The sequence below is a fragment of the Pleurodeles waltl genome, chromosome 2_2, assembly GCF_031143425.1.
Source record: "Pleurodeles waltl isolate 20211129_DDA chromosome 2_2, aPleWal1.hap1.20221129, whole genome shotgun sequence".
Taxonomy (NCBI): domain Eukaryota; kingdom Metazoa; phylum Chordata; class Amphibia; order Caudata; family Salamandridae; genus Pleurodeles; species Pleurodeles waltl.
In genome coordinates this window covers 838174404-838246492 of record NC_090439.1, presented here as the reverse complement: position 1 = coordinate 838246492, position 72089 = coordinate 838174404, and positions in this window count along the sequence as shown.

Genomic DNA, 72089 nt, shown 5'->3' with positions numbered 1-72089 from the left:
TGGCTTGCCGCTGCCAGTGGTTAGGGTGAATGTGTGGCTGTGAGCTGTAGACCGCCGCCACCGTACTGCGGACCACAGAGACCCGGAACCAGAAGAGTTGCTGCGTGTCAGAACCAGAAGCGGTAACAATTTGCATAGAGAGGGAAAACCGCAGGTCCCCAGAGCGGTCCAGAAAGTGGGCTAACTGAACTTATAAACAGAGAGATACCCGAAACCACAATAGTGTTTATCTTGTGTTGTTTTGTTTTTTAATTTTTCCTCTTCTTCTTTTCCTGTTTAGTTACTCAAATCTTTTTGTTACAAACCCTGGATTAGGGAAATACTGATGTAAATTTAGTGTGAAGATCGCAGGCAATAGCTTGTGGACATTTTTGCTAATAAGAGCAAAGCTAGGACCTTCTATCCTCATTAAGGTGAATTCCTGCAAGGATAGAAGAAGGGAGGAATTGAAAGGAGATTAGAGAGAGAGAAGAATTCAAAACACTTAACTTTTATTTCCAAGGGACTCCGAATGGGATTCTGCCAATCTAGAAGGAAGCAATATACATATATAGATACCAACCTATACGTGAGTTAAGAAAACATCTAATAAAGAAGAAGAACTGTATTATTTCCCAGATTTTATTATTTAATGCGATATCCAGCCTACACATGATGTCAGAAGAGGGATTCCCTGTTATCTGATACAAAATGGAGAATGTGATGCATACTTTAGCTGAAAGTCACAAGAAGCTAAAGTGGGTGTTGGAACGCTACATTTAAACCTAGGAGACTGAAAGAAACGGATTTCAAGCCAGCTTAAAAAATCAGGCAGAACAATTGCAAAAGGTGTTAGAGACGTAGTTGCATGTAAAAAATCAGAATAGCCCAAAGTAAGCGTCTGGTGCCTACAGGCCCCACCATTTCCTTTCAAAAGTTCATCCTGCCAGAGGATCCAGAAGCTTTCTAATTTATTTTTGAATGGGTTGCCTACAATACTGCCTGACCTTTAGATAGATGGTCACATTATTGGAACCCACTGCTCACTGGGGAAGCACAGGCAGCCTACCTGTCAGCTAGCCCCACAGGTTACAACTGCCAATAATGAAATCAAGACACTTGGGGGCATATTTACAAGAAAGTGGTGTATCGGTCTCGGTGCACCACTTTTCTTGCATCGCTCCTGCCCCACTTAACAACACCATGGTTGCGCCATATTTACAATACGGCGCACCTTGGCAATCATTAGGACAATATCGTCAACATTTTTTATGCTACTGTGGTGCTTTGCTGCACTAGCGTCAATAATTTTGATGCTAGTGCAGCAAAGCACAGGGAGGTCCATTGATTAAAAAGGGTGTGGCGTTTTAACGCCTGCTCTGAGCAGGCATGATAAATAACAGAAAAAATGGCGCAGTGAAATCGTGTAAATCTCTCTGTGCCATTTTTTCAAGCCTCCCTGCGTGGGAACTCCCTCCTTGCATACATTATGCCTGCTTCAGGTATAATGTGGCACACAGGTTTACAAAGTGGTGCAATTCAAGCATTGAGCCACTTTGTAAATATGGTGCAGGAGAAAGGCCTCCTTAATGCAGCTTTAGCATAAAACGAATTATGCTAGGTGGATAAAACCCCAGGGGGCCTCTAAAGAAGATATAGCAGAGAATATAATTTTAGAGCAATATTTAGAAGTCTTACCCACCCTCTACTTAAAGATGGCTGAGGCAACACCCAGGTTTAACCCTAGAACATGCTACCTGTATCTATTCTAGGGCGCAATATCTGTGAGCAAATCAAGACTATGGAAAGATACAAATACCTGTTGGTACCAGTGTCGAAACCCCCCCAAAGAAATCCAACCCCCCTCAACACAATGTTGTAGTTCCTCGCTCTGGAAAAGCTGAGGATCTCCACAGCAAAGGACCTCAATGTTCTGATAGCAGACAGTGGTACACATATTACCCATTTTTGCAAAACCTAGAAATCCAAATATGAAACCCATGGAAGAACCCCAAACCATTTACTATACCCAGGAAATAGATCCTACATATTATGTGAGTTAACAGCTATTCATAAATGGATTACTGCTTGCCTGGATTTGGGCTGTAAACAGTCGATAATCAAAGAAACACTGGTCCTTCCCCAACAGATCATCCCCCAAAAAGTATGTCTGCATTAAGTGTATTGTGGATATCAGAGAACGTACCACTTAGCTAAAGTCCACGTTCAATGTCTACGGGTTTCTGATGCATGGGTTGGAATCGGGGTACTGCACAGTGTTCCAGAAAATGCCATTCTGGTTGCTGATAACCCACTGTTTCTTACTCTCATTAAAGACACCATCAGTGATAACTGAGCATGCCTGGGAGAAACCCCTTTTTTCCCCCAAGAAGAATTTGAAACACCATCCTTTCTAAAACTTGTAAAGGCCAAAACAAGAACAAAGTTAGAAGGAGTTATCACAAAATGCTTTAGTGATACAAAAACCATGAGAAGTGGAAGAAAATTTCAGGGCTGCTCAAGCGAATGACTTCACTCTTCAATATGCATGGCAGAGAGACAAAAAAAGCGGGAGTCAAAATCTACAGGTATATTCATCCTTTCATATTAAAAAGGGGTTATATCAAGTAGGAAAAAAAAGATGACTTCCCGTACTTAATAGTCTCTAATAGTTTCCAGGAACAAATTATGTTTTTCTCCCATTCCATCTAATGGCAGGGCATTTCGGGGCATAGAAGACATCCCAAGCCATTTTTGGCCCAATTCTATTGGCCAGGAATCATAGCTCAAATAAAGAAATAATGTCAAGAGTGTGAGGTGTGTCAAACGAAATCCCTTAGCACCCCCCAGCTGTTCCTTTACAGAGAATGCTTATCATTGGAAACCTATTAAAGTTGTAGGACTTGATTTTATTAGCCCTTTCATTGCCTCGAGTAGAGGACATAATATGTCTTAGTCCTAGTTGACTATGCTACAAGATATCCTGAGGCTGTTCCACTTAGGGAAACTAATACCAAAACAATTACACAGGTATTGATGGAAATTTTCTCAAAAGAAATACTCAATGATCAAAAAACAAATTTTGTACCTGAGCTAAAAGAACAGGCCTTCAAACAATTAAAGATCGAACACCTCCACACCTCTGTCTACCATCCGCAAATTGATGGTAGAGCGTTATCATTGGACCTTGAAGATGAATTTGAAAAAAATGCTGACTGGGGAAGGCAAACACTGGGATCGACTAATGCCACTAGCCCTGTTAGTAATCAGAAACCAAGTACAAAGTAGTTGAGGGTATTCTTCATTTGAACTACTTTTTTGGGCGAAAACCTAGAACTTTGCTCAAAATATCTTGAGAAGCGTTGGGGAATAGCTCCCAAGAAGAGAGGAATTTATTAGACTATACAGTATAACTGAAAGGTAGGTTGTGTAAACTCCGAAACCTTCCCGTATTCGGCTTGATAAGGCTCAACAAAAACAAGCCTATTTCTATAGTAAAATAAAGAAATGGAGAGAGATGAGGGTGAGATTCTATTGTTATTACTCACAACAGAAAACAAACTGACAGCTGAATGACAAGGGTCCTATCAAATTGTGGAACAGATCGAAAAGGTCACATAAATTATAACTACCAGGAAATTGTACACGGCCCATCCCCTACTCAAATTCAATTGGCATGAAAACAGCATAATAAAAAGAATTACGTTAAATGAGCCCACCCTAGGGAACACCTGGTCAAAAGGAAGGGTTAGATCAATTTCGAATCCCCCAGGTAAAACTCATATGACTCACCATGCTATACAAATAGAGACAGGGAAGATAAAGCAAAGACCATATTCCATACCTGAGTGTATAAGAAAATCAATGGAGGCAGAGTTGGAACAAATGTTGAAACTGGGAGTAATTGAACCCTCCTCTAGCGAGTGGAATTCACGTATTGTCTTTGTCCCTGAACCAGAAGGTTCTACTCAATTATGTATAGATTACTGGGTCATCAATAAGGTATTTAAATTTGATACTTGTTCCTTATCTCATGTAAATGAACTCATTGCAGATCTGAGAGAAGATACATTCATATCTACAATGGATTTAACCAAGGGATATTGGCAAATCCCCTTGTGCCCTGAGGACAAAGAAAATATGTTTTTTCCTCTTCTTACCTGTGAAATCAATTCACTGTTCTTCCCTTTAGGTTACATGGGGCCCTTGCCACAATCAAAAGACTAATGAATCAATTGCTGGCTAACCAACAGGGTGTTTCCTCAGCCTATTTAGACAATTCTGTTATCTTTAGAAAAAGCTGGATAGAACATCTCAATCGTTGTGTGGCCATTTTAACTGACCCTAAAGCCGCAGGACTCCACATCAATGCAAAGACGTCAAACCTAGGACATAATAAAGTTAGATATCTGGGATAACTGCTTTGGAATGGCCTTATTGGGCCACAAGATTAAAAGGTTTGTGCCACCCTGGACATTCCCTTTCCCAAGACAAACAAATAAATTAAAGCCTTTCTTGGGTTACTAGGTTATTAAAGGAGATTTATTCCTCAGTACTCCAAGATATCAGCACCTTTAACAGTTCTTTTAAAGAAGACACCCTCAATTAATCTGTTTCAAGTTCCCTCCCGCACTTCAAAGCCCCTTCTTCAATCTCCTAATTTCAGCAACCCTTTTATTCTACAGACAGATGCATCCTGTTTACTGGGTGATTCCATAGCTGCCTACCCAGAAGGTCAGGGTTAAATCTGTTAGTGTTCAGTGCTCTGTAAAAATTGGATATGACATGCATGGTATAACCAGGCTCCATACATGACAGTTGTGACTGTTGACAATGTGGGGCTAGCCGCAAACTCAGGCCAAATATTACTTGCTGTCTAGACAGCTTAGAATATTGCATAAATTGCCCGGGCCCCACTCCAAACTGTGCAGTTTCAAAGATAAAAAACTGTCTGATGGGTATAAATCATATAGTGTCAGGCACCCCCTCCTCCCACTGGCCAATAGTCATATCATATTGCTGCTAATCTTATCTTTGGTTTGTAGCCACTGGGTCTCTAGAGATCTGGAAAAAGAGGAGTGCTTCAGACCCCTGCAAATCACAATCTCCTAGGTAGCTGTAGCTTATCTACCCCCCTCAACAATGTAACAGGATGGGGTTCCTCTTCCCAGTAACACCCCAATAACCGCTCCTTCCAATTATCCTTTGCTGAAAACCAGTGCTGCATGATGGAACTTGGACGCCATATAGGATAATATTAGATCCAGGAGGCCTAGCCCACCGTCCAGTCTATCCAATTTATGAACAAAGAATAAACATACCCTACTTTTTGTTACCTTCCCCCAAACCAAAGAAGCCATAAGCAAGTCTTGCACCCTGAACATGGATCGGGGTATTTTGCACAGTGCGTTCTGCAGATGATAAAGACAATCAGGAACACATCCAGAAGGCCATAGATGTCTGAGGCCCTCCAGGACCCTGCCAATAGTGTATGCATGCTGGTTCTCTGGAGCATGCATAATCTGTTCCCCTAGTTAGTAGAATCTGTCTACCCCCCAGTGCAGACTTACATCCAATAGATTGTCCAGTGCATCTCCTGCCAGCCTACCCAAAGGGAAGACCACTGACTTATTTTGGTTGATCCTAAGTCCAGATCTTGCCTCCAACCATTACAGTTCTGCAAACAGGATTGGCAATGAAATGTGTGGATCTTTAGGTAAACTAAAATGTCATCAGCATACATAGAAACTATAGGCGCAACTGTGCCAGCCGCATTTATTCAATTCCGTAATGTGTCCCAAAAGCTAATTAGCAGTGGCTCTAGTGCTAGGCTGACACAAGAGAGGGGACAAGGGGCATCCCTATCAAGTGTTGCTTCCTATCTTCAAGTGCTGCATTCAATCTTCTATCTGTTACACACCACATTACCCATGCACATCCTGGTCACTGATTCAGTATATAGTAAACCGGTCCAAATCCCATACCCCACATCACAACAAACTTATGTGACAAGCTAACTGTATCGAAGGCTTTTTCGATATCCAGTGCACCTTCCATTTTCAGTTCCCACACGGAGTGTTCGACCTGTGTGAGCCATCTAATGTTTATTGAAGGGCTTCATCCTGGGATAAAGTGGCACTGGTTGTATACTAAGTACCATTTGACTCGCTTAAGTCTATTTGCCAAAACGTTGGCTAGAACCTTGACATCAGTATTAATCACAGAGAGGAGTTGATAGGAGCTCAGTACGTCTGAGGGATTATCCGGCTTAGGTACCATCACAATACCCATCACAATAACTGCCTCACACATGAATTCTGTGAATTTTACCTGCTGCTTTCCTTCCATATGCACCTTCATATACATCACTTGCAGCTTCTCAGACAGGACATTGTTATATGTCTGGTAGAATTCTGGAGGGGACCCATCTAGGCCAGAGTTTTTTTATGTGGCATTTTAGTGTTTTGTTAAATACACTCCTAACATTTCCAGCTGCTCCTCCGTTAGACGTGACAAGTGAGCATCTACCAACACATCAGGAAGGGTAACAGCTACAGTTCTTATGTAAAGTCTCCATAAAGCACTGGAAGGTCTCCATGATGCTGGCCCGAGTAGAAATACTTGTACTATCCAGCCTCAGAAAGGGCATATTTACATGGCCCTAGTGCCACCAGAGCATCACTTTTTTGACGCTCCAGTGGTGCTGTGTACTGCGCCATATTTACAAGGTGACATTAAGCCACTTTTGTGGCTTGACGCCTCTTTGTAAATATGTGCCCCTTTGATGCAGTTTTCTGCGGCAAGGGGACGTGCTGTGGACGTTCCACTCCAAAACCCATTGCTTTTGACGATTCCCCAGATTTACAAGAATTAGTAAATCTGTGACAGCGCTAAAAACTAACGCCACCACAAGGGTGGCATTAGCATGTGCTTCATTGTGCAGCACACATAGAAGCAGCAAAACGCCATGAATGATTGTTTATGTGCAGGAAGATGTTCTTTCCTGCACATAATCAATCATTCAATAATGGCGGTTTGCTACTTCTATGTGTGCTGCATTCTGCAGCACACATAGAAGTAACAAATCACCATTGTAGATTGTTTATGTGCAGGAAGATGTTCCTTCTTGCATATATACAATAACTCCCTTCACCGCTGAACGCCCTGCACTACGGTGAAAGGATGCCTGCATTGGCAGCTAAATTTCACACTAGCGCTAGGGGAAACAAAGGGGCGTGCAGTATTTGTGTGAATACGGTGCATCCCTGTATTTCAGAAGTGACACAGCACTGCCAATTTTGGAGCAGGGCTGCGCTGCACAACTCTGTGTAAAAATGCCCCCAAAATTAGCAATATGACAAAGCAAACAGATAGAACTAGATGTTATACAAGTTCTAAAATGGGACGTTCCGACCTACACAGGGCGCCCATTCGGCATTACGCCCTGGAAAAGTTCTGATGCACGGTGCCTCATCCAAAGGTTCTAAATCAGCTAAATGGAAGGAGCATCTTCTCAGGAAAGGGAAACTCTTATTTCTGTGCATCCTCACATAAAGAAGTGCTATGTTATCACATTACATACAGCTATAAAAATCATGATAGCATCAGAGAAATATTGCATCATCTATAACATTAATAATAAAAACATAAGGAAATCATGATGGTAAAAAAAATGTAAATTAGCACTTGTATAGCGCACTACTCATCCGTTAGGGTCTCAAGGCACTGTACTCATGCCACTATGGAACCCATCCTGGCTTTTCCCTGTGAGGTGCGCACACCTGAGCACCCCCAGGGTGTAGCCAGGCATCCAAGCGCTGTTGGGGTCATTGTGGAGATTAAGCAAGCTATTGCCCAGAGTTGCAGAGTGGGACCCATGAATTAGATTAGGCACCGAGGCGAGAATTATCTGGTCAAGGGGAATTGAGCCCAAGACCTGCTGAAGCGGGACTTGAACCCTGGTCTTGAGCCAGATCTCTGCTTCAGGGTCTGCCGCTCTAACCATTGAGCCACACTTCTCCACTGAAAAATAAATGGTGAGTGGTAAATGTCACAGATAACTTTTACAATCAAATATAAAGCATTTCACATGTTAAACAAGTATATCTAGCCATCAACACATTCCCTGCATCCACTGAAATTGGTAAATGTAAGTATTCTTGCGTCATAGAATCAGTGTATCATCCAATCAGAGGCTGCTCCCTTGGGGTTGGGCCGGGTCAGCTGCTATCTTCCCTAACAAGGCATCCCTGAGTGTGCCATGTTCCTGAAACATGATATCCAGCTCAAGCAATACCCACACAACATCTGTATCAGTGAAGAAGAACGAGCAGCCACTCTGTAACAGCTACAGTTTAGAACAGCATCATGTACTGCACCCTCATGGTTCAGAATTTTTGTTTCACCGCAAGGTATAATTTACACATTGTAATTCAGAATCTTTGCTATCAGAGCTCCTGGAGGGGTGCTGGTGCTAGCGCCCTAGGAGCGTGCTCTCTGATAAAAACAGCGGAAAAGCCCCCAGGGGACACCACATCTCTAATCCACACCTCCAGAAACCATTTTCGTGTTGTGCCCTTTGGAAAAACCCAAGATATCTCCAATTATTGCATTGTGCTTGCCCTTCAGCATTCGCCACTGTGTTTGTATAGATGATGTGGCAACTCCAACAAGGAGCAAATTATGGTCCTCGTCTCAGTTATGTTAGCCTGGGGTACCTTCCCTGTCTTCTCCGTGGCCAAGGGTCTGTTGTTTACCTTCCTCAAATCCACACAAAGATGGTGGACTTCGATTGGGACTCATCTTGTCCTCTAGTAGAAATCTTGAGATTTCTATTGCTGCAATCATTTGTGCACCTTTGGAATCTGTCTCCAGTCACGCCCAGCTCCTCTCTCCTGGCCATCCCACCCCAAGCAACCCCGGAGGCCCTGGTGTACTGGCCCTTTTTGGTGTGCTAGGAGGAATGCAGTGTTCTTTCTTTCCCCATTGTAGAGGGGGGAGTAGGTAAAAGACGAACAGGTGTCAGTAAGCCACAGATGTCTTTGTTCAGCCATTACCTCAACACTAGCTCAGTCATAGACAGCCAGTCAGAATATTTTCAGTAATTCTGCGTTGCACTTAGATGCAGAATTACTGAAAACAACACAATTACTTCTGTTCACGTAATTAAGAGTAATTTGGGAAGGAAAATCCTACAGCAAGAGCACATTTACTCACACTCACTATATATGTTCTCTTGCCTTTAGCTCTATTTATTAACACAAAATGAATATTTGCATCCATATTGGGCACAGGGGTACACTGATAAAATAGAGCTAGATGATAGGAGTAAATTGGTGGAATTCCTACCATAAGTGTACATTTAGCAATTATGAGAGGATGCTTGTGCCCGCTATTCATTTGCGCTTGCATTTAGCGCTAATGTTTAGCACAAAATGCATTCTCACGTCCATTTCGGATGTAAGGGGGCATTTTTCAGAAAATAGTGCTGATAGCAGAATTATACTTCACGCATAATTCTGCATAATCTTGCTACATTTTTGGATAGTTCTGCATGATTTACACCCACCCTTAGAGATACCCGGGTGCCAAAACGATCTTCCATCATCTCCACATGCTGTCTGGGTCAACAACAAAGCGTATTTCAAATCAATCCTTTTATCATGACTCAACAAGAGTACATCTCAGAAACTCACTATGTTATAGTCACTATCCTTGTTGGTATGGGTCAATTCTTAGGGGGTAAAAATAATTATCCAGGATCTTTCTCACCGCATTCCACTCTGTTAGAAATAGGGTCTCTGGTTGACATTCGGTTTGCACTCTGTCCAAGATGGGATCCTCATTCTAGTCCGGGTAAGGGAGATATACAGCTCAAATAATCCCTGCTCACCCCCTTGGTAGCTTGGCACAAGCAGTCAGGATTATCTCAGAGGCGATGTGTAAAGTAGTTGAGCCACCACAGACAGTAACACAGCGAAAAAAACACAAAAGAACTTCACACCAGTTTAGAAAAATAACCAATATGTATCTAAATCAAACATACACAAGAAAAGATATGAATTTTTAAAGTAAAATGAGTCTTAATTTTCAGAAATCAATGGATATGTTCTTTTAGCACAAAGTACCTGGTATGCATTTAACAAAACCTGCACAGGCAAGCGTGTGTTGGAGAAGCAAGCAATGCGCAGATTCCTTACTCACACGTGAGGCCATGCGCTGATTCTTTCTCTGCCAGCCAAGCGATGCGTCGATTCTTTCCTTGTGGGGAAGAGATGCATTGATTTCCGGACACGCAACCTCAGGTCGGTGTGGTGATGTTGCAGGTTTTGACATCCAGGGAAGATGTGTGAAAATATGGATGCACGGCAGCGATGAATTAGTGCTGAGCTCGTGATGCGACGATTTTACCAGTGATGCGTCGATTTTTCTGCCACGGTGCAGGCACTGCGTCAATTTTTCTGCCGCTCAGCTCTGGTGTGTGGATTTTCACCTTAGGTTTTCAAGCTTCTCCTTCCAAGGGCCCAGGGACTGCATGTGGCAATACTTGGCAGGGTAAGAGTCTCTGCAACAGGCCCCAGGTGCTGAGAGATGAAGTTTTTGATGGCCCTGAGGCTTAGAACAGGGGCCAAGCTCAGTCCAAGCCCTTGGAGAATCTTCAGAAGCAGGATACACATCAAAGTCCAGTCTGTGTCCTCTTTAAGGCAGAAGCAGCAACTGCAGGCCAACCCAGCAAAGCTCAAACAGCAAAGGGACAGTATTCCTCCTCCAGCTCTTCCGCTCTTCTCCTTGGCTGATGTTCCTCTTGATCCAGAAGTATTCTAAAAGTCTGGTGTTTTTGGTCCACTACCTATTCTAATTTCTGACTCTGAAGTAGGCAAACTTCAAAGGAAAGTCACTGTTGTTCACAAAATCCTGCCTTGCTCAGTCCTGGCCCCAGACACACATCAGGGGGTTGGAGACTACATTGTGTGAGGAAAGGCAGAGCCCTTTCAGGTGCAGGCTTTAGCTTCTCCCTCCCCACTCTAGCCCAGGAGACTCATCAGGATATGCAGGACACTCCTCAAGCTCCTTTTGTGTCACTGTCGAGAGGGAATTCACAAACAGCCCAATTCTCAGTCTGAACCAGATGTGGATTCCACAGGCAGGCAGAAGCACAGAATGGTTAAGCAAGATAATGCCCACTTTTTAACAGTGGCATTTTTAGACAGACAATCTAATAACCAACTCTATCAAAATATGTATTTTTAAATTGTGAGTTCAGAGTCCCCAAACTTCACATCTCTGTCTGCCCCCAATGGCAAACTACACTTAAAAACTTAAAAGATTTTTAAAGGCAGTACCTATGTTAACCTATGGGAGAGATAGGCCATGCAATAGTGAAAAATGAATTTGACAGTATTTCACTATCAGGACATGTAAAACACACAAGTATGTGTCCTACTTTTTAAATACACTTTTAAATATTTGTTTAAGAGTCCCAGGGATCTCGGCGGCTGGGGGCTGGACTAACTTGCGGGCGCTTATAGGACGCCGCGTTGCCCTGCAGCGCAGGACGCAACCAAGCCACGCCCGGGCAAAGCCCGGGCCAAGGGCAGGCCCGTCTGCACCCGTCAGAGACCGTCAAGAGGCCGGGCTGGGCAGTCCCTCGTGATTTTGAGGTAGGAGTCATCCCTAAAATATATTGAAGTACTGTGCAATAAAACCTATTGAGACTCGCTACATAGCTGTCTTTCTGTAGTATCACGTTGCTTAAATGGGGAAGTGTAAGGCAAGGAGTAGCCCGCCGGGGGCATTGCCCAGACTAAAATTCCCAAATTGCATCAAGCTCCCCACATCTTATCTAGATGTGTGACTGATTAAATTGATAATTTCATTGAGGAAGTGGAGAATTTGCTGACCAAAAAGAAAAAAGACCCCCAGAAATGACTGAAAAATGGGCTACTTACTGATTTTTTGTCAATTAAGTCTTGTGATAAGGGAAATATCCCCGATAATGGTGCCACTATGAGGCCATTGACAGCACAGGCTGAAGGAACAAACATAAGGGCCAGGGAATCATGTATATCCCAGGCAAGCACAGAGAACATTTTATTAGGTAGTGTGAGTTTACATGATATCCCCTGTTCTAATCGCTTTTCACCATTAGAGCCCCAGGGCCAAATAGAAGAACTGGGTTGCTCTAACCCGAGTGTACGACTCACAAGTCATCACCCTGTTATTTCCCACTGTCAGGAGGATTTGATCGCCCTCGTTATGGATCTAAAAGAAGAGGTGAAAGATCTGAAGACATCAATGGCAGAGGTCTTGTTCCTCCTCCGTTCCATAAGTCATCAAATGGAAACTGCTATTGTGCACAAGCCAGAATTAAATGTTAATACTGCTTCAACCAAAGAACTCGTGTTCAGTAAGAAGACTTTATACTGTGTGAGCAGCATTTCTGATCAGGGCATTAGAGACCCACAGATTAGTTTTATTAGTCCCCTGAGCGCAAAAACTTATTCAGTTGCTCCAATGTCTTCTCGACCATGTAACAAATTAGTATGGGAATCGCCTACTTTGCAAACCTTACACCAGTCCAAGGGCAGGGGATACCCAATCTTCATGTGCAGAGTTCCATCTTTAGCCCCTAAAGCACATGAAGATAAGGCATCTCTTATTGGATTCAGCATACTAGACAATGAGGTTCCATCATACATTCAGATATAATATCTGCACAGCGCTATACAGAGATGGAGTGCCATTTGGATACAATAAAGTTAGTTTTGTCTACGCCTGAGTTGGTAAGGGGTTTATTATCTTTGGAAATGCGGAACCCCCAAATTGGCTCAAATATTTATTTTAAAAGTTGCTGGCCTGTAGACGATTCTTCGATAAGGTTGAATTTACCTGCCTTAAATCACAGACCACGACCTGAAAGAAAAAAATCCCCTAGCCATCTCTGAGGAGACTTCTGTTCTAGCTAATAAGAAGGAGTGTGTTTGCCAGAACGAGACAACTACTTCAAGGAGGCTAGCACAAGCACCTGTTGCCTCAGATACTGATTGACTTTTTTTTACTTGAATTGACCGGGATATCAGAGGACCCCTTGGTATTGCGAATTCACAGGTAGAAGGGGGGCCAGATCTAGAGCTCCCTTCCTTTAGGATGAGGGGGTCTCCATCTGTTGTACTAGATATACCTATGGCCAAATCATCATCATGGAAGATCAATGCCAGACATTGTAGCTTGTCACCTTCAGGGAAGGTCCCTGCAACTCAGGAGAATCTAACTCCAAAGCTTCTGACATGGAACTTGGCTGGAATTTGCAATAAATTAGATGATCCAGATTGGGGGGAGTTTATTGACAAATTTGACATTTGCTTGTTCCAGGAAACCTGGTCAACTACCAATGTTTTTAGACAAGGTTTAATTCATTCTGCAAAGAAGCTAGATCATCTCTGGCGGGGAGAGCGGAAGGGGGGCTTGTTATATGGAGAAGGAACTCAGATTTGGGCAAGATTAGAGAAATTTCAGGAGACTCAGGGGATATTCTGGCTCTATCTATTCAACAAAAGCGAGGCTTGTCCCTGTTGTGCATTAATGTTTATAATAGACCAGGTCCTTCTAACCAACTGTCCAAAACTATCCAGGTGTTGAATGCTTTGGTGTCAGACTATATAACATTGCATTTTATTTTTGTGACAGGGGATTTAAATGTGTCACTCGAACCGAATCCTGCATTTTCTGAGATTACGCAGTTAGAAGATGCATCTTGGAATATTCCCTCTTTTTCCTCTTTGAAGAAGCAGCCTAAATCAAGTAGCAGGGCTTTGCAGATTATAGACTTTATGATAACACATGGTCTCTGCCCAGGAAATGGGCGTTTCCCTTCGGATTCTCCAGCCAAACCCAAGTTTTTCAGAAGGTCTTATAGTAGTACGGTAGATTACGTGGTCATTGACGTGAGCATATGGCATATTATTCAAGATATTTGTGTAGGAAAACAGTATAACAGTGATCATACTCCAATTTTAGTCACATATGATGGGCTTATTGCCAAAAGAACAGACATGCAAATTATCAATGAAATTATTCCACCTTTAGTAGTTTCTACAAATAAGCGTGCTTTGAAATGGGATTGTTTTAAAAACTCAAGAAATTTGTGGGGGATCATGCTTAATTTAGTATCAACCCATGAATTAGTGGAGGATCTTTGTTTATATTCCCCCAATGAGGTCATGACTTTGCATATTGATCTCTTTTGCACTTTGAATAACCTCTTTTTTAGAACTGTTAGAGAAAATAAGTATCCAGTAGCTGGACCTCGTCATAGGTGGTTTGGCAAGGCATGCAGGGAGTCCAAGTGTAGCTTGATAAAGGCAATTAAATCTAAGGATAGACTTTTGAGAACTAGTGCTAGGCGTGAGTCTGCACTAGCAATAAAGACCTGTAAAAACAATTGGGAAACAGAGTTATGGCAGGATTTGTTGACAGCAGCCAAGGAGAAGCATTCAAAACGCTTTTGGTACTTGGTGGCTTCCAATGGGCGAAATGAAAATTCTAGACGAGATTGTCACATCTCACCTGTAAATTGGGTGGCTCTTTTCACGAAATTGTATGACGCCGAAATTAATAGTTCAGACTCTCCTTCCATCAACAGCCTGACCCCGTTTACATTAAATGAAACTAGAATGGCCAGTATGGCCCAACAACCTGGAAAAGCCCCTGGCCTACATGGCATACCTGCCGACCTGTATAGATCTGATCTAGATACGTGGAGCCATTATGTTAATAACGTATCAAATGCCGTTTTGGTCAGTGGAATGTATCCCCGTTCTTGGAAGGGTGCAATTATTGTACCTATTTATAAAAAGGGGAATAGGGCTGTTCCTGTGAATTATAGACCAATTAGCCTTTTCGACAATCTCCCAAAAATATTTTTCTACCAGGTTCTGATAAGGATCAAAGAATGGCTAGAAGAGTCTCAAGTGCTCAGCGATCTCCAAGCAGGTTTCAGGCAGAAAATTTGTACAATTTATCAGATATTCAGGTTTCTTATGGTCAAATTGAAGAGTGTAGACCTGGATGGAGGGAACCTTTTTGTGGCCTTTGTGGATCTTAAATCTGCATTCGATATGGTCCCGGATCATAAATTGTGGGAAGTATTGGATGGAGTCGGTTTTCCGAGCCCCTTATTAAACTTAATTAAAAGTTTATATACTGAGAGTTTTGCAAAAATTTGATGGGGAGTAAACGGGGAGGTAACAAGTGAGATTATAGACTTTATGATAACACATGGTCTCTGCCCAGGAAATGGGCGTTTCCCTTCGGATTCTCCAGCCAAACCCAAGTTTTTCAGAAGGTCTTATAGTAGTACGGTAGATTACGTGGTCATTGACGTGAGCATATGGCATATTATTCAAGATATTTGTGTAGGAAAACAGTATAACAGTGATCATACTCCAATTTTAGTCACATATGATGGGCTTATTGCCAAAAGAACAGACATGCAAATTATCAATGAAATTATTCCACCTTTAGTAGTTTCTACAAATAAGCGTGCTTTGAAATGGGATTGTTTTAAAAACTCAAGAAATTTGTGGGGGATCATGCTTAATTTAGTATCAACCCATGAATTAGTGGAGGATCTTTGTTTATATTCCCCCAATGAGGTCATGACTTTGCATATTGATCTCTTTTGCACTTTGAATAACCTCTTTTTTAGAACTGTTAGAGAAAATAAGTATCCAGTAGCTGGACCTCGTCATAGGTGGTTTGGCAAGGCATGCAGGGAGTCCAAGTGTAGCTTGATAAAGGCAATTAAATCTAAGGATAGACTTTTGAGAACTAGTGCTAGGCGTGAGTCTGCACTAGCAATAAAGACCTGTAAAAACAATTGGGAAACAGAGTTATGGCAGGATTTGTTGACAGCAGCCAAGGAGAAGCATTCAAAACGCTTTTGGTACTTGGTGGCTTCCAATGGGCGAAATGAAAATTCTAGACGAGATTGTCACATCTCACCTGTAAATTGGGTGGCTCTTTTCACGAAATTGTATGACGCCGAAATTAATAGTTCAGACTCTCCTTCCATCAACAGCCTGACCCCGTTTACATTAAATGAAACTAGAATGGCCAGTATGGCCCAAAAACCTGGAAAAGCCCCTGGCCTAGATGGCATACCTGCCGACCTGTATAGATCTGATCTAGATACGTGGAGCCATTATGTTAATAACGTATCAAATGCCGTTTTGGTCAGTGGAATGTATCCCCGTTCTTGGAAGGGTGCAATTATTGTACCTATTTATAAAAAGGGGAATAGGGCTGTTCCTGTGAATTATAGACCAATTAGCCTTTTCGACAATCTCCCAAAAATATTTTTCTACCAGGTTCTGATAAGGATCAAAGAATGGCTAGAAGAGTCTCAAGTGCTCAGCGATCTCCAAGCAGGTTTCAGGCAGAAAATTTGTACAATTTATCAGATATTCAGGTTTCTTATGGTCAAATTGAAGAGTGTAGACCTGGATGGAGGGAACCTTTTTGTGGCCTTTGTGGATCTTAAATCTGCATTCGATATGGTCCCGGATCATAAATTGTGGGAAGTATTGGATGGAGTCGGTTTTCCGAGCCCCTTATTAAACTTAATTAAAAGTTTATATACTGAGAGTTTTGCAAAAATTTGATGGGGAGTAAACGGGGAGGTAACAAGTGAGATTTCAATTAAAAGAGGGGTGAGGCAGGGATGTGTGTTGGCTCCTACATTGTTTTTAATCTTTTATTAATACATGCATCCCTTACTTACTTGCCTGTGACAATGATGCACCAAAATTAGATGGGGCCAAGATTCTGTGTTTACTATTTGCGGATGATACTCTGTTATTATCCCAAACTGCTTCCGGCCTGGCCAACTTACTCGTGAAGTTCACGTCCTTTTGTAAGGACCATGGCCTTGAAGTTAATACCACGAAAACTAAATACATTATTTTTGGCGACAAAAAATGAAAAATAAGGAAGACGATCTCATTGGATAGGGAAGTATTAGAGAGAGTCGCCGACTTTGATTGTTTGGGAGTCAGATTAGAGGACTCTCATAAATGGCAGGCCCATTTATCCAAGGCACACATGAGATTGAAACAGAACTCGGGGGTGTCTTGAGATTGGCTAACAGATCCTCTAGATTTGCAATTTCTCCTGCAATGGAAATATATAAAATACAAGCAAGAGGGGGCGCTTTGTATGGAGCAGAGCTATGGGGGCATGGCAACTTAAGGGACCAAGAACTTGCCAAAAACTCATTCATAAAGGCTTTGCTTAAAATACCCACCAGTTCCCCTACGCTGCCCATCTGGATGGACCTAAATTTAGACTCCATTGCTCATATAGCTGCCTTAATACCAATACTGTATTAGATCAGGATTTGGTCCATGGATATATTTGGCCCTTATAGAACATGGCTCAATGCCCTGCTCTGTACACATATAATAAGGAAACTCTCATGGTGCAATCACGTTGAAGATAGTTTGACCAACTTAGGGTTGGCCCACTTTTGGACAGACCTTTATGACCTTCCAAAAAAAGCGGCACAAATGGTTAAGGATGCATATTGGTTAAAATTAAAAATAGGTAAATTAGCTGAGGTGCCTTCGTTTAGTCTGACAGTTAGGTTTATTTTAATTAAATGTCACTATAAATTAGAAAATTGCATGAACCTGATCCTATCCCCTCGAGCATGCGCACTTTATATCAGGTTAAGGCTGAAATCGTTACCATTACGCACTTTTACTTGTAGGTGGTCCCAACAGGATATCCGACAAGATCTATGTCCAATGGGCTGTGGGTTATCAGAATGTATTAATCATGTGTTATTCCATTGCCCCGCATATTCCAAACAGCGGATTCAATAGATTATACCACTTTGCAGATCCATGGGCATAAACAATCGATGTCTAGCCCTTAGGATCTGCAAAATGAATACCCATAGTATTGTGGTATGTGCGCTGGCTAGATTTTTAGATGCAATTTGGCACATAAGAGCAAAATGTTTAAAGGCACTTCCTAAAGCATTACACTAAAATAAGTTCAAGCCTGCAGACAAAAACTTATATACTTCTCCTATAGGGAACATTGATATTAATCTTAAGATTGTTATATTGTGTTTTTAATCTTTTCTTGGGTGAAGTTTTTTATATTATTGCTTTTTATGGATTCTTATTATTCTGTTTATGTCTTAGAATTCTGCATTTTGCATTTTTATCACTCCTGAATATTTATAGATAGAGGTGGTCATTCTGACCCTGGCGGTCTTTGACCGCCAGGGCGGAGGACCGCGGGAGCACCACCGACAGGCCGGCGGTGCTCCAATGGGGATTCCGACCGCGGCGGTAAAGCCGCGGTCGGACCGGCACCACTGGCGGGGTCCCGCCAGTGTACCGCCGCCCCATTGAATCCTCCGCGGCGGCGCAGCTTGCTGCACCGCCGCGGGGATTCCGACCCCCCCTACCCCCATCCAGATCCCGGCGGTCGGACCGCCGGGATCCGGATGGCGGTAGGGGGGGTCGCGGGGCCCCTGGGGGCCCCTGCAGTGCCCATGCCACTGGCATGGGCATTGCAGGGGCCCCCGTAAGAGGGCCCCTACATGTATTTCACTGTCTGCTGTGCAGACAGTGAAATACGCGACGGGTGCAACTGCACCCGTCGCACAGCTTCCACTCCGCCGGCTCGATTCCGAGCCGGCTTCATCGTGGAAGCCTCTTTCCCGCTGGGCTGGCTGGCGGTCTGAAGGCGACCGCCCGCCAGCCCAGCGGGAAAGTCAGAATTACCGCCGCGGTCTTTCGACCGCGGAACGGTAACCTGACGGCGGGACTTTGCCGCCCGCCAAGGTCAGAATGAGGGCCAGAGTGTTTTATATTATGGCTCTTACTTATTCCTATTAGTGTATTGTAGGGGGAGCTTTTATGGTATGTTTATTGCCGAAATAAAGCTAATGATGATGATGATGAATCCAGTGGCACAGTGAGCACAGGACCCAGGTCTGGGCATATCCTTCCCACATAGGGCGACAAAAGCAAAAAGAACAGATGATGGGCAGGATGCTGAAGAATGCAAACATTCTCCATCAGTCACAAAGACATATGACATAAACATATAACATTAATTGACATTAATATTTATAATAACAATATTTTATTTATGTATTACTAAATTTAATAAACTTTTCAATTTTTCCTATACTTTACCATAGGGAGATTACCACTCCGCCGTTCTCGTTTCCCTATAGTAAAGTAAAGGGAAAGGTAAAAAAGTTAATTAAACTCCCAACAAATGCTTCCTCACCTCTGGACCTCAGTTGTTGCACCCTCCAGCAGGGAGTGCAGGCAGCGCTCATCGAACTCCTAAGGGGCCGCAGGACACCACCACACAATCGCCATGCCTGTGGCTCTGGGTTACACTGCGAAGCCCCAGTCCGGTGAATGCCTGGGCCCCCTTCCACAACCAGGCCACTGAGGACTTTGTGAAACACAATGTGGACAAGAGGGAAGTAAGAGTAGTGCAGAGGTGATAACTCTGTACAGGTTCACCCTAAAACAGCTCAGGATTCCTAAGGATGACTGTGAGGCATGTCAAAGCTAAGACAATCTATTTGCTGTACACCATCATGACAGACCACATCGTGTTCTTCAAATTGTATTTTTAATATCTTTAGGCGTCACTAGGACTCAAAATATGTTACGATGAAACAGCTTTTCCATAGGTAGTAAGAGGTTTAGGTGACGAGCCCTGAATGTAGCCAAAGTAGATACCAGTATTTATTTGCTGTTGCATGTAGTTTTTGATATAGAAAAACAACGTACAAAGTCACTTTGACAACTATTCTGTGTATTATTATCTTCAAGACCATTTATTTTGTTTTCAGATTAGCATTGTTCCTTGAACAGCACAAATGTTTTATTTGCTTCTTTTTATTTTTTCAAATTGTTTATTGAGGTTTTACCTGTACAGCGTGGCTCAACTGGATCATGTCAAAAATACACAAATGGCAGGATTATCATAAGAAAACATATACATATTAATCTTAAGGTGAAATTGCTACAAAATACAGAATGGAAACAAAGTGGAGGTAAGTCTACAGGTAAACTTCTACTAGAGAAGAAAGAATGCCAGTCTATTGTACAGTCTCAGCTAAGTGGTTAGTAGAGCATGTTGTTCCACCATATCAATGGTAACCTCTAAAATGGTAAATTGGGGGTGGGGTCTAGTAACAGGGTATCATAAGTTTTGCAGCATCTCTTTGTCAGTGGGGGAAAGCCAGCGTCAGGGAGAGCACCTGAGGGTGTGACATAATGAGGGACATGACCTCCAGGGAGGGGGGTAGCAGAAATGGTGGTATCAGCGGCCATGTACTAGGGGGGTGATGAAAGACATAATCAGTGGGTGTGGGGGGGGGGTTTGGTGCTTGCTGTGTGACCTACATGGCAGAAAGCCCAATTGAGGTTGCCTGGAGATGTGAGGGGTTATCGGCCACCCGCATCTCCTCACGAAATTGTGTAAGTATGGTCTCTAAGACGTCCGCTATGGGTCTATTGTGGAGATGGCAAGCCTCATAATATAGATTCATGCTCTCATCATCACCCCACAGAAGAAAGTCTGAGGTGATGGCTGGTGTAGAGTAATGATCGTCCAGTGTAGTATAATGACCATCCTGTCAAGTAGCGGTGCCAAGTTATCAAAGTGGACCCAAACTATAAGCTTCATTACGACTTTGGCGGTCTGTAGTCCTCCATAGCAGCACTGGCGGTCCGACCACCATCATGTTGGCAGTCAGACTGCTGTATTACGAGTTATACATGCCTATGGAGCAAAGACCGCCACAGTCCCGCCAGCATTGCCAGGCAGCACAGACTGCCACGGTCACAAGGCTGCACAAACAGGCCGGCGGAACCTGTGTTTCAGCCAGACACATTATGAGGTTGCACACCGCCAAGGTGACCATGGTGGTCCAACCACCACATCTCAGCAGGTGGAAACAGGGACTACAAAGGGAGACACTCACCTGCAGGCAGCCTTACACGTCTGTGGAGCCCAACATACACGTACTGCGACAGCTGATGATCATTGTTGAAGCCCAAAATCTACGCTACAGTGGGCACAACCGACTGTAAGTGCACACACCTACATGTGTCATTGCGCTCAACAACAGATCGTCGCCCTGTCAGCTACATCATATGGGGGTCATAGTTTGGGCACCAAGTACAGTCATAGTCGGAATCAGACACAAAGAAGGACACATGCACAGTCACCAAACGCCCCATTTAGACTCACACTGCACTGCAACACTACACAAAAATAAACGTCTGCTCATCTCAGGCACAGGGACAGTAAAGTGTACACAATATTGTCTCACACAACATCAACAACATGCCAACATTACATCTACAAATACAGCTCACACACTCACATTCCTCACATGCCATGGACTGTCATCACATTCAACACACATATCTAAGGATGGTGCATGGAACACAAACACCACTTCCAGTAAATAGCCCTGCGATGGACACACACATCACCCACATTGCAACACAATGGAAGGACAATGGGATGCACAACAGACAGAGAGACAAATATACAAACCTCACTAGGCAAACAATACCAGCACAATAGAAATGGTGGCATCAGGATCACTCAGGGAAGGAGACTGCAATTGGAAACGTATCACTTTGCACATGCCCCTAAAACAACATTTGCACAGAAACTGGCCCTTCAGGTATCTCAGAGACAAACAATACTAGACCCAAATGACATGCCTCTCTACACAATGTGAAAGAGCAAGTCAACAAAGCCTATACAATTTCAGCTGCATGGTACATACCACTACATGACGTAGCTGCAAGGTACACACAGCTAAATGGACACATGCACAGTCAAATGCAACCAAAGGTAGCACAACTAAACACACTCCATGTTTGCACAAACAAACCTCAATCTGCTACACATTAGATGAATCCATAATCCATATCAGGGGGACAACACACATGCTCACATAGTACAACACTACAACACAAGATGAATGACTTACCATACCAAACAGTGTACAGTGCCATGATACCACCAATACATGTACTCCCACATATCCATACAGACAATATATACCTTTGTCTTGGGGGACGACAGCACTGCCACAACATCAGATATTGCAAACAACAGCAACTGGAGCAGCAAGCAGGCTGAAACACACACAAAGGCAAGCATAGAACACAAGTTGTTCAGGAACAATATAAAGGTAGAAGAGGAATTGCAGGACAAATGTATTATTAATAAACACTGTATCGGCTTATTAATAATAACCTTCAATAGTCCAAGGCCATTGACGAATCCATAAGCTTTGGCACAGGGGGATCATGGTGCTGTCACTTGACTCCAAACTGCCAGGGAAACTCACAAGGAAGGGGCATCCAGTGGGCAGGTAGGCACCTCAGGGATCATCTTGGGGGAGGGGTGAGGGTCAGATTTGAGAGAGGTGAGTTTTGTCTTGGCTTTGGAAGAGGTGGGCTGCTTCTTGGAAGGGATTGTCTTCTTGGGGGAGGGATGCTTGCAGGGGGAGAGCAGTACTTGGAAGTAGAAGGGCGGGGTTGGGAGGTAGGTCTGGGCCTCTTGGGTTTGGGCTTGGGACGGGTGGTGGAGGGAACAGGGGAAAGGTCAAGGTCTAACAAAAAAAGTTTCTTAGGGACATGGGGACGATCAGCAGATGGGGAGATTTGGAGGTCGAGGGGTGGTTATATGTTGTGCGCTGTGGATGTAGTGGGTATATGTGTATGGGAGGTATGCTTGTGTTTGAATGGTGTCTGTTGCATGGGTGAGTGAGTGAGTTTGTGTGTCTTGATTGCCTGGGAGGTGGAGATGCTGGGGGATGGAGGGATGGATGTGTGTATGTCTGTTGGGGTGGTATCTGCAGGTATGCCTGATGTGGTGGATGTCTGTGTGTCTGTTTGGGTGGTGTCTGTGGGTATGGTGCTTGTGGTAGATGTCTGTGTGTCTGTTGGTGTGGTGTCTGTGGGTATGCTGGGTGTGGTGGGTGTGTCACTGGCTACTGTGAAGGTGCTGTGGATATGGTTGATGTGTGCTAGGGGGTGTCTGTGAAAGTGGTGACTGATGTTGTGTTTGTGGGCGTCAGCTGTTTGCTTGCCTGCTGGTATGTTTGTGGTGCTTGCGTCAGGGATAGTTTAAGGAAGGGGAGATTTGGATTCGGAAGAGGGAGGTGGAGGAGGGACAAAAGGTGTGGGTGACTGGCTGCCATCAGTGAGGAGGCCAGAGCCTCAAAGATCTTTGTAGGATAGACATTGCACCATGAATGCCTTCCAGGAATACATTTGTTTGCTGGAGTTGGGTTGGCAATCCCTGGATGGCATTCACATTGGCTATCTGATCCACAGAGATACTTCTTAGGAGGTCAATAGCCTCCTCACTGGGGGCAGCAGAGGTAACGGGCTGGGACAGAGGTGCCTGCAGCAAAGGAGATGTTCACCCTCTTGGGTGAACGGGCATGACCAACTGGGTGGGGAGCAACAGGGATGGCGGTGATAGAACGGGGTGGTGGACAAAGATGGTACAGATGGATACTCCAAAGTGTCCACCACCACCAGGGAGTATCCACTAGAGGAAGATTCGATGATGAAGAGGATGTTCTGGTCTCCCCCTTGGCAGTCCCCTAGCCATCCAGGCTACTGGGTCACCCTGTGTCTGTGGTGTCTTGACCCAAGGTGCCGTGGAAAATGCTTCTCCACTCATCTGTGCCCTGTCTCCTTCGCTTGCTGGTTCTCAAATACATAGAGAAATAGGGCCATCACATGTCCATGATCACTCTTGAACAACAGCCCTGATTAGAAAACATTACCATGATGTCAAGTAGGCCCCATAACAAACTCCACCTATGTGGCCCATACATGTGCCATACCATATGCATGCATGCCACATGAACTGTCATGAGTTGTTCACAGGAAAATCAGGATCTCAGACAACTACAATTGTATGGCTTAAGTTGGGCAATCACAGTAACTATTGAACAAGTAGGAAACCTCATCACCATCAAAGCTTTGCCCCATAGAGAAGATCTCAGTTACCTGTTGTGATACAATAGTAGGCCAACGCCAACTGCATTCCCACAGACCCACACAAGGTCCTACACACATCTATTTGTCACATACATAATGACCCAACAACAAGAAATGATGCTCCCAAATCCTTCCATGTTGATGACAAAAGTACAATAGCCTTGAGAAGGTGACAAGGAAATACTCATGTCGCATAAGAAACATCAACAATGCACACTTCAACAAGTGCAGCAGCACCTGTCGCGCATATCACTGCCCGTAAATCGAGCAGTGAGATGTGCGACGGGGCTGTGCATGGGGGCCCCTGCACTGCCCATGCCAAGTCGGATAAGGAACTCCGCCATCGTCAGAAGGCCCGTTGGTGGTAGCCTGGCGGTGGCGGAGTTCCGCCTGTGGCGGTCTCCATATGAACATTATATGGCGGTCCGGACCACCAGGCCATTGGCGGTATTTACAGCCAACGCCGGCATGGCGGTCCAGACCGCCTGTGTTCATAATGACCGCCTAAATGCCTATCCATCTGCGCCACCCCACCCCTTCACCGCGCAGTGAGCCGCAACTTATTGCTTCTGCAGTTGTACATGCCAACAGTAGGCTCTGTCACATGTATGATGGCAATCTTCATTTTGCAGACTGAAGTGAGAGACCACCACCTGTCAAATGCTGAAGACAAGTAGCCTCTGGGTGGCAGATGCCAATGTACTCATTTACCCAGACAAATGGCTGAGGACAGTGATCCATCACTTCCTTACCCTTGGTCTGTAACACTGAGGAGCAGTGGTCTGTTGCACAAACTACAACAACAAACAGTGCTTGATTGATCACTGTACATAGCTATGTATTGTCCCTGGAGAGCAGGTAGTTTACAGATTGTACACAGTTGTTTCCTAGGTCACTGGGCCAACAGGCAAGGCACATCAGTATACAACACATGCCATGTCTACACATACAATCACTCATGTACTGTTTGACACATGGCGCATCCCTAATCATGAGGGGGAGCTGTCAAAACACATTCACTAGGCAATGTGACAGGCAGGAATATGCCTTGTACTCACCCCCTTGTGACTGCTGTGCTGTCCTCAAACACCCATTGAGGTCTGGAAAGACCATTGCCCGATTGCGGACCATTAGGGGGGCCATAATCAGACTGGCACGTTAGGACGAAATCCCCAGCTGGACATCAACGATTTTCCTGGCCCAGCATCTCAGGTTCTCCTACATTTTCCTCCAGTGGGCGCTCTGCTGGATGTGGGCCCCCAGTGTTTGCACCTTCCATGTGATGGCTCTCCAAAGTGCATTCTTTTGATGGGCATTGACCTGCATGGATGCAAAAGTCAAATCAAGAGACTATAATCACAAGTTTCATCACAAATGGTTGAGTCACATACATGTCAGTGACACCAAGCTAGGACTTTTCTATTTGTGAATACTCCCCAAGTGTGACACACACAAGCCAATAAGTGCAGGGACACAACTAGAGACATATGTATTTCCATCTGCAGACTAACCCACTACGCTACTCAGGGCCTACAATGACTAAGCAAGCTTATTGACATCAGGTAGCCCATGCTCTAGCAGCCTGTACTGTGATGTGTGCCACAATGAAACACTTGACACCTGTGTGGTTTCTGAAGGGTAAACTCCTTAGGCATTAATGGACCAACACATTCACACTCTGTGAGAATGAGTCACTGCCTGCAGTCCCTACAGGCAACTGCCAGAGTACAAACTCCAACATGACACATGAGTAACAATGAAGGGGCTGGCATAGTGGGAAAAGAAAGTGTCTTCACTGTTCATTTGTGGACATGTGGACTAACAAATGCAGAATCATGTCACTTCAGGGGGTGGGGTTTTGTGCTATGTACCTGTACCACAGAAGTCTACTTTGGACATATGGCATTCAACTAACAGTTATGCATTGAACAGTTTCTGCTGTGTGACCAAGCTACTGAGTCACATATCATGCCTCACTGAAATCACACTGTCTGCCCAGTGGGACTATCAGTTATGCAACTCACTTAAACAGGACAATTATGATCTCTGGGAAGGTGTCAAAAGAGCTTTGGGAGTAAGGGACCTGTCATGAGTGTAAGATACACTTTGACAATGATGCTAAGTACACATATGGACTAGATTAATGATTTAGCTCTGATTTACCTCTGTAGCCGTTCCTAATCTAATTAAAAGCTCTGAGACATTCAGGGCAGATTTTGTCACCAGAGCCTCATATTGGCCACATGACAGAATCTGCTGGGGTGCAGGAGTGAGTACAGTGCCATAGTTACATAGCCACAGTAACTCTCCCACAGCCTAGACTATGTCCCATACTGTGAGATACATTTGCAGGCCCTTGTATCTGCAGGCTGCGCTGACAGAAGCTACATGACGCTACATTTCCATCACTTCCATGCATGACAGGACATCATGAAGTCAACAGCAATTTGGTGTGTGTGTTTTAACCTGAATGGCAGAGTGAGTCATGATATGCCTTCCACACAATAGTTTAGCAAGGGCAGATGTGGGGTGAAAGATCTCTGGCACTATACACATTGCTCACATGACTCCCAACTGACTCATACAACATGCATACTCAGCTCATGCTGTCATGCGCATACATGTTGTGTGACGTTTACAACAATCATGAGGAAAGAGATGTCAGTGGATGACAGTGATGTATCCTTACCTAGTTATGTGCATTAAAAACAATGATGATCTAGGACCCAAAAAACCTCAGACAAGATTATGTGGCTGAACTTAACATATGGCACATGTCACAAATACCTACACATTGTCCATCTTTTGAATGCCACAAAGACTGCAACAACAGGCACACAAGTAGTCTAACTGGTGCACATGGACACATTTTAGCCTGTGTGGAGGGCAAGGATGGTGAAGTACAGAGAAAATTGTGCACTTGAGCGACTTACCTGCTCCTCTGGTGAGCCATAGAGCTTTTTCATACAGGGGTAGGAACTCATTCACTAGCCTCTCCAGCTAATCTGGAGAGAAGGTAGGGGCTCTATCACATGCTGGACGTGGCATGATTGCTCCCAGAGGCAGCACACAGAAGCCTAGGTCATGGAGGTCTTGCTGGCAGCAGTGTTAGGAGTCAAGTGAGTGAATCTGTAGAACATGGTAGTCACATCTGCCACATACGTGGTAGTCACTGCCAGTGAACACAGCCATTGGCCCGTAACCCCCATTGGCAACAATGTTAGCCCATGGCTGTGTCTGCTGCGGTCGCAACTGTCTACCTCCTTGATGACTTCTGTCAGTGGTCTTGGGCAGTTCCTAATGGCCAGTGGAGTAGGTTAGGCAGCCACCATTTTGGCGGCCTGTAATGCTGTATTGGGCTATATAAACTGTGTCACACCTGTAAAAATGGATTTTTGACCTCACAAACAGTCTTATTCCGTCTTGTCATGTAGGTCCTACTACTCAAACACCATTGTAGTATGTTGCAGGTCATAGATGGCATTTAACAGTGGGGCACAGTCCACCACCACAAACTGTAATTTTGGAGGTAGGGATATCCAGCTACATTTTGAAGGAAAATTGTTTTGCATGTCTTTGAGTTTGGTCTATATACATGTGACCACATGTGTGGAAACCCATGGTGGCCACATGTGACCCTTGTGTTATTTGCAGCTGTGACGTGTCCTGCTTGCCATGTCTATCCATTCAGAAATGCCTTATCACATGATATAATTGACATGCATCATGTATGTTGCTGTGGACATTCTGACAAATGATAGAAATCTTGTCTTGTCATGCAAGGTACCCACTCTCCTGTCTAAAATCCACTTCCAGACCTTGAGACCATGGAAGAACACCACATAATCCTGGTATACCATCTGAATAGGCAAACAATAGTGGACTTATGTCATCAGTTGGAGCCAGATCTGATGCCAGCTATTAGTTATCCAACCAGCATACCACCCATTGTACAAGTCATGTCAGTATTGCACTTCTCAGCAACAGGGTATTTCCAACAAACAGTGGCCCTAGCTGGTGGCATGTCCCAACCTATGTTCAGTCTGGTGTTGAAGGATTCCGTCCCAGCAATGTTAAAAACACCTGGACAGCTACATCCAGTTTACTTGATGTGAGGATTTAACCCATGTGAAGGCTGACTTTTATGGTTTTGCATGCATCCCACATGTGGTGGGGGCCCATTGATGACACACATATTGGCTTGGTTCCACCACAGGCCAGTGAACAAGTATATCACAACAGAAAGAACTTCCATTCCATCAACTTGCAAGTTGTCTGTTTGGTGGATCTCTACATTTCACAGGACTGTGCCCATTATTTGGGTTCAGCCGAAGATTCCTCCATTATGCGGAACAGCGCCATACCCCAGTTGATGTCCAACTGTACCAAAGAGGGGCTAGCTGGTTAGTAAATCAGCCGTGTCTGGTGCTACAATCATGAACTGAGTGATTCATTGTTGTACATATGTTCCATTCTTAGGAGACTCCCATATCCAAACTGTCCTTGGTTGTTGATGCCAATAAGAAATCCAACTATGCCATGGGAATTCTGCTTCGGTGAGGACCCTGGAAGAACACAGCAGGTAGTGGAACAGCTCTGTGGGCTACTGAAGGCCAGATTTAGGTGTCTTGACTGGACTGGTGGAGCCCTCCTCTATTTACCCAGAAAAGTGTGTCAGATTACTGTGGCATGCTGCATGCTCCACAATGTTGCCCTGTGGAGGAATATCCCGTACATCCCAGAGGAAGGGGAGCCTGCAGTGCCAGCGGGTGAGCCCCCTGAAAGGCCAAGTGAGGATGACTGTGATGAATAGGAAGAAGCTGGCTTGCGGGAAGATCTCATCAACAGCTACTTTTCATGAGTGTAAGTATGTCATGTGATGTAATGAATGTGACTGTAAGATAAACTGTATTTGTGAGAATGTGTGGAGTTCAGTGTTTTAGCAACAACTAGTGAGGTGATAAACTGCAATATTCAGACAAAGGCTGCTTGAAGAGTAAGCTTTTGACATATCCCCACCTTGATGCTGCTGCTTTGTTTGTGTCAGTCTCATTGCAATGTGGTTTCATTTCCAGATGCTTGCTATATGATTTGTGTAATAGGTATGTTTTCAAACCAATGCTCCTTGTTTTGTCTTTGTACCTTAGCTTCACCATGACATCCTCATGTGGACATTTTAGAGTTGTGACATTGGCAGGTATCTGATGCTGTTCATGTAGGTCACAGATTTGCTGTGTATGAGAACTGTGCCAAAGGAGCTTGAACAGTGTTTGGGTGGAAGGTCTGAAGTCCACATTGGACATGTTCTGTGTGTTGTGTTGGGCCAATTGCATCATGTGTGTCATCATGTGGGCATAAAATATGTAGTCATCGATTGTGAGCAAGTAATTCACCCTTGGCTAATCACTCTTCTTGTATGACCTGTATGTAGCTCTAGATGTGTTTCATCATTGCAGGTCACAGTGCCTGTGCCACAACACTGACATATGTTTGTGTCATACCAGCCGATGAATGGTAATTGTATAATATTGGACGTGTGATCGGGGACTGGAGAACTGCCATCTGTCTGTATCTTGGAGTATGTGATGTTGGATTACTTTGGTGTGGTGTGTAATAAGGCTCAAACTGCTGACATCAACCACTTTAATGTTTGCTGATTCTATGGGGCAAAGTCTTATGAATCCCCCCTTCTGTGGTCTGTACCCTGGAATATGTACTTTGACTCAGTATGAGTCACAAAAGTCCAGACATGTGGACAGCCTATGTGCTGGACAGTGGAATAAAATGTCTGCTGTGACCAGACACTTGTAAGTATGTGTTTATGTTTAATGGTAGTACTCCTGAGCCGGACACTGTGTACCTGTGACATGTCCCTCCTTGCACAAGTAAGTCATGTCTTCATCATATTGTTCACAGTGAGTTACATCTCCATAGCACAATGTTGAAATTAAACAAGCAAACAATTTGTTTGTAATGTGAGAATGTATTACAGTACAGCTGCATTAAATCAAATTTGGACAGTAAAAAGAAAAATAATAAAGTGAAGGGTTGAGTCATGGTGAATGAAATTATTGGAGTAGATGTCACGCTATTGGGATTCCCATTGGAACTGGTGGGTAGTTCAGGATCAGTCAACAGAGGGAATGTGTGGCACACAAAGGAGTTCCTTTAGGAAGAGGTCACTTGTTGGCAGTGGTGGATGTCTTGCTGTACGCATTTCCTGGATTCTTTACCGGATGTCCCCGCTTGCATGGTGGTGGGGATCTGCTGCTACAGAGGCATGGGTGTCTGAGTCTTGTTCCTCTGACAGAGCCTCCCTTCCAGTAGCTGGCACTGATGAAGAACAGCCTGTTGTTGATTGGCCAAAGGAAGGGGTACAGTGGTGTTAATGTCCCTCATCACCAATGTTAGGGGGACCAGATTGGTGTTGTGAGCCTCCCAATGTTTACGCATGCCCCTATGGATGTCCATCTGCAGCTGCTTTTTTCCCATATTTCGGTTAAGACCTGGCCCCTCACGCCTTGGGACTCCTGATAGACCCCCAAGACCTGGCTGACGGTGGCCCACAGCATCCCTCCCATGCACCCTACCCCCACAGGCCTGTGCCCTTGCCACAGGGTGCCCTCTCCCACTAGGTCTTAGATCCTCAGTGTTGAAAGTGTTGCGTTGCAACTCATGATCCAGGAATGGGGGGGGGCACAAGATGGTGGGCACTGCTCCGTACACAGGTTGGGGGGCAAATGGTTACCTGTGATGTCGAGGCAACCAGGCTGGGAGTCTCTCATCAGGTTGCCCAGATGGGCCAAAACTGTCTTAACTTGTGACTTGGCAGACAGTGGTCTTTGGACAAGTGACCACTGTTCTGGTGTATGGAGTTGCTGAAACTGGGCCTACTTGGAGTTGCAGTGAAGCCACACTCTCTAGTACACACACTGGACCAATGTTCTTTCCCCAGGTGAGTACACTTCAATTGAGAGTTCACTAACAGATGAATTGTAGCATGTGGCCACTGTGTTAATGTTTGTAGTTACAGGAATAGTGCCTCCTATGAGTTTCAGTCGGGTCACTCTCTCTACTTCCCACACTTGACAAATGGTATACTCCTAGGTGAGTGAAGTTAATGTGTGATTTGCCAAACATGGGTATGTGGACAAATGACCACTGGTCTGGAGTTTGGAGTTGCAGAACAGTGACTGCTGGGAGTTGTAGTCATATCACTCCCTGTATTACACACAATGTACACATGTGATCTCCCCAAGTGACTACACCTCAAATGTGGGTTTCCAAATAGAGGTCTATGGACATGTGAACACTGGGCTGGTGAGTGGAGTAACAGTGAAGGTGGCAAAAGGTGAGCTGTGGGCATGCATTGCATAGCATTTTAGTGACAATTTTAGTGCTGTGACTTTCCAGACTCCACTCCCCCAGGTATTCCTGTCAAGCCCTCAAGATTCAGGATGGCTAAACCTTCTCCTCCAAGGTAAAGAGATGTAATGGGGCACTAGGAGAGCCACCACCGATCATTTTGGCCTGCAGCTGGTGCCTGAAGACCAGGTAATGGACATTACCCCTGAGGTCATTCCAGTTCTTCCTAATGTCCTCCTTTGTGTGCAGGGTGGTGCCTAGATCATTGACTCTGTCGATGATCCTGTCCCACATTTCCATTTTACTGAGGAGAGGAGTATGCTGAACTTGTGTTCCAAACAACTGTGGCTCTACTCTTATGATTTCATCATCCACAACTCTTAACTCATCCTCTGAAAAACAGGGATTTTTTTAACGTGATATGGTGGGGAAACAAAGTGTGACAGTGACTTACGAAATAGGGGAAGTACAAAAGGGTGTGACTGGACAAAAGTGTGTGCTGGGTGAGAAAAGAGATGGTGAGAAAAAAGTGGTGCCTAATATCTGTTCTGAGTACAAAGGTCGCTCCGGCTTCAGTGTTTTGGGTTGGAGATACAAAGGATTGTGGTGTGTGAAGGGGTGTGTTTTATAGTGTCCTTTGCAGGTGTGTCCAGTGTGCAATGTGGGTCAGCTGTGTTGTTTTTTGATTCTTCCAATGTGCAGTTGTGTATTACTTTGGTGACTGCGGCCGCTGTGGCTCGGACCACCGTTGGCTGACCGCCATGGCAACTGTGTACTTGTAATATGGTCAGTGGTTGGTCACGGTGCTGTCGGCACTGGAGGTCAGACCACCTATTGGCAGGCCTCCACGTTGCTGGCAGTCTACTTTTTTGGGTTGGTCCTGCCTGTATAACTCGCAATAGGGCAGTCTGAAAGACTGCCATCATGGTGGTCTTCTTAGGACCAGCAACATGGCGGTCTGGCAGTCCAACTGCCAAACTCCTAATTAGGCCCTATATGTTTTGACTCTTTTTTATAGACCCCTAGGGCAGTAGCCTCCCATGAGGTTAGGTGTGTGAGTTCAGTCACTGATGCAAAGACATCATGAACTGACCACCAGAAAATGGTAAATGTGGGGATGTTCCACAGCAGATGTTGGAGGTCAGCGGTATTGGAGTGACATCTTGGACAGATAAGGTTTGCAGTGGGAAATATATGGACCTCACTCAGACTTCAGTTTCTCATCAATCTCAATAATTCACCATATGGTATATTTATAATGTAGTGGAATGCAATGCACTATTGCATGTTTCGTTTTTACTATACAATTTACTGTCTAGTCTCTTGTCCCATACAAACAATTCAAAAATAATTTTATAATCATGATATTTCCAGAGAGAATTTAACATCATGCTTATTTGCATTCAGAAATGTATGATACAAAACAAGTTAATTCTCTGTACTATTCCATATCATAAGGACATCTACATTTTGACTTCAATAAATATTTGACCTATTCACAAATTGTATTTTGTAGTATGTTTAGTAGTTCTACAGTAGTGCTTCTAAAGTACTACAAAATGCTATTCACAAACCTATGAGTATAAATCTCCACACCAAGCTCTCATTTCTTTTTTATGGTGAGATCCTCATTGTAAGCGTTAGTAGTAAATAGGAGAGTGATCAGCAGAGGGGCTGGAAAAAGGGGCATGCTTACTTCTAAATGGAAGGGGTTGAGGGCTTCGCCGGCCTCTGGTACTGCAATACCCTTCCGTAGGAAATAATGGGGGTAGGGACTTAAAACAAAACCCAAACTGGTAAGAATGTTAAATTAAATTACAATATTTAAAGTATTTAACATTTTTGTGAGTTCAATAAACATTTTTACTGTCTTTTACTTTTACCTGTACTTTACCCTAGGGAAACTTGAAAGATGGAGTGCTGATCTCCCTATGGTAAATAATAGGGAAATTTAAAACAAGCTTACCAAATTTAGTAATAAATCAGTAGAATACTTTGTTATAAATATTATTGTAAATTAATTTTATGTTTTTGGTAAATGTAGAATGTAAAGCAAAAACTTGCAGCAATGTCAACTTAAATTAAATATCTAATTATTTAAATATCTTAAATTGTATGAAAATGAATTTTCTGAAGCTTAAAATAAAAATTGAATTCCCACATACAGAGCAAAATTTGCATTTTATTTTTATGCGTTAGTAAATATTAAGAGTGGGGGTTAAAATAATTAACATTGTGCTTTAATAAAAAATAATTTTGCATTAATGTATAAATTTGAAAGAGGATGTTGAAATGTTTTATAATTAATTCACAAATATATATTTTTTTCTATTTGTAGATTTTTAAAAAAATTAAAATACATATATATGTGTTTATGTTAAATAATGTAATATAGCATTATTTCCTATGGGGTTTTATTTTAAGTCCCAATTACTTTGCATGAGATGGTAGCCACACTCCATTAACTATAACTCGCGCCTTCTCCATGCACTGCTTATACCTTTTTATATTATATTTCTTACACTGTCTAAAATAATAACATTTACAGCAACACTAATGCCATCACAAATTACATTATTTGTGAGAAACCAGTGAATGGTAGAGTGGCACGTTATAATTAAAGCAGTGTGGCTACCAAGTTCAATAGTTTGTATGTGGAGGTGTGCAAGTCATAACATTTGAAGGTGTTGTGTAAATTATATATTAAAGGCATAAGTATAATTTGACAGCTCTAATCTTTGTGTAGTCAAAGTTTGAGTTGTATATATATAATAAACACATTTATAGTAATTTAAAGGTGGTGCATAAATTATAAATTTCAGGTATAACAATAACTTTAGAATTTGTGAGGTATGTGTAGTGTGGCTTGGTTTTTATAGAAAAAATAGATAAAGTTTTCCAAACTATAACAAAAGTTTAACCTTTGTTTTTTAATTGCATTTTAATGTTTTTTTTTATTTTAATAAAGATGTTTTTCAGATCATAGAGTCCAGTGTTGTCAAGTGCAGTGTAAGTGGAGTGCCCTGCAGCAGAGTGGGGGAGGATGTTGTACAGTGTAGTGTCATAGAGAGAAATGTTGTAGAGTAGAGAAAGGTGGAGAGGTGTGGCATATTGTTACAACTGGGGTTTCTGGTTGTCAGAGTATGCACATGGTACAAGCACTTCTAGTCAGAGTAAGCTACATACACACTTAGAGATAACCTGGGCTCGCCCTCTGGTAGCTTGGCACAGAGCAGTCAGGCTTATCTAAAGAGGCAATATGTCAAGTTTTTGTGAAACACAAACACACAGTAACACAGTAGAAATACCACAAAAGTACTCCACACATTTTTGGAAGAATAGATAATATTTTTATGAGTAGAACAGGACCACAACAACAAAAATCCAGTCATTAGAAGTTGAGATAATAATTTTTAAAGAATAAACCAAAAATAGTGCCTAGAAGTCAGTAGCTCCAAACAGTTATTTGAGGTTGGGGAAAATCCATCCAAAGTTCAGGCTGATCACGATGGAGGGCGGATCCGCTGCAGAACTCATGCAGGGTCTGCTGAGAAAATACCTTGGATGGAAGAAGAGTCAATGTCAGGGACTCTAGTGTGGAGCAGAGGAGATGCACTGCTGTAGATCAAGTAGATGTAGGTGATGCATCGTTTCCAGATTACGCAGCTTCAAGGCTGCATCGAAGATCAGGCAGTGTTAGGCATGAAGGGAATGCATCGTCATCGAACCACTGGGTTGGAGTGATGCGCTGGCACTGAGTCGCGCAGGGTCAAAGATTCATCCGAATCCCGGGACGATGCATCGCTCAGTCAGCAATGCGGTGTCTGCGGTTTGGGCAACAGTGGTGATGCATTAGCTTTGAGAGGAAATGTGCCAGTTCCAATCAACACAATGTATTCAATGCTTGGATTTTCTTGCGTTGCAACACAGATACTCACTTCCCAGGGCCCAGGACTGAATGGACACCATTTGGCAGTGCAGGACTCACAATAGACAGAGTCCAGGTGCTGGTTGCAGGCAGTCTTTGATGTCCCTGAGATTGCAGGAGAACAGGGGGCAATCCAACAAGCCCTCAGAGTCACTCTGGGTTCAGTTGAGAGGGATTCAGTCCTCCTTCGCAGGGCAGCGATGAACAGGCAGCAGGGTAACTCATCAAAGCAGAGAGCAGTCCTTCTTGTAAAGCAGTTCAGCAGAGCAACACTCCTGGTGGGACAACAGTCCTTACTCATGGCAGAATTTTTCACAAGCCCAGTAGTGTAGTGTCTTGGTAGGATCAGAGGCCCAGTTCCTATAGCCAAATGTGCCTTTTAAGTGGGGGTGTCTTCAAAGAAGCATCATTGAAGTGCACAGAGGTCCTTGCTGCCTTAGTCCTGGCTCCAGGCTATCAGTAGGGGGTAATCAGCCCTTTGTGTGGAGACAGGCACTCCCTATTCAGATGTAAGTGTCATCCCTCTCCCTTCCTGCCCAGGAAGAGCCATTAGAATGCAGATGAGTGCTCAGGCACACCTAACCTTCCTGTGTTTGTGGCTGTCTAGAGGGAATTCACAAAGTGTAGCTATCACCCACCCCAGACGTGAATTGGAAACAGACTTCAGACACACAAAGCTGGAAGGGCAGAGAAATGTCCACTGTCTAACAGTGGCACTTCTAAAATAGTAATGTTAAATCTGACTCTACAATTAAAGAGGATTTATCATTACCATTCTAATGATATGAAACATGATGCAGCTACTCCTTTCTGTTATGGAATTGCAGCTTAAAAGTATATTAAGGAATTCCCAGTGGTGGCCTATGAGAGGAGTAGGCCTCACAGTAGTGAAAACGACTTTGGGAGTTCTTTGCTACCAGGACATGTACAACTTAAAACTATGGGGGTCATTACGACCCAGGCGGTCGGTGCTATAGTGGAGGTATTACCGCCAACAGGCTGGCGGTAGCTACCTCTATATTATGACAACACACCGACTGCCACGTCGGTAATGACCGCCGGGCTGGAGACTTCAGTCTCCAGCCCGGCGGCTGTTACTAGGCCACCCATGGAATTTTGACCCCGCCCACCACCATGGTTTCTGTACCACCACGGAAACCATGGCGGTAGGCACTGTCAGTGCCAGGGAATTCCATCCCTGGCACTGATAGGGGTCTCCTTCACCTACCTCCCCCTCCCCACATATACACGCACATACAAATACACCCATACACACACGTGTACACACACGCATACACACATTCACCCACGCATGCATACACACATACACACTCACAGCAACACTCACAAACATACATCCAGGCACACAAGCACTCACACGACACAACATGCACGTACACACACACCCACTCATGCACACACGCATTACACACACATGCACACATTCAAACACAGTCACACACACCCCCACACACGCACACAACACCCCTCATCCCCCTCTCCTGTCGGAGAACCTGACTTACCTGCTTGCAGGGGGTACTCCGGCAGGAGACGGGACGCGGTGCTGCGGCCAGCAGCAGCGTCCGTCAGCAAAACACCGGCACATGATTGGCGGTGTTTTGCGCCACCTTACTGCTGTCCGCCGCCATGACTGTCGCCGGAATTCCGCCAACTTTCTGGCGGAATTCCGGCTACAGTCATAATGGCATGGACGGTTGTTAGCCACGGCAACAGTATGTTGGCAGCCGTCGCGGAAGGCGGCATTTGCCGCCAATCTCATAATAAGGGCCTATATGTTTTACCTTTTATTTACATAGCACCCTTCCCTATGAGCTACTTAGGGCCTGCCATAGGGGTGACTTATATGTAATAAAAGGAGATTTTAAAGCTTGGGAAGGGGTTTTAATTGCCTAGTGTTAGTGAAACTGCACACACATGTTTTGCAGTGGCAGGCCTGAGACATTTTTAAAGGGCTACTTAAGTGGGTGGCACAATCAGTGCTGCAGGCCCACTAGCCCTAGCATTTAATTTACAGGCCCTGGGTATTAGGTATACCACTTTACAAGTGACTTACAAGTAAATTAAATATGCCAATTGTGGATACACCAATGTTTAGGGGAGAAGCACATGAGTGTTAGCACTGGTCGGCAGTGGTAAATTGCTAAAGCCAACAAAACAAATTCAGAAAAAAGTGGAGGGGAAAAGGCAACTAGCTTGGGGGGGGACACTGTAGAAATGGACATTTCTAGCACATATATTAGCCTAGAGTAAGAGATATGTTATACACAAGAGTGGCATGGATTATAGTAGAGTTGAGAGACGTAGCTTAGGCTCAAGAAACTGTCATAAATTGGAGTGACGTTATACAGTACAGTGGAATGGTGTGTTGTAGATTGTTGGAAAGTGTTATAGAGTGGAGTAGAGTGGTGCACTTTGGAGTGTACAGGCATAGACTGGAGTAGAGGGTTGTATAGTGGCACAGAATGTAGTAGAGCCTAATACAGTAGAGTTGCAGAGAGTGGAGTAGACTGTTGTAGAATGGAGCTGTGAAGTTTGGAGTAGTGCACAGTGGCATAGAGTTGGGTAAAGTGTCAGGAAGTAGAGTAGAGTGGAATCCAGTGTAGTAGCATACCATTGAGTGGAGTAGCATGTTGTACAGTAGAGTGGCATGAGGTGGAGTAGAGTGGACTGGCATAGCATACAGTGGAGTAAAGTGTTATATAGTGGAGTGGAATGTGATACAGTAGACATCTTCTAAAGTCTCAGAAACTGCCACAGAGTGGAGTAGAGTGGAGTGTGATAGAGTGAATTATAGTGTTGTACTGTGGAGTGGAGTAGAGTAGAGTGCAGTATAGTACGGTAGAGTAGAGTGGCATAAGCTCTCTTAGAGTTGAGTGGGATAAAGTAGTATATAGTGGAGTGGAGGAGAGTGCAGTAGGGAAGTACAGTTGAGTAGAGTGGAGAAGTGTGTGAAAGAGTAGAATATAGTAAAGTGAGACGGAGTGTGTTAGAAATGGATTCTCTGATTGGCAGTCAGTTTAAACCCTGTCCAAGTAGGTACCCTCACTCTAGTCAGGATAAAGGAGATACACAGCTCAGATAACCCCTGCTCACCCCCTTAGTGGCTTGGCATGAGTCAGGCTTCTCTCAGAGGCAATGTGTAAAGCATTTGTACACACCCACAATAGCACAGTAAAAAAGACCACAAAAGTACACCATGCCAGTTTAGACAAATAGCCAATATTTTTCTAAATCAAACAAGACTACAATGACAAAAATCCAACCTACACTAGCAGTGATATTTATTTTAAAAGGTGACACAGGACTCATGATGTTGTGGGACTTCAGCAAGGCTGCAGCGACTTTGGGCCTGAGGCATCAGTCAGGGTTGTTGCACTCCAGCGGGGACCATGGCTTTAAATTGCAGACATGGAGTTGTGCAGCGGCGCCCGTTCTGAAGTCGTCTGGAGATGATGCCTGATTTTTCTTGGTTTCAAGCCAGCTTTCGCTCCCAAGGGCTCAGGTTGGCACCACTTGGCAAGTCAGGGTCCTCAGCAGGAGTACCCAGGTGCTGGCAGGTGAAGTCTTTGATGTCCCTGAGACTTCTTACGAGGGGGCAAGCTCAGTCCAAGCCCTTGGAGAACCTTCACAAGCAGGGTTTCACAAAGCAAAGTCCAGTCCTTTCCTTCTGAAGGTAGAAGCAGCAGGCCAGCACATCAAAGCAACAGACAGAGTGGCAGGTCCTCCTCATACATCAAGCTCTTCTCCTGGCAGAGATTCCTCTTGATCCAGAAGTAATCTGAAGTTATGGGGTCATCAGTCCAATACTTATACTCATTTCTGCCTTTGAAGTAGGCAAACTTCAAAGGAAAGTATTTGTAGTGCACAAGACCCTGCCTCTCTCTTGCCCTGCCACAGACATACTCTATGGGGTTTGAGTCTGTATTGTGTGAGGGCAGACACAGCCTTTTCAAGTGCAGGTGACAGCTCCTCCCTCCCACTCTGGTCCAGGAAGACTCATCAGGCTATGCAGGACACACCTCAGCTTCATTTGTGTCACTGTCTAGAGTGAATTCACAAACAGCCCCTGACCCAGACGTGTATTCAGCAGTCAAGCAGAGGCACAGATTGGGTAAGCACGAAAATACGCACTTTCTGAAAGTGGCATTTTCAAACAATCTGAAAAACAACTTTACTAAAAGATGTATTTTCAAATTGTGAGTTCAGAGACCCCTAAACTCCATATCACTATCTGCTCCCAATGGGAAACTTCACTTAAAAGATATTTAAAGGCAATCCCCATTTTAACCTATGGGGGATAGGCCTTGCAATAGTGAAAAACAAATTTGGCAGTATTTCACTACCAGCACATGTAAAACACACCAATACATGTCCTGCCTTTTAAATACATTGCACCCTGCCCATGGGGCTACCTTAGGTCTACTTTATGGTTGACTTACATGTAGAAAAAGGGAGGATTTGGTCATGGCAAGTGGATGCACTTGCCAGGTCGGCATGGCAGTTTAAAACTGCACACACAGACACTGCAGTGGCAGGTATGAGACATGTTTATAGGGCTACTCATGTGGGTGGGCACATTACTGGTACACTATAGTAGGTATTATTGGTAACTCAGCTATGCCAATCATGGATAAACCAATCACCAATACAATGTAGACAGAGAGCATTTGCACTTTATCACTGGTTAGCAGTGGTAAAGTGCTCAGAGTCCTAAAGCCAACAAAAACAGGTCAGAAGCAAATAGGAGGAAGGAGGAAAAATGTTTGGGAATGACCCTGCAAAAAGGGCCAGGTCCATCAGAGTGGCATAGAGAGAGTTGTGTAGAGTTTTGTAGCATAGAGTAGAGTGTTATGTAGTGGCACAGATTAAGGTAGAGTGCTGTAGTACTTTGTTCAGTAGTGGAGTGCTACAGGGTGAAGTATAGTGTGGTAAAAAGAAGGGGCGTAGCTGTTGTTGAGTGGAGTAGTGTCACTAATAGTACAGTAGAGTGTCATGGAGTTGAGTATAGTGGCATACAGTGGATTAGCATAGAGTGTAGTGGCATAGACTAGAGTAGCATAGAGTGAACTGGGGTAAGGTGAAGTGCCGTACAGTATAATACCTTTAAGTGTAGTGGCTATTGTGGAGTGGTGTAGAGTGGAGTGACATAAAGTAGAATAGTACAGAGTGGAGTAGAGTGGTGTAAAGTGGAGTGACGTATAGCAGAGTGGCATTGACCAGAGTGGTCTACTGTGGAGTTGCGCAGAGAGCAATAGTGTAAAGTGGAATGGTGCAGATTAGAACAGTGTAGAGTAGAGTGGGGTAGGGTGGAGTGGCATACAGTGGAATAGTGTACAGTGGAGTGGTGTACAAGGGAGTGGTGTAGCTTGGAGTGGCATGAAGTTGAATAATGTACAGTCAAGTTTTGTATAGTGAAATTGCATAGATTGGAGTAGCATTGAGTGAGGTGGTGTACCGTGGGGTATGTTAGAGTGGGAAATAGTGGCATGACATAGAGGGGAATATTGTATAGTGGAGTGGTGTGGAGTGCAGTGGTATACAGTGGAGTGGTGTAGAATGTAGTGGTGTAGAGTGAAGTGGTGTACAGTAGACTAGCATACAGTGGAATGCAGTAGAGTGGAGATGGGTAAAGTGGATTGGCATAGAATGACATAGCTTAGCGTGAAGTGGATTAGAGTGTAGTTGCTTACAGTGCAATAAATAGCGTATAGTGGAGCGGCATAGAATAGAGTAGGGGAGAGTGGAGACTAGAGTGACGTACACTGGAATGGCATAGATTGGAAAAGCGTGGAGTGGTATACAGTGGTGTAGTGTACAGTGGAGTGCCATGCAATGGAGTGGGGTAGAGTGTAATAATGATGAGTGGAGTGACGTAGAGTAGAATAGAGTGTGGTAGAATGAAGTGGCATACAGTGGAGTGAGGTACAGATTTGTCGCATACAGTGGAATAGCGAAGAGTGTAGTGGATGGAATGGAGTGGCATAAAGTGGAATAGTGTAGAGTTGAGTGGTGTAGAATGGAGTGGAATGGGACAGAGTGGAGCAGCATACAGTGGAATGGCATAGATTGGAGTGGCATGCAGTAAAGTGGCATAGAAAGGAATAGCATAGAATTGAGTGGCGCAGGGTGGAGTGGTATATAATGTAGTGGTATACAGTGGAGTGGCATAGGCTGGAGTGGCGTAGGATGGAATGGTGTAGTGTAGAGTGGAATAGTGTATAGTGGAATGGTGTAGAATGGACTGGCATAGAGTGGAATCTTTTAGAGTGAAGTGGCTAACAGTGGAGTAGCATAGAGTTGACTGGGGTAGACTGGAGTGGCATAGAGTGGAATAGCATACGGTAGATTAGGTAGAGTGGAGTGGCATAGAGTAGTGTTGTGTAGTGGAGTGAGGTACAGTGTAGTACCGTACACTGGAATATCGCAGAATGGAGGAGCCTAGAGTGGAGTGTCATATAGTGGAGTGGCATAGACTGAAGTAGCATAGAATGGAGTGGCATACAGTGGAATATTATACAGTGAAATGGCGTACAATGAAGTGGTGTAGAATGGAGTGGTGTAGAGTGGAATATTCTAAAATGGAATGGCATACAGTGTAGTTGTGTACAGTGGAATAGAATATTGTGGAGTTACGTAGAGTGTAGTATTGTACAATGGAATATCCTAAAGTGGAGTGGGGTACAGTGGAGTAGCATAGACTTGTGTGGCATATTGTAGTGGCATTGATTGGAATAGTATACATTGGAGTGGTGTAGAGTGCAGTGGCGTTGCGTAGAGTGGAGTGACAAAAAGGGAAGTGGCATAGAGTGGATTAGTTTACAGTGGAATGAGGTACAGTGCAGTGGCATACAGTGGAGTGCCATAGAATGGGCAGGTGCAAAGTGGAGTGGCATACAGTGGAATAAAATAGAGCCCAATGACGCACAGTCTACTAACGTAGAGTGGACTAGCATGCAGTGAAATAGTGTAGTGTGGAGTTGCATAAAGTGTAATAGCTCAGAGTAGGATTGCGTAGAGTGGAGGGGCCTACAATTGAGTGACATAGACTCAAGAGTCATAGAATTGAATGGCATAGAGTGTAATGGTGTACAGTTGAGTGATTTAGAGTGGAGTGGAGTGGTGTAGAGTGGAGTGAGATAGAGCAGAGTGGTGTAAGGTGGATTAGTATAGAGCTGTAGAGTGGAGTGGTGTATAGTGGAGTGACATAGAGTGGAGTGGCATAGAGTAGAATACCATATAGTGGAGAGGGATATAGTGAGGGGAAGAGAATGGAGTGGTGTAGAGTTAAACAGATGTAGCGTGAAGATGGGTGAACAGATGTAATGTAGCAGGACTATAGGTCATGGGGTGTAAATGCTAATGTTTTGATAATAGGTGTACCTAGTTTAAATAGGGTTTAAGTTATAAGTGTATATAATACTTGGGGCCTGATTTAGGTTTTGATGGTATTACTGTCAAGCTGCATCAACGGCAGATCTAAGAACACTGTCAAGTCAACAGTGTCCACTCACTGTATTTAGATGCTACAGCTCTGCATGAGGTGAGCTGACAACGGATTTCTGACAGAGGGAGAGGGAGAGGGTGGCGGGACCCAATGGACTTCGTACAATGGCAGGAGCTATGGAATAGAGGTAAGTGACATACACACACTGTACCTTAGCCATGTGTGTCCCCTTCACTGCACACTATTTGTTCCAATTTAAGCTGACGATTGTCATGCTTTCTTGAATCAGATTTGAACCCAACAGGGTTTGGGAAGACACTAGCAATGATAATTATTCATTATAATTCATGCCAAAAACAAAGATAATGTATTTCAAGTAATAAAAGCCCACAATAAAAAATGAAACGAGCTTAATTCTGAGCATATTGTCTTCGGGAAACATCAATTATACCTAAAAATGCAAAATGTATCCTTATTTTCATGGTGCTAAGAAAACATAAACTAAATTGTGCTGCTTCTAATTTAACAATGGGTGGTCCAGTTTTTATCAGTTTATAGTTCAGTGTTTTTGTCCCTATTGAACACTTTTCTTTTGTCATTCCTAAGCATAATCACGTTCTTTTGTACGATAATCACTGGTAATTAACTTTCCAGCAGCTTTGTCCTTTTAGACTGTTAATTACCTGTCTGAGAATCTCATATCTTTAAGGCTCCTCAGATAAAGGAAGATGTAATCTGCACACAGTTAAAAGAAACCTAGGGTCCTGCAGAGGCTGATTTGGATTTTCAATTGTTTTAAATGCTTTCACAATTTATGCAGATTCTGTTCAGACTATGCTGCACAGTCTGTGCCAGTTTAGTTTAGCATTGTTGAGAATGGAAGGAGACTTAGAGCCCACAACAGATAACCAGAAGATGTTTCATGTTTGCGCATCAGATAATTATCTCACGTGATCATTTATTGTCAGCTGGCATAATTTAGCAATATTCTATGAATATTTATGTATTTGGTTGCTTTCAATCACAGTTGTTAGAGTGTTCAGTTAATGGACAGAAAGAGGAAACATGTACCTCGACAGTGGACAAGGTGCAATAGAAAACATTAGACACTCAAGCTTTATAGATTATAACTATACTTTGGCTTCAAATGTATCATAATTATTTCACTCATAATTAATGTATATGCTTAAGAATAACATCTGAAGAAGAATCCCCTAAAACGCATATTGGAAATCACACAGCCACTGATTCACTGGAACTGATTTAAAAGAGCACATCCACTCCTAAAATCAAATTGGCAACAGAGACAGGAATAAATTATGATTTTTATTAAAGTGTTCTAAAATTTGCATATTTTGAAGTCCTTCTGTCTTCAAGTGGTAAACATGGCTCGCTATTTATCCTTAGTGGGCCTACTACTTGAAGGCAGCAGGTAAGGGCAAACCGTGAAGGATGAAGAGGTACAGGTGTAGGTTGACAGTGATTGAGCTGCAGAGAAAAGTGGCAGAACAAGCGTGTAATGTGGTGAAATCCCTGTTTGAGTAGCAGAATATATCCATATTTAGGGGCAGATTTAAGAAAAGTGGTGCTGCACCTAGTGCAGCGCCACTTTCCGTGCGCCTCTTAGGGCCCCCTTACTGCCACCATGTATGCGCAGTATTTAAAATACGGCGCACCATGGTGCAGGGTGGGGGCAAAAGCCTCTTTTTTATGTTATCGCTGTACTCTGCTGGAGTAGCACCAAGATTTAGGCACTACTTCTGCAGAGTACATAAGGACCCATTATAAATAATGTTATGCCCTCTTTTAATGCCTGCTCTGAGCAGTCATTAAAAGTGCCAAAACAATGGTGCAAGGAAATCTCTTAGATTTCCTTGAGCCATTTTCTTGGACCTCCCTAATAGTGGAACGCCTCCCTTGCATACATTATGTCCAGTGCAGGCATAATGCGGCTCAAGGGTTTACAAAATGGTGCAATGCATGCATTGCGCCACTTTTTAAATATGGCATAGGGAAAATGGCACTTTAGCGCCGGATTAGAATAAAAAAAATGACACTGTGGCAGCGCTAAGGTGGCACTAGGGACTATTAAGTCTGCCCCTTAGGGTGCAATGCCCCCTCACACACACCACTTGCCCCCAGTGCAAATGAACCCGCTGGACTAAAGAGTGTGTCTGAGCATCTAGGTGGCATGCTTCATTACAGGTTAGAAGACTGCCCTGGTCCTGGGAATGAACACAATAGTGAGTTGGGCAGGACTCCCAAGGGCCTTCCACCTCACACAAAGGCTACATTGCTGGTAGTTCTACTCCTTCTCTCACACTGCCGTAGTTAGCAAGTACAGTCAAACGGCATCTTACTACAATGTAGTTATGTCTATTACTACAATGTAATTATGTCTATTACTACAATGTAATTAACCTTATTTAACTGCAGCTTCTAAAATAGGTAGCCACAATATGGTTAAATGTTGCAGTCTTTTATGAATGAAAATTGCTTCATCCTTTCTTTTTTATCTCACAAATTTTTATTGAAAATGTTATGTATACAAGAAAAACGGCTGGCATGTGAACAGTAGCCATACATCTTTAATACATGTTGGTAAGGAATACAGTTTACATATGGTTTGGGATTGGGGAGATAATGGATAGCTAGCTCAGTTAGGCAAAGGCATAATAGTTGCACAACGATATGTTAGGAACTGAAATAAAATAAAACTAAAGAAGAAAATAAAAAATTAAAAGGGAGAAGAAGATAAGGGGAGTGGGAAAAGGTGTGGTGACTGAACCCTTGAAACTAGGATGGGTTCTGAGAGTGAGAGTGCCAGTGGAGCATTGTGATGTAGGGGGGTTGTAAGAGCTGGGTACTGTATCTAAGTGTCTGATGGTGTGTATTTGGGAAAAATAAAGATAGTGTTCATGGGGGTGATCACTAACAAATATTTATCGAATTTGTCCCATAGGGCCTTATCGACCGAAAGACAGAGGTATTGGGTTGAGCGACTGGAGTGTGCCCCCCTAGTTTATCTTAGCCATTCCCACCAGGTGTTGCTGGAGATATTCCCCAGTGATTCTCAGGTCTAGAAGGTATGCCATGGTGTCATGTATTTTGGTCCAAAAACATGCAGAAGGGGGCAAACATATATCGTGTTGTGAATCTACATGTGGATTGTTGAAGCTCCAGCCTTTGTCATTGTCTAAGATGCTTATAGTTTGCAGTCTGTGCAGGGTAAAGTACATTCTATGTAAAATATGTAGGTTGGTTTGAGTGAGTTTTGGGGTTATTTTTTTGGTAAATGGGGAGGACAATAGTTTGGGCCATTTGATCTTTGTAGGGTCACACAGTCCTTCCTGAATCCAGTCATTCTGACATTTCCGTTTTGTGGTTTCGCATAGTGAATTGGAGCTAGGATTAAGTCTAGCATAAATTTTGGAATATGGAGGAGTGTTAGTAAAGGTGGGAGGGAGGCATGTTTAAAGGGAAATGCTTTGGGGCAAATTTATGAAAAGTGGCGGATCATGTCATGATGTGCCACTTTTCTTGTGCTCCATTGCTCTCCCTATTGCCACCATGTGTATGCCGTATTTATGATACGGCACACCATGGTATGTGTTAGGAAACTGGCATCATAAATGTTGACACTAGTTTGGCGCTTTGCAGGATTAGCGCCAAAAATATTGACGCTAATCCTACAAAGTGAAAGGAGGCCCATTGAAAACAATCAGCCTCATTTTAACACCTGCCTTGGGCAGGCGTTAAAAATGACACTAGAAATGGCACAGTGGAATCTCATAGATTTCACTGCACCATTTTCTGTGCCTTCTAATGCCAGAATGCCCAGGTTGCATACATTATGCCTGGCGCAGGCATAATGTGGTGCAAGGTATACAATTTTACAAATACAAATAATACAAAATACAAAGTGACATGATGTGTGCATTGCACCACTTTGTAAATATGGCGCAGCGTTTTGCCAACATAACGCCACATTAGTGTGAAAAAATGATGCTAATGTGGCACAAGATGGTGCTAGGGCCTTCTTAAATCTGGCCCTTTGTGTTTAGAGATTGTAACCTTCACTTCAAGAAAGTTATAAAAATCAGAGGCAGGGAGGTTCAAATTTCCTGGAACCCAGGCCATTTATTAGTGCAGTTCCTTTTGATTTCCATGAACTGGTGATAGGTATTTTTGGGTCTAGCATAATGTCTTTGTTACACCAATTTGAGGACTCTAGGGAATGTCTGATCTTTATTGTTGAAAGGCAATGGTCAAGAAGGAGTAGGCCATGTCTAGTGTGATTTAGGATTAGGTTATCCAAGGCAAGGTGATTTTGATAGATGGTTAGCAGACTCATCAGAGGGAGGCCGTCTGTTAGTTTGCCTTCCAGAGTTATCCATGGTGGTGTGAAATCAAGATTGTTGGTAAGCTATTTCACGCCTTGAGCAGTTAGACAAGGTAATTGGTATTTCCTGATGTCTGCAAGGTTTGCCCCACCTAGGTGTTCTGGTAAGTGTAGTTACTTTAAAGAGATGCGAGGTCTCTTTGAGTTCCAAATGAGCTTATTTATGACGTGATCTAGATTTTGAAAAAATTTGTCTGAGAATAGGATGGGGGTCATGCTGAGTAGATAGTTATCTAGCGGGGTGATGACCATTTTCATGGATTGTAGCTTGCCATGCCAAATCAGGGATTTGGGAGGCTAGCTCTCTAGACAGCTCTGTGCTTTTTGGAGAACTAAAGATTTTGTTGAGGCGGACAGATTCCCAGAAGCTGTCATTAAACTCGAGCAAACAAACACAAATGATGGATGGAATGCAGAACCATTCAAACATTCACCCCCAGTCACCGATCTGGGTTTAATCCATCAATTCTTTTGCTCACCATCCCACCCCAGTTTGGACCTAGCCATATGCAAATCAGTCCTGACCCTGTTTGCCATGGGAACAGTCCAGCCTGAACCAGCAGGCCAAGTCTTCCCTGGACCGGAAAAAAGCATCCTGGGACTGGTTTCATGGTATCACCCTTCATGGTATCACCCTTCATCAGCCAGTTAGCTTGAATCCCGTGGCACGGTGAGACTGGGAACCACGTCTGGGCAAACCCGGCACACTTAAGGTGACAAAAGCAAACAAACACAAATGATGGACGGAATGCGGAACCAATCAAACATTCACCCCAGTCACAGATTGGGGCTTAATCCATCAATTCTTTTGCTATCAGCAGGTATCAATATTGTTCACTCCTGTTGAAGTACAAGTTTAGAATAACTTTTGTGTAAGGGTAGTCACCAGTAAGCTGGAGGGGAGAGAGAAAAAGGACATAAGAGACAGAAAGAAAACTAACAGTTTGCAAAATACAAAAGAAACCAATAATGGGAGCCCACCTCCTCCCCAAACGCAATGAAAGTGGTAAAACGAGGTAATGCTCAAACACTTTCCAGAAATAATGGGGGCAAGAAATTATCTCTAAGCCACCTGCATATAGGTGACTGGATGGACAGTACGCTTCATTGTAAGTGACTGCGACGTTTGGCTTGGTTTATTAGATTTTGGATAGACTACTTTATAATGTTTTGATTTTTGTGACACAGGAGAAGTATCCATATATGATGTATGGTCCTGAAGAAGCGTGAGTGGATCTTCCAGACCGAGAGACGCGAAACATGTAGACCTATATACAGGTGGCTTAGAGATAATTTCTTGCCCCCATTATTTCTGGAAAGTGTTTGAGCATTACCTCATTTTACCACTTTCATTGCGTTTTTTAACCTTGATCTTATCCCCTCTTTACCCATTAAATGTGAATTTTTTCTTTGGGTATAGAACCAATTTTAAACTCTCTCCTGCTTTTGAAATACGACCTGCCTGTAGTCTGTCACGGCAGTTCCTTAAAAAAAGATCTCCGGCAAAGAGCCCCCTTACGGGGAGCCCGTCAGACATTGCAGCGCCGGTCTGACGAGGAGCACCCCAATGATGAAGCATGACATCCAATTGGATGTGTGAGGGCTCTTCCTCCTAAACCTTAGGGTTTCCCTTTTCTCGCCAGGAACAGTGTATTTATTTTGTTTACAACAATATAAGGTTGTCAGTGACAATTAAGCTAACATATTTTGGTGTGTATCTTGAAAGGAGTAAAATTGTACAGTAATAGAGGTTGGGCGGTTTACCTTGAGGAATCAGATCGGATCCTCAAGGGGATGACAGTTCGATAATTATGAGACGGCATCTTGTATCCTCATATAACCATAGTATGCTATATCGATTTGAGGTTACCACAACTTGTTTTGTGCCACCTTGCAAGTTATTCTGATACTAACAGGAGTGATTATCAACAGTTATATGTTTGAAAATTAGAATCATTTGAACCTCAGGGAATGTCACATATGGGTCCAAGGTTCTAGGCTTCTCAACCTGGAACTTTGAGGTGGATGATATAAAGGAAGGTTACATATGCTTAATATTAAAGAGATTGGAACAATAGACTAGTTATCTCACAAAGGTGGAAGTGATTGTCAACCAGAGAAACTGGATGGATGGTTGAAAAGTTGGGGCGCTATGAAGTTCATCTCATTACTCAATACTTTAACCAATTAAGTATTGAACAGAGATTTATAACATTTTAAGGCATAATGTCTCAGAACTATTTGAGCCTACTGATTGCGGAGTGTTTTGTAGTGACCTCCACATCGAGTTAACTCAAGGTATATTTCAGTTTACACTGTTTACCAAAAGGAGGGTTCTAATTTCAGTTGTGCAGTTACGTTTACACACCTAAGCTTCAAGGAGTGACTAACTGAAGCCTAAAGTGAGGAGGAACATAGATGTAGGATCAATAAGCATTCGGTATTTCAACTTAAGATAATGAAATGGGCGATGAGAGGGATGGTAATACTTTACGATCATCCGGTTTTAGAGGGGGAGGCAGTGTCTATTTCGGCTTCTTGGATGTTTTTCAGGAATCAGGTCAAATCTTTCTGGTTGTGAAATAGGTGGGTTAATCCTTTGTAGATGATCCAAAACCTGGCAGGACCTTAGAACAAAAAGGGAATGTTCATCTTCCGTAGTTTGATTCTGAGGGAAAGGAAACTTTTCCCAGCTTGTACTGTTGATTTGGAGTAGTCTTGTGATGAGGTGATTCGGTTGCCCTCCCAGGAGTTTTATTTGTGTTTGCAGATGAAATCTAGAATCAGCTCAATATGTTGGTATCTGAGGGGTTTGTGGATCATAGGTCTTGGTAGACAAGATGGATTTGTGTGGTTGGCATGACAGGTTGGGTTGCAATGCGCTCTTTCAAGTTCAAATCTTTTATTGGTGTTTCGAGGGATCCAATGTTCTCGGGAAGACATACAGAAGCCATGTTTTTCGCAGTTCTCTGGAAATCCAGAGTCTTATATTGCCCCTCCTGTTTCTGTCTTCTAGTTCTGTAATGGAGCATTGCATCGAGATTGAGGTTTTGTGAAGGGAGATGATGTTCTTTTTGTAGAGAGTGATTTGTCTTCTAAGTCGCTGATGTGCGATTCAGCTGCAGAAAGTTTCTCTGTAATCTGTCTGATGTCAGATCCCATGCCGACCATGTCTTGTTGCATGATGTCCATGCTCAATTTTGTTGTTTGCACAAGCTCGAGAACATTGGAGAGTTTTTTAAGGATGGAGTCCATGGTTTCCTCGAGCTCGGATATACCTTTGACAGGAGAATCTGGCACTTGTCGTTCATGTTTTGTCCTTTTCGTTGCAGATTTTGAGTCTTTTTGAGCCATCTTGGTGGATCAGTGGAGCTTGCATTTTATAAGCGTAGCAGGTGTGTGGAGCAGAACTCAGACTTGCGCATGTTGGAAAAACCAGATGGCAGAGAGTGGTGTTATCAGTATTGTTACAATGTCAATTGTATGTAATCTGTATTATGTAATTTAAATTTTGTTATTGGTTGTAGTTGTCCGTATGGGCTTATAGGTGGTTACTACCTGTGAGTTTCCTTATCTGTAGGAGACTATCTTGTATAATGTTGGCCTCTGTTCAAGCCCCCTTGTGATTACCAGATTCAAATGTGTACTTTCCAGAGAAACTAGTTTAATTCTTCAGTCTCTTAAGTTTCTTTGATGTTGCTGAAGAGTTTGTTGTAGCCAGTTGTGAGGCCAAAAGACGTGTTGGTCTCCATCATTATGGAATTGCACAATGTGTAAGTGTGTCAGGGATTGATAAGTGGTACTTTCCAGGTCATTTAGTTCATGGTAGCTGTCTGTGGTAGTTTTTAGTGCTGGTGTACTATTGGTTAATGGCTACAAAACTGGTCGTCTCAAAGCTGGTATTCCCAGTACTAGTTTTCTTGGTGATCAATGCATTCTTGGTTTGCTCAGTTTTGTCAGTATTGTTATGTTAGTTTGCTCAGTGCTGCTACAGTGTTGATTCTTAACTATTATGTTTGGTTTCTCTTTATGAACCAAGCACTGCAATGACGGTCGGGAGCTCCAATTCCTCAGTGTTTGCTCAGCCTTCTCAGTGTTGCTATCTCAACTTTCTCAGTTCTCTGAGTCTTCTCAGCTTTCTCTGTGCTGGTACAGTGTTGATTGTTGGATATTGTGTTTAGTTTCTCTTTATCAGTCGAGTGCTGTAATGGCAGCTGGGAGTGCGGAGCAGCTCGAAAGGAGCTGCTAGTACACCTCAGTCCAACCAGAGTGCTGGCCACAACAGGTATTCTCTTTTTTTCTCCTTTATTCAGTGAGGGTTTTCCCCTTTTACAGCCAAACACTTCTACGGCGATTAGGTGCAAGAAGCAGCTCGACTGCAGCATTAGGTGATCACTACTGCAATAAGGCCACACTGCCGAGGGGCATCGCCGAGCACTAGGCAGAATACATCGGTAGGTGCTGGCGAGTGCAGCGGCGGGAGTGCATGTTGGTGCAAGTATGTTCCAACAGTCAGGGTTTGGCAAATTGGGTCATGCTGCTAAGGTGAAGCTGGACTGGGTTGCATTATGGCTGATCTGTGACGCGGAAAGGGGCCACCGGTGGAGCATCGATTATTTTTTTAATGGGGGCTTCCATGTCACGATGCGTGGCACACTAACTGTTTAGCAGGGGCACTCACTTGTGTTATTGAGCTCAAGAATTGCTGTGGACCTTAGAGTTCAGGCCTGGCCTAGTTTTGCGATTTGGTGTGGTCATAATGGTGGGCAGAAGCTGGCGAATCCGATCGCAGAGTCGAGGTTCTGTAGGGCTGTAAGGGGCCCGTAGGGTCACCCTTTCACTCCCACATGGTCAGGGACCCGTCTTCACGTTTCCGGAGTCAGCTCTCTCTTGCTAGGAGATTTGTGGCATCTCGGAGACAAACCCTAGGCTGAAGCAGCCATCTTCTTTTGCTTCAAGCCACACCCCTTGTATCACCCTTTCTAAATGCTTCCTTAACCACTTCGCTGCCAGGCCTTTTCCCCTCCTGTCGCTTTTTTTGGCTATTTGGGGCAGTTTGCGCTTAGGCCCTCATAACTTTTTCTCCACATAAGCTACCCACCCCAAATTTGCATCCTTTTTTCCAACATCCTAGGGATTCTAGAGGTACCCAGACTTTGTGGGTTCCCCTGAAGGAGACCAAGAAATTAGCCAAAATATAGTGAAAATTTATTTTTTTTCAAAAAAATTGGAAAAAAGGGCTGCAGAAGAAGGCTTGTGGTTTTACCCCTGAAAATGGCATCAACAAAGGGTTTGCGGTGCTAAAATTGCCATCTTCCCAGCTTTCAGGAACAGGCTGACTTGAATCACAAAACCCATTTTTCAAAACAATTTTGGCATTTTACTGGGGCATACCCCATTTTTACTATTTTTTGTGCTTTCAGCCTCCTTCGAGTTAGTGACCGAAATGGGTGTGAAACCAATGCTGGATCCCAGAATGCTACACATTTCTGATAAGTAGACACAATTCTGAGTTCAGCAAGGGGTAATTTGTGTAGATCCTACAAGGGTTTCCTACAGAAAATAACAGCTGAAATAAAAAAAAAAATGAAATTGAGGTGAAAAAAACAGACATTTTTCGCCACGTTTTACTCTGTAACTTTTTCCTGCAATGTCAGATTCTTGAAAGCAATATACCGTTACGTCAGCTGGACTCTTCTGATTGTGGAGAAATATAAGGCTTGTAGGTTCATCAAGAACCCTAGGTACCCAGAGCCAATAAATGAGCTGCACCCTGCAATGGGTTTTCATTCTATACCGGGTATAAAGCAATTCATTTGCTGAAATATAAAAAGTGAAAAATAGGTATCAAGAAAACCTTTGTATTTCCAAAATGGCCACAAGATAAGGTGTTGAGAAGCAGTGGTTATTTGCACATCTCTGAATTCTGGGGACCCCATACTAGCATGTGAATTATAGGGCATTTCTCAAATAGACATCTTTTTTACACACTGTCTTACATTTGGAAGGAAAAAATGTAGAGAAAGACAAGGGGCAATAACACTTGTTTTGCTATTCTGTGTTCCCCCAAGTCTCCCGATAAAAATGGTTCCTCACTTATGTGGGTAGGCCTAGCGCCCACGACAGCAAACACAAAATGGACACATCACATTTTCAGAAAGAAAACAGAGCTGTTTTTTACAAAGTGCCTAGCTGTGGATTTTGGCCTCTAGCTCAGCCGACACCTAGGAAAACCTACCAAACCTGTGCATTTTTTAAAACTAGACACCTAGGGGAATCCAAGATGGGGTACCTTGTGGGGCTCTGACCAGGTTCTGTTACCCAGAATCCTTTGCAAACCTCAAAAATTGGCCAAAAAAACACTTTTTCCTCATATTTCGGTGACAGAAAGTTCTGGAATCTGAGAGGAGCCATAAATTTCCTTCCACCCAGCGTTCCCCCAAGTCTCCCGATAAAAATGGAACCTCACTTAAAAATGGAACCTACTGTGTGTGTAGGCCTAGCGCCCGGGACAGGAAATGCCCCAAAACACAACGTGGACACATCACATTTTAAGAAGGAAAACAGAGCTGTTTTTTACAAAGTGCCTAGCTGTAGATTTTGGCCTCTAGCTCAGCCGGCACCTAGGAAAACCTACCAAACATGTGCATTATTGAAAAATAGACACCTAGGGGAATCCAAGATGGGGTGACTTGTGGGGCTCTGACCAGGTTCTGTTACCCAGAATGCTTTGCAAACCTCAAAATGTGGCCAAAAAACACTTTTTCCTGTAGTTTCGGTGACAGAAAGTTCTGGAATATGAGAGGAGCCACAAATTTCCTTCTACCCAGCGTTCCCCCAAGTTTCCCAATAAAAATGGTACCTCACTTGTGTGGGTAGGCCTAGTGCCCGCGACAGGATATGCCCCAAAACACAACGTGGACACATCACGTTTTCCCAAAGAAAATAGATGTTTTTTGCAAAGTGCCTTGCTGTGGATTTTGGCCTCTAGCTCTGCCGGCACCTAGGAAAACCTACCAAACCTGTGTATTTCCTAAAACTAGACACATAGCGGAATCCAAGATGGGGTGACTTGTGGGGCTCTGACCAGGTTCTGTTACCCAGAATCCTTTGCAAACCTCAGAATTTGGCAAAAAAAAAACACTTTTTACTCACATTTCGGTGACAGAAAGTTCTGGAATCTGAGAGGAGCCACAAATGTCCTTCCACCCAGCGCTCCCCCAAGTCTCCCGATAAAAATGGTACCTCACTTGTGTGGGTAGGCCTAGCGCCCGCGACAGGATATGCCCCAAAACACAACGTGGACACATCACATTTTCCCAAAGAAAACAGACCTGTTTTTTGTAAAGTGCTTAGCTGTGGATTTTGGCCTCTAGGTCAGCCGGCACCTAGGAAAACCTACCAAACCCGTGCATTTTTTTAAACTAGACGCCTAGGGGAACCCAAGATGGGGTGACTTGTGGACCTCTCACCAGGTTCTGTTACCCAGAATCCCAAAGGGGGCATATATGGCCAACAGTAATGTGCCCCCATGGGGAGCGACCCTTGCCCAAGGGGCTGCCCCCCAAACAAAACACACACACACTAATCCCTGGTGCCTAAGTGGTTTCTGCCCCCCCAGGGGCAGATCGGCATAATAGAAATAGGCTGATCTGCCCCCAAGGGGAGGAGAAATGGCCTAAAATAAATTTACCCCCCCCCCCAAGGGAGCGATCTTTGCCTAAGGGGTCGCTCCCCTTGCATGAAACTGACGCACAAAAATAAAGATCCCTGGTGTCTAGTGGTTTCTGCCCCCCTTGGGGGTAGATTGGCATAGCAAAAATCGGCCGATCTGCCCCCAAAGGGGACAGAAATGGCCTAAATACAATTTGCCTCTCCAGGGGAGCGACCCTTGCCTAAGGGGTCGCTCCCCATCTGTAAAACAACAACAACAAAAAATCCCTGTGCCTAGTGGTTTCGGCCCCCCTTGGGGGCATATCGGCCTAATTAAAATAGGCTGATCTGGTACCCAGGGGGGCAGAAATGGCCTAAAATAAATTTGCCCCCCAGGGGAGCAACCCTTTACTAAGGGCTCACTCCCCTTGTGTGAAATTGATGCAAAAATAAAGATCCCTGGTGTCTAGTGGTTTCTGCCCCCCTTGGGGGTAGATCGGCGTAGCAAAAATCGGCCGATCTGCAAATGGCCTAAATACAATTTGCCCCTCCAATTCACGTTAAAAAAAAAAACTCCCTGCTGTCTAGTGGTTTCTGTCCCCGATGGGGGCAGATTGGCCTCATAAAAATAGGCCAATCTGCCCCCGAGGGTGGCAGAAATGGCCTAAATATAATTTGCCCCTTAGGGGAGCGACCCTTGCCTAAGGGGTCGCTCCCCACATCTAAAAAAAAAAAAAATGATCCCTGGTGCCTAGAGGTTTCTGCCCCCCTTGGGGGTAGATCGGCGTAGCAAAAATCGTCTGATCTGCAAATGGCCTAAATACAATTTGCCCCTCCAGGGGAGCGACCCTTGCCTAAGGGATCGCTCCCCATCTGTAAAACAACAACAACAACAAAAAAAACGGTGCCTAGTGGTTTCTGCCCCGCTTGGGGGCAGATCGGCCTAATTAAAATAGGCTGATCTGCCCCCCAGGGGGGAAGGAATGGCCTAAAATAAATTTGCCCCCCAAGGGAGAGACCCTTGCCTAAGGGGTCGCTCCCCTTGCGTGAAATTCACGTTAAAAAAAACCTCCCTGCTGTCTAGTGGTTTCTGTCCCCGTTGGGATGGGAGGAGGCCTCTGTGATGGTCACGTCACAGGCGGGGTGGAGGGTTCGGGCTGTCGGGGCTGGAAGAGGAAGGGCTTCCCCTTCCATCCCTGCCTTTGGGGGGTGGGAGGGAAGAACAAAGAGGGAGCGCTAGCCCTCCGTCTGGGCTCTGTGCCCAGGACCTAATGGTTACATCCTGGGCACACGAGCACTGTGCCGCAGGCCGTAACCATTACGTCCATGGCACAGAAGCAGTTAAAAAGTATTGTTTGCCCTTTTATAGAAGAATAATGTCAATGTTGTAAGTTGTGTTAAATATACAAGCAAAGAATGCTGGCAGAAAAAATCACTGAGAAGATAGCCATTATGTTGCAAGGCCAAGATGCTTTTTTTATCTGCTATTATATACTCGGACAGGGACCAAGCCCAGATGGAGTTATTTCAAGGCATAGACAAAGTGGGATATTGCCTAGGACACCAGGTTCAAGGGACATGTTGGTAAAGTGACATCTTTCCTCTGTCTTGTTTAATCTTAAATGCTCCCCATCTGCCTACCAATACTTTTTCAATAAACCTCTCTTTCTGTAGCCGGAGCCACGATTTTATCCATACTGGACTATGTGAATGCTTGGTGCCTAGGTCTACCGGCCTGCCTGATTCGCCACTTACAGGTAGTCCAAAATATTGCAGTTTGTCATCTTTTTAACCTTCAAAAGAGTACCCCTATTACAGCTCTTTATCCTTTTCTCACAAAACTGTGCTGGCTGCCCATTAGCAAAAGGATTACTTTCAAGGCACTTACGCTTTGACATCAGGCCTTCTATAACACCTGCCCCAATTACCTGAAAAAAAGAATTAAGGAGTTGCCAGCTGAACAGAAGCCCAAGGGCTGGTAAAGGGCATTTGATACTGGCCCCTTATTTTAAGATATCTAGACGTGTTGGTGCTTCTTTCTTGGTACGTTCATGCAAAATATGGAATCTCCTTCCAATGCAGCTCAGGAGCTTGGGAAGGGAATATGCCTTTTGTACATCCTCAAAAACGTGTCTCTTTAGCCAGTAAGCTCCATCTCCTTCCTCTTGTTTTCATGTTGTAGTGCCAGGACACTCTTTTGAGTAGCTGATGTGCCCTACAAAAACATAATTTGTTCATTCATTCTCTACCTTGTGTATCCCTTGCTTTACAGTCTCCTTAATCTGATCCCACCTAGCTCTATGTATTCCTGCTTTCTAACTACCTCTTCTTCACCTCCCTCCATCACCCTCTAAGTCTCTGTTTCTCCCCCACCCATTTTTCTGGCTTACATTTCTCTCTTTATGGCACCACACTAGCTCTACCTGAACTCTCTACCACACTGCTTCCATGTATACCTACCCTCTCTATTTCACTTCTTTCTACCTCATCTCTGTCTTGCACTACTCTCCCTCAAACACACCTCTCTAAATCTCTCTCATAAACTTGTTTTTCCCTTCTACTCTCTGTTCCTACAGGTCCTTTTCTACCCACTCTACCTCACCTCTCTCACTATCTCACCGATCTTTCTTCACCTGGCCACTCTGTTTTCATCTCACCTCCCTTTATCCTTATCCCATGTACTTCACCTATCTCTTAAGCTCATCTCTCCCTTTACATCATTTTACCTCTCATCATTTCTCTATACCTCACCTCTCTCTTACCAATCCCTCTACCTCACACCTCTCTTCCTAATCTCTTTGTCTACCTAATTTTTCTCTAATTTATGTCACTTACTACTTTATCTCTGACTACACCTTCTCTCTCTCACTATCAACATTTCTGGTTGCAGAGGGAGTTTGGCTACTTGCCCTGGCCTGTGGACAGGCCCAGAGCCTAGCACTTCCCCCCCCCCCACCAGGCAGCCAACCCTATGCTGCGCACATCCTTTGGCCAGGTGTGATGAAAGGATGGCTGGAGGTCCTGGCCTGGGCCCAAGACCTGTGGCTAATCCCCCTACAGGCAGACAGCAACTGCTGCACATGGGAGCAGGAAATTGGCCAAATCCCCTCCACAAGGCAGCCAACCTCATGATACACACAGACTTTGGTGACCCAATATATGGTTGGCCTTCGGACCCCAGGGACTCCAACTCCTAGGGTCAAAATATATATATTTAGGGAAGGGGTCATGAAGACCACCTCTCCAAGCCTCGGGGACCCCATCTCCTGGGGCCAAAAGCAATAAAAAGAGTGAGGGGCCATGCAGCTCCCCCCACCCGAGCCTTATGAGGCCCCTAGCCCCTGGGAGTCATAGTTTATTAAAAAGTGTAAAGGGCCAGGAGGCCCCCATCCCTGAGACTTCTTAGGCCCCAGGACCCCATCCCTTTACCTAATTGAAAAGTGGAGGGGGGCTGCCCAGCCCTGGGGCACCCTGCAACACCCAACATAATTTTTGGTGGGTGCCCTTGATGGGAACCTGGGCACCCACTCATGAACACTTAAGGCCTCTGGGGATACAGGCCCCTGAGTCACTAAATGCTCGGGGAGAGGGCTGAACGCTCCTCTAAAAATAAAACCTAGGGTGTGGGGTCCAAGGGTCCATAGTGACTTGGGGAGGGAGCCACAAGGGCACATCCCCTTAAAATATGTGTTTTGGCCCTGGGGGATGGGGCTTGCTGAGCCACACTTGGTTTGGAGAGTGGGGATGGGTCTCCGAGGCCCACTGTGGGTCTGGGGAGGGAACATGTCAGATGCGGGCATCTCGCAGGGGACCCATGAGACTACCGTTCCCATGTTCCCCTGGGGCTATTGTACATGGCCACGCCCCACGCCTCACGCGATCCAGGCGACATTGACCCAGCTCGCGCTGGCTTTTGCCGTGCTTTAGGCTTCTTTATGTCCAGTCTCCCATCTGACCCGTTACCACAAGTGGTCGGGGAGGGGAACGGAGTAGGTGCTAAATTGAACGCCCTTCTTTGGAGTAGTAAGTCCTTCACCTACCCGCAACATGCTACACCATCCAAGCCCGCCTCCAGGCACAGATAAGACTTCACTTTTACTAATCCTGGTTTTCAGATTCTGGATTTACTGTTGAGCACCTACACTCATATTTGCTTTCATGCCGCTTTGCTTTCATGCCGCTATTAATGTTCATGATTTAAGACTTTTAGACCTTTAGCTGTAATACATGTGTTTGTACCTCCATTCATTTATATTTCCTTACTGGTTAAGTACATACATAGTTAGCTTCACCCAGCTACCGTGCTACCCTTGGCTTTATCATAGAGAGATGCATTGCCCTAATTGGAGATTACACCCATCTATGTTTCAACGTAGACTCTTTAGAGAAGAATTCATATAACGCAATGAGGATTATTTTCTAGATAATGACACTGACAAAGATAAATGTGCTGTGTAATTGAATGCCTTTAACCAGTAATATGAGGAAAATGTATGCCTTTTACAGCTTACCAAGAGACACTTAGAATGGGAGAGGCTTGTGAATTAGAAAAAGTATTGAGATCAGTGAAATCCGAACATACAATATCCCCCTCATTGACACCAAAGCTTAGATTACTGGCGATAAGAGGCTATTTATGGAATATATTGAAGAGTTAGAAATGATAACACTACATTTGAAAAGACAAAGCTATACCATTGGGAATAAAGTGAGATCTCTTTTGGCCCGTTTATTATGCACCAAGAGGGAGAAGGAATATGTGAAGGAAATATTCTCCATGTAGGTAGACTTCTTCTTAAGAGATCATGATAAGCTGGTGGAGTTTCCTAAATTTTATGTGCTACTATATAAAAAGAAGGCAACCAGTGATCTATACAACAACAACTATGTGCAGAGTGTGGTCAATTCCATAAGATGAGCTCTCTGCAACAGGAAATTGTGGACGACCCATTTAGTGAAGAAGAATTTAAAAAGATAAAAGGTGTGTAGTCTGGGTGGATTTTTGAGAGCCTTCTGTAAAACATTTCATTCTAAACCTGCCCTAAATTTAACAACCTTGTTCAATTATTGCAGTTGTTCCCAAACTAGGCAAATATAAGTGATACTGTGCCTCACATAGACCAGTCACATTGCTTAATTGCAATGCTAAGTTATGTTCCAAAGCCCTGACCACTAGGCTGGAGCAGATCCTGCCAGAATTGATATACCCATTGTGGGGCAGATTTGTGGTTGGTAGACAACACATGATAATCTCCAGAAGGCAATCCACCTGGTCGAAAAGGTAGAGAAAAATCAAATACCAGCAACTTTTGTATTATTAGATGTGTAAAAAGCTTTTGACCTGGTGTATTGTTGATTTCTAATGAAGAAGCCGAGGAAGGTCAGAATGGGACCGAAATATATAAGTATGATTCTGGCAAATTATAAAAGGACAACTGCCAAAATATCATTACTTTGAGGTGTATCAAATGAGATTAGCCTTGTGAGGATTATGAGGCAGTGTCAGGGTCTTGCCTGAAAGTATTTTGGCAGGAGTGAAATGCAGCACTGAAGAATAGTCCCAACCTCTGAGTTTGGGCAGGAAGACCCAACTAAGTTAAAGTCTACCCTGCCCAGACCAGATGACGATGATGGGCTTCGTGGGAAAGACGAACTTGCAGATACTGTACAAAAACAAGACTCATCTACATGTAAATAAATATAGCATGTTCTCATGCTTCTAAATAAACATACACTTGCAATAGAATAATTACGTATAAATGCAACAAAAAAAACCTACATAAATAGTCACAATATAAACAAGCAGTAAATATATTTAGCAGAGTTTTATAATTCCACTAATTCCTCTTTACTAAATATTTGACTTGTTCTTTTATGTTTCAGGTTATTTTTGAGATTAGAAAACTCAATAAATGTTCATTCAAAAAACCCACTAAATTAGATGTGTCTCAGTTTTTATGCTAGCCCTCGTGGCATGTTACCACAAGAAGTTCACAGTTTGCTTTTCTTGATTTCGTTTCAGGTCATCAACAATGAGAGGAGAGTACCCAAAAAGGAATAGGGAACAAACTGAGCATCCGAGACATGACCACTGAAGAACTTTGAAGATGCCAGGAGGATCAATGCATGAAAAACACCAACCAACACGCGGCAACAGAAAAAAACAACAGAAAGCAGAAAGTAGTCAACGTTACATTGAGCGGCATCTACAGAGCAGCACGCAACATAAATAGGCTAAACACTCCACAGTAATTTGGACCTGTTGGGCAGGCCTGACATGCAGGGATGTCCTCTGCCTCCCCGTCCCAACCGCTCGCTATGCCAAGTGAGCACAAAATCTGAAGGGATCTCCCCTATGCCAGATGAGTACAAAGTATGCAAATAATATACTCTTGCCTCACTGTGCTGGTTCATACACTACACACATCTGAGAAAATAGCAGGGTATAAAATAAACCTGGGAAAATCTGAGATGTAAAATCTTTCTGTAGATGAAGAAAGGAAGAGAGGAAGAAGAGGCTGATCGTAGAATTCTGACTTAGATGGACACCAAGATAAATCAGATACTGAGGGATACATATCACTCCCAGAATGCAGGATCAATTTAAAGCAAATTACCCACACTTACTAGAACTGGTCAGTAAAGATCTTGGGAGATGGTTGACACTGTTCTTCTCTTAGACAGGAAGAATTCATGCAAATAAGATTAACATTCTCCCAAGGTTTCTTTATCACTTCCAAGCCTTACCAATTCCAAAAAAACAGGTTTTCTCAAACAATAACAGAAACAAAATTACCAGATGTATACAGAATGCCCAGATACAGTGTCTAGCGGCCAAATTATTACAGCAGAATATGGCCCAAAGGGAATGCCACTTCCTGATTTTAGAAAATGTTACAAAGCCTCCCAACTTCAAGTGATAATGCAATGGTCTTAAACACAGCTTGATATTCCGTGGGTGTCAATGGACCATGCAATTATTGGCATACCCATATGGCACATAATATGATTAGTAGGGGAACATAGACCTCCTAATGTTTACCTTAGAACACCTGGGCTGACAACTCTAAATATGTGGGTGAAAGTTGCACTGAGACAACAATTATCGTTGTTTCCGTTCCCATGTACCCTGGTACATTATAACCCATACTTTACCCTGGGGAATAAAGAATTTTGCAAATGGAGAGATGGGAAGTCTTATATTGGTGGACATGTTCAATAATGGAGACATTAAATCCTTTCCTCACTGTAAAACAGACTTTGGAATAGATGAGTGAGTCTTAGATATGCACAAATCCGACATTGGGCAATACACTGGGAAGAAAAGTAAGCAGCAACCAGAGAAAAGGCAGAGTTTGAGACTGAAATAAATCCCGAGGACAATAGTTGGGAAAGGAATTATAACATAGCTATTCGATTTCCTCCTAAAATCAATGGAGGAACTGAAATGGGAACATACAGGCATATGGGAAAGCGTTTAGTAGGGACACCCATGAAAGCACTGTAAGTGCAGGGCACAGAGAGACACATTACAAAGTAATGTATGACTGGTTTGATACCCAAACACCTTTGCAATATATGTTCCCAAACACCATAGAAGAATTATGGGGGTGGTATGGTGCCCATGGTATAGCACTTAGAATTTGGTGGGAATGCCTCATAATGCTACCATGTTAGAGAGAAATTGGAACAAACTTTGACTCGGATAGTAGGTTACCCACTACTGGAGGAACCTGGGGTGATGACTAGGTTTGTGACATGCAGTTTTCAGATGTATTGGTAAACAAGAATGGTACACAGGTTTACAGTAATTGGGGGGGGTAAAATTAATATTAGTCTATAACTGGAAAAGCCTCTGGCCTCTCCAATTGAACAATAGTATCAATGGCTGTGGTCATTATGTGCAATGGAATACTTAGTGTAGGAACAGCAAAGACGGTAATGCGGCACAAAAAAAGTATAAATCAGGGCCTTTGTGCACTAAGGATCTCATTCTCGTCCAGTGTGTAAATTAAATTCATGTTGAAGTCGCTGGTGAGAAGGATCCCTAGGGTGGGCTTCAGTTTCATGTAGCTTTGCACTATTATTATTATGTTTTTGTTTAAGAAGGAAAATCCGGTTGGATGTATACCTTACTCAAAACCAGAGTTGATGCAAGGTTTGAGTATGTGGCAGTCGATGACCTTAATTTAAATATACATGGTGTTGAGTCTACTTGTGGGGTGCAGGTTTTAATTCAGTGTGAGTTGTCCTCATTTGCATACATGTGTTGCTCAAGTTGAAGAACTTTGAACTACAACCAAGTGGGGTAGTTAGGTACCGTTTTATACACACTTCAAAGTATCGGGATGTTGATCCCACTGTTATGCCCAGGAACTGGTTTGGACTGGTTCCTTTTCCTTTTCATGTTCTTTCTGACACAGACTTTGTAAAAAGTGATCTTTGTAACAGCCAGTGGCCTTTCTGAAATAACATTCAACCTAAAGGTTCATGCCCTTCCTAGAAGTTTTCCTCCATTTTTCAACAGAATCTCTTAACTCACCTTCATTCCTCCACTATTGTCTCAGATTGCAGTGCTCAGAAAGGACTAATTAGCAATCCCCTGCTAAAAGGTCACCATAAAATTTCTAAAGGCATCCCTGTCTCCTTCCTCCTACATGTCAATTTATACGGTTACATACTCAAGCTTAGGAATACAGGCAATGCATCTTCAGTGGAAAAGCTGTATCACAACCTCCAGCTTGTGCTCTAAGGTCAATCTGAAATGCACCCATCTGGCCTCAGCAATCTTAGACTAACATTTTCAGAATCCTGCTACTGTACACACTCTACACAACACGCACTCTACAAGCATATGGGATGTCAGCGCAGGGGTTTGAGTGCCTCTGACAAGCAGAACCTTACGTTAGCGGGGACAGTAGGTACAACACTCCTTCTGAATCAGAGAAAAATATATGATCAGTGATATGATTCTACAACTCTACACTGCCACTTAACATAGACTACTCAGGACATGGACAGTAGTACCATGTCAACTGGATGGTATTTCTGTCCCTCTTGGTCTTAGAGCCAGGTTCTGGACCTCAGAGTCAAAGGTTCGGCCTGGCCTCACTGTGCATACTGGATTAGTGTAAAAAGTGGGACACAAAAAGTCCGAATACCAGTTATAACACGCAAATGGGCACTCGGGGCAGGGGCATATCCCTGTTTGCCATGGAGTTACATTGTCGTTCTAACAAGTATATAAAACTCACCAGTTTGTCTCTGTGGCATCTACATCTCTGATCAGTTAGCGGTGACCAATTAAACTATGAGGCTCAGTGCATTGCTTTCAGTTTGCTAAATTCAACACATAACACATTGTGTTAAAACCACTTGTTTGAGCCCAGTGAGCTGTTTGAGGAAAGTGGGTGGTTGGGACTTGGTTACATCTGTTTCTCTTCAAGCCCAGGTCTGACAAAAACAATTCTCACACCGAATGACTCTTTTCTAAAGTTATGTAATATAGAAATATTGATGTGGGTGACAATTTCCAGGTCTGATATAAATACATCTAGTAAACTCTAAATGGAGAGAGTTTGGGCCACTCCTGACATTACTCATAAGGCCTGGAGCTTTTATAAATTACGGTCACTCCACACTGTTCTGGCACAGAAGGAGATAATGCAGAATGATCTGGCACTGCTCATGCATGAACACATTTTTAGATGTTGTTCAGAAGGATTTTGGGTGTATCACTATCTTGCAACACTTCATCAAACAATGGCAAAGGTATTCTTTCCGTTCTTTGAATTACATGAACTTTTACATTCCTCTAAAACCTAAACTTATGTTAGAAGCTTTTACCATCCATTCGCTTAGTTAAAATCTGAGTGACTTCAACTCTTGGAATGTGCTTACATCTTGCCCCTTGTGCTTACATCTTGACCCATTAAGTTTCCTTTGCTTCCAATCTATTTTAAATTATGTGATTGGTTTAATACCTTTCCAATCAAAACTTCAGCAAGGGTGATTTCAGTCTCCTTGGTTGTGCTTTGTTGGCCCTCGGGTTCTTATGCTTTTGCCCCATCGAGTTGCCCACATGGTGATTAGTATTAGAAGTGTGCAACGTTGTGAAATTTTGTTTTTCAAACTTTTGTGAAATTACATGAAAATTTTACAAAATTGCATGCAATTTCACAATGAAACACTTTGCAGTGTTTAATGTAAAATTTAACTCTAGGGCATGGCTCATGTTCAAAGTCACTCTTGATACTGGATTTGGGAATGGTTCTAGGAGAAAACATCTTCCGCAATACATTTCCTGTTTAAACCAGCCTCCAGGGAGACATTTTCTACTCAAACCATTCACTTGTGTAAAAACGTATGCAATTTTGCACCTGCAAAATTTGGAAAAATGATTGAATTTGCAAATGTATAAAAATTAATTGGCACAGTAAAATAGTTTTGTGGACCTGCTTTATTTTCAACGATTGTGAGCCATGGAGGAAAGCCTTAATATTGGTGGTTTGTTGCTCTTTTATCTTAAGCTGTTACATCACAGCAAATTACTCTCATTGGTTAGTGCAGGTAGCCCCAAGATTCTGTCACCCTACCAAATAAAGTTTCAAGATCAACAGGTGGATGTGATCCATTAAATGAATACAGAACACAATGCTGTTGTATCCATGTGATTCAGGATGACTAGTCACCTTCCAAATGAATGTTGGAACAGAATGGTCAGTCTCTAGCTCACTTGTATATACAAGAATCCTGCTCCATGTTCTCATAGTGTAGCACATAGAAGTAGTAAAGCCAGGAATATGTTAAACATTTTAATATTATTCTCACTGTTAACGACCTGCATTACTGCTGTTTTAATTATCTTCTGTGTGGTTATCACTCATGTACTAAACAATAAGATGCAACTTATTAGAAATAGGGTCTTTGGTTGGCAGTCAGGTTAACCCCTGTCCAAGCAAGGACCCTCACTCTAGTCAGGGTAAAGGAGAATCACCCTTAGTTAACCCCAGCTCACCCCCTTGGTAGCTTGGCATAGGCAGGCAGGCTTAATTTCAGAAGCAAGGTGTAAAGTATCTGTACCAACACACACAGTAACTCAGTGAAAGCACTACAAAGTGACCCAACACAGGTTTAGAAAAATAGATACTATTTATCTAAACAAAACAAGACCAAAATGACAAAAATCCAACATGCACAAGTCAAGATATTAATTAAAAAAATTATAAGAGTCTTAAATCCTCTAGAAAACAGTGAGAACGCTGTTAGCACACAAAAGTACCTGGGTAGTGTCAAAATAAAGCCCCACGGCTGAGTGTGCGTCAAAAAAGGCCAGCGATGCGTAGATTTCCGCTTCCGGTTGGGTCAACGTGCATCGTTTCTTCTCTCCCACAAGAGAGCGATGTGTCAATCTGGACTGGCATCTCGGGTCCGGGAAGGCTTTGCATTGATTTTCTGCGTGCAGCGATGTTGCGTCAAAATCCGGTCACACGGTGTCAAGATACTGTGCTGCGTGGGGGCTTGCGTCGTTAACAGCAGCTGCTGCAGGAGTTGCTCATTGTTTCTCTGGCCACATTGCATCGATCTCCCGGTCGCAATGCAGGTGGAGCGCCGATTTTAGCTGCAAGGGCAGGAGTGCATCATTTCGTAGCCTCGAGGCGGGTGGTGCGTCATAAGTTTCCCAGCACTGCAGTCTTTGCATGGATTTCTGTCCTTTCCCACCAGCTTCACCTTTCCAGGGCCTAGAGACAGGTTAGGGCACCCCTTGGCAGGCATGACTCTCAGCAGAAAGCCCAAGTGCTGGCAGAGAGAAGTCTTTGATATCCCTGAGACTACAACAACAGGAGGCAAGCTCAGTTCAAGCCCTTGAAGATTCTTCACCAGTGGGAAGTCACACAAAAGTCAGTCTTTGTCCTTTCTCAGGCAGAAGCAGCTAGTGCAGACCAACCCAGCAATGCACAGCCACAGGAAAAGGGGCAGTACTCCTCCTCCAGCTTCCAGCTCTTCTCCTGGGCAGAGGTTTCTGTTGGTTCCAGAAGTAATCTGATTTTCAGGGATTTTGGGTGCTCTTCTTATAGCCCCTTCTGCCTTTGAAGTAGGCCTACTTCAAAGAGAAGTCTCTGTGGCTTTCAAGATTCTGCCTTTCTCCTCCCCTTCCCTCAGCCCAGATGGCCCATCGGTATTTGCAGGCTATACCCCAGCTCCCTTTGTGTCACGGTCTAGAGGAGAGGTGCAAACAGCCCAACTGTAAACTGACCCAGACAGAGAATCCACAAACAAGCAGAGTCACAGAAAGGTTTAAGCAAGAAACACACAATCGAAAAACCAACTTCACTAAAAGATTTATTTTTAAATTGTGAGTTCAGAAACCCCAAATTCCACATGTCGATCTGCTCCCAAAGGGAATCTGCGCTTTAAAAATATTTAAAGGCAGCCCCCATGTTAACCTATGAGAGAGATAGGCCTTGCAACAGTAAAAAACGAATTTAGCAGTATTTCACTGTCGGGACATATAAAACATATAAGTACATGTCCCACCTTTAACATACACTGCACCCTGCCCATGGGGCTACCTAGGGCCTACCCTAGGGGTGCCTTACATGTATAAAAAGGGATGGTATAGGCCTGGCAAGTGCGTACACTTGCCAAGTTGAATTGGCAGTTTCAGATCCCACATCAAAATTGTCTAATTGATACAAGGCACTGTAAACACATTAAATAGTGTTGGTAAGCATTTGAACAGTCAATTATTTTGTTTAAAGAGAAAAATGGAAATAGCTTCAAGCAAAACGTCTCTCAAAAGGCACATTTGCCAAAGGTTCCACTGAAATAAAGCCCAATTGGCTTGTGACAAAATTCAAAGGATGTTTAGGTTGCAATGTTCAATGAGATTAAAGTCCAATTGGCGAATTCCTAGTTTGAGAAGAGAACAGGTTCCAGTATTCAACAGAGTAGCAGCCAACACGTGTTTCGCCCCATGTAGCAAGTAAGCAAGGGCTTTCTCAAGGCAATTTCAATACACATAGAATATCTTCTGACATCAATTGAACGTTGCAACCTAAACATCCTTTGAATTTTGTCACAAGCCAATTGGGCTTTATTTCAGTGGAACCTTTGGCAAATGTGCCTTTTGAGAGACGTTTTGCTTGAAGCTATTTCCATTTTTCTCTTTAAACAAAATAATTGACTGTTCAAATGCTTACCAACACTATTTAATGTGTTTACAGTGCCTTGTATCAATTAGACAATTTTGATGTGGGATCTTACCACTTACTAACTCAGTATTGTAGCACTTGGGAGGTCTGGGGTCCAGGCCCTCCAGTTTTAAGTTCTCACAGCCTTTCGAAAATTCGGCATTTTTTACAGGAAGTCATCTGGCTGGACCCTTTCCTTTTTTCCCTGAATTGGCAGTTTCAAACTGCACTCACAGACACCGCAGCGGCAGGTCTGAGCCATGTTTACAGGGCTACTAATGTGGGTGGCACAATCAGTGCTGCTGGCCCACTAATAGCATTTGATATACAGGCACTGGGCACTTCTAGTGCACTTTACTAGGGGCGTACTAGTAAATCAAATATGCCAATCATGGATAAGCCAATGTACACATATAATTTATATAGGGAACACTTACAGTTTAGCACTGGTCAGTAGTGGTAAAATGTCCAGAGGAAACAAAAACAGCAAAATGTCCAGCACACAGAAGCAACATGGGAGGTAGAGGCAAAAAGTTAGAGGAGACCATGCCAATGATGCCAGTTCTAACACAACTGTTGAAAAAAACAATTTTAATCATCTATGGTGGCTTTTCGTAGTGCAGTATTGCATCTGTTATTCTAAAGAATATAATTGGGTTTGAATTTCTACTGCATCCCTGTCCCATTTATCAGATTGTTAGTAACCCAGAAAGCACGGACACCACATACACAAGTATGTTAATTCAGGTTGCATAGGGCCACAAGAACCTGGACTTTCACACCTTGGTGTGCTGAACCACAGTCAGGCACCCATGTGCGGGAAAGCCAAACCTTGTAGAGATAGGCCAGAGCCCTAGTTTATACAACATGGTATCCAATGTGGGGAATTCGGACTTTTTTTTAGACCTTTGACAAGTTTTTCTATATGCACACACAAGTGAACCATCATTACAAGTGCACAAATGTCCATAGCAGTCATAGCTACCCCCTGCAGGGAATAAGGAAGCACCTATTATTGTAGGGATGTCAAGCTTGGCTCTCAATGGGTTTTTCCCCATCTGTGGTTTTCTGTGGTTTTTTTTTCATCTTATGTTTATTGAATCTGTTCAATTAAAATATATAATAAATTACAATAGGATTAAATTACTGAAAGGCAGTTAAACAACATCTCAATGTTAGAGATGTCTGAATGCAGGGAGGAGTTACATTTGTAATAGCTGCACATGCAGTATATGCCTTTGAAACATTTTACTCATAGATGGAGGTTGGAGCTATAAATACTGCCTCAGATTAGTTTAAGGGTTACAAACTAGTAGCACGGGCAGCATACTAAAGAGCATACCAGTATCTGGAAATGCCTTCAACTTACTAATAGCATCAAAATTGGTTTGCTGGTGAATGTCCTGAGAACTAACCACTAGTTGATGGTATATGAATCTTAAATTACACTGTCTCCTTATACAGTAAGCTCATCAATATGTGGTACAAACCATAAACACTAGACCAGCTCTCGCAGAACCAGTAGCACAGGGTCAGGTTGCCATACAATCCCACAGACAAATGTCCATGAAGTGTGATGAAATTGCCTTCTGTAGTGCTCACAGTTGATAGCAGTTTACTCTCACACAACACTCCAAGACAAGAATAAAATACTGATTATGTGTCTTCTCCGTGGATTGGTCCACTCGAAGAGGAATGCAAAGGCTGGGAGTATATTTGCATGCATTTGCACTAAAATGCATGGCACACCCTTGCCAGCAGTTCTCCCTGGGCTATTAAAACAAGTACAAAATGAGCACAGGGCAGGACCGGGTCTGACTCAATCATCCTAAACAACATTACGAGAGAAGTGTTGGCTCTAGCCATTTGCCAGATGCTTGCAGCAGTCCCAGTTCAAGATCATGAATGAGAATTACCAAGAATAAGTTTGGAAGTTGATACCTCTTTGGGCTGCGGTACATTGGTTACAAGACCCACTAAAATACATTTAAAACCTAAAACAAAATTAAAGGTTCCATTAAGGGAAAATTAGGAACAGAAGATAAGAAGAAACGGGGGGAGGAAGAAAAGATGGACCTAATCTCCAGTAATACGGGGTCCAGGTGGGGTGGTTATAATTTAAGAGACCACGATAAAATCAAAAGGCCTAAACAGTATAAGTATTCTTTTCCAGTTCTTTTCAGGACTTTGCAAGTAAATGAACAGAGAGAGGCTTGAACTGAGTATCGAGGAAAAGAAGAATATAGCAAACAAAAAGGTGAAACAGGTTGAGAGAATGAGATTAGACTAAAGAAGGAAAATAAAGGTATGGACTCAAACTCAATTAAAAAAGAAGAAAGTGGCAGGACTTTCTAGGAAACATGTACTAATACCTACAGATGCTTCTGCAGAAGTAACAATATTGGATTAAACTCTGCAGAGGTTTCTGGTGGCAAGTCCAGCTGGTGAAATCATTCAGATTGAGACTCCAGGTAACCTTGTAAATCCTCCAGATAGGGTAATTGAGGGGAATATACTGTGCACAATTAAAGCAGTCTTCGCGCCACAGTTATCTGAAGGTTATGACATAATACTAGCAAAAGATGAATGGCCCTCAGTCTTCCTTAGAGAATCACCCCAAGAGGAGGAGGTATTACAAGTACCCTTTTCCTCCTTAGTGCCTGAATAAATCAGTGACATTTATACAAGTGTGTGGGCTGTTACATAAGCTCCAGCTTTATACACAAACTACATGGGGGGTCAATCTATTCTACACATTACTCCCTTAATCAGAGAGCTCCCAAGCACAGGTTCAATATCCTTTGAAGCCAGAAGCAAGCACAATATCATAGCAATACTAAATTCATTTCTATATCATTGCATTACAGCACCTTGTCTTTCAGCAGTGAACGCTCACCTTTTTTCTCTTTCTAAACCAGATGGATTCTATAAATTAGTTTTAGATAATAGAAATCTAACCATACACACACACGCACACACACACAGACACACACACACACACAAACATATGCAGTTCAAAACGCACACAGCTTAGGTTTAATAAAAAAATACCTTGCATGGAAAAAGACAAAACCACCCTGGACATCTCCAATGGGTTCTTCAGTCAGAACATAACACAAGAAAGCAAGTAATTACCATCTTCAGTTTTGATGGAGTGCAGTGCTCAGTCAAATGATTGCCTATGGCATATAAGAACATAAGAACATCCCGGGCCTAATCTCAGCATGCATAATGGAGTTCTTACAACCAGATCCTGAGGCACTAACAAACATTGATGACATCTATCTCACTGATAATGATATTGATGCACTCATAACTAGGGTGAATCAGATAATGAGAATACTAACATCACACGGTTACAAAATTTACTTTAAGAAATGTAAAATTGCCTACCTGACTGTGACCTGTCTTGGATATGAGTTATCTAATGTGGGCAAGGACTGACACCTGACTTCCTTCAGCAATGTGTGTATGTTAGACCTGCATGCTTGGCGTGGTTTCCCCTAACCTTTTGCCCTCTGACCTCCTGTTTTTCTGATTCATTTTTGCTGGCTTTAGGATTCTGTGCACTTTGCCACTGTTGGCCAATGTTAACATGCAGAAGCTTTACATTCTAAAACATGGTAGCACGGGCTTCTCCACAACTTGCATAGTTAAAGTCCCTAGTAAAGTGCACTATATGTGCCCATGACCTGTAAATTAAATACTACTGGTGGGGCTGCAGCACTGATTGTGCAACCCACTACAGTAACCTTTCAAACATGTCTCAGGCCTGTCATTGCATTTAAACTGCCATTTCAACCTGGCAAGTGTACCCACTTGCCAGGTCCAAACCTTTCTTTTTATTACATGCAAGGTACCCCTATGGTAGGGAAGACAGGAGTCATGCCCACCACCCCAATGGCCAGCACAGGGGATAGGTGTCCCCTGGGCATGGCCATAGCACCCTGTGCCATGCAGGAGGCCCCAAGTTAGGGCCCCCGATGGCACTTAAAATATATATATATGTATACTTACC